Below are 72089 nucleotides of genomic sequence, written 5' to 3'. Positions count from 1 at the left end.
GGTGTTTCCATAGGCTGCCTACATAACTGCCATTTCCTAGCTTTATGTCTTCACACACACACACACACACACATGTGCGCGCACGCACACACACACACACACACACACACACACACACACACACACACACACACACACACACACACACACACACACATGCGCGCGTGCGCACACACACACACACACACACACACACACACACACACACACACACACACACACACACACACACACACACACACACACACTTATTTATCTTAACAGTAGACCCCAGATAAAGGGTGAGATTAAAAGATGTATCTGGCATACTATGTGGATAATTTTCTTTATCTATGTTTTTGGCATATCATCAAAAGTTTATCTAAACTCTTGGTACATCTAGAAGAATTTATCCAACTCCTTGGCATACCATCAGTGTCACTTAAATTCCCCTACACCCACATATTTAAGATAATTATGAAAACTTATATAAGTGTTAATACAATATACACAAAAGACAGGAACTATGTACAATAGCCCTCCTTAGACAATGTTGCAAACCCAAATCTTCACCTACGATTTAAGAAAGCAAAACAAAATAAAAGTAAAGTAAAACATGAGCTGTATTTTTCATTAATTTCAGTGTAAAGAAAAAAAACTTCCACTTACACAAATCATATACTTGCAACATTCCAAAAACAATACTGCCCACCTAAATTAATCAACTAGAAGCAAAATTAGTTCATATTTGAATGAAAATCTTTAAATGAATAGAATAAATATAAAATAAATCACCAACTGACTATAATTAGCCCATCAGATAGTGGCACTACTGACATAATATATGCCCCACCCCAATTCTAACTACACTAACTACAATTTTGTCTTTAATTTGGCAACATAAACATCAATACTGTCCATAGGACTTTGTGCTTTCATCCTCAACTTACTGATTTCTCTGACCTTCATTTTTATTACTTCACTTAAGAATGTGGTCCCTATTTCCTTCCAACTTCTGATCCATTCCTCATTTTGAATGGATGGGGTATTCACCCCAAACATAATATGCAATGATCCCTATTTCTTCCTTATAGGATCATAAGATATACAAGGCTAAACAGTCCAATGACTTATGTGCTCCTTGCCAAATACCAATAAAGTTATTACTATATTAGTATATAAGAATATTTAAATATGTATAGGGTATTTATTTGATGAATAAAATATAGTAACATTTGTTTAGTAGCAAAGGAAGAAGTATGCATTGTATAATAGGTTTTGTGCACTTTAAGAATTTAATAGATAGATAGATTAGTACTAAGCTAACTGCCCTTGCGAGCCATTTTAAGCCTAGCCAATTATCCCTTGTGAGATTCAAACCCTGTACCTTGTGTTTGTAAGGCAAACACCTTAACCATTAGGCCACCCACCCACATAGATTAGTACTAGGCTAATTGCCCTTGTGAGCCATTTTAAGCCTAGCCAATTATCCCCTGTGAGACTCAAACCCTGTACCTGATGTTTGTAAGGCAAACACTTTAACCATTAGGCCATCCTCCCAACCATATGCAATTAATTAATTATTGAATGTGGGGTTCACCTTGTATTTATGGAGTTAGTGGACTCTAAGATGTTTCCCTGAAGGCGAAAAGGCCGAGGTACCAGATGGTGTTTTGGTGCTACTAAAATTATTTTATAAACAACTGCTGCTGTTTGTGGTGTTTTTCTTTTGATATCTTCAGCTGTAGCTGGCTGTGTTTTTCTAACATTTTTAAATTATCAATATTATTAACTTGACACATTGAATAAGAGAATGTAAAGTAATATATATTTTCTGAAGTAAAAATATGTAATTCTAATTGATGTCATTATTTATTAAGAGTAATTTAAAACATTTTCTCTAAAAGTCACCAGTTTTAGGAGAGATTAAGAGAAATAGAGCTAAATCTTTAGTCAAAATCGTGACATTTGAGAGTTACGCCTCTCCGACCTGTACAGAGTCAAATCCTTTCCCCTTGGCCACACAACCAGTGTTCATCTCCTCTTGGGGTTAGTGTTGCACCCAGTTAATATGCCTCAGCCAGCATTCTGCTCCCCACTTCCCTGTTACTATATTTCATGATCTCTTCTATTTCATCTCCTTCCGTTTTACCCCCCCTTATGACATTTGCTTCCGCAATCCATTTCCCTTCTAATTATATCTCCTTCCTGACTCGCACCCTTCTTCATCCCTATTCATTCAATTTTACTTTTTCATATTCCTGGGTCTGTACCTTATTCTTCATCAGAACGCACAGCAAAATAAAATTTCGCAGTTCAGTGACTGTGTCCATTCTCTGATGCACATTATTTTATTGATACGTATTCATTAATGATTTTGTTAATTCTGTTGTGTTGGCACTGACTCTGAAGAACTGTTTCCTTCCACTCATACCCCTTTCCCATTTTTATGCTTGAACTTTAGTGTCCCTCAAACCTTTTCCCTCTCTTGTACCCACATTTAAGCTTGTTTTTTATATACAAACTCTGTTTTTTCTTCTCACTTGTAAACATCCCCTTGCCCATTTTATTATACTGTTATTGTGCTATTTGCTTCTCTACTTTTCTTCTTTGATTGTCTACATCCCTCTTCCATTTTCACTGCTGTAGTGTATCCATCCACATTTCCCATTCCCCCACACTCATTTTTTTGAGACCCTTCTTATATCATGTAGCAGTTTAATGACCTTCTTTCTTTAATTTATATTTATATGCCATCTAAGTGATTTGTCTCCTATATGCCTTCAAATCCTGCCCTAGATCCAGATCATTGCTTTTATATAAACATTTCTTGAGTTCCATCATTTTAACCAAAATATATAACCTCTACATGCCAAGGAGTAAATATGCAATTTCCTATTCTGCTCCTATTTTTCTGACCCTCTGTCTTCAAACACTCGACACACTTCTGTTATTTGAGCTGTCAACATTAAAAAACTAGGAAAATGTTATTTAAGCATTTCATTATTTTTCATTATTCATTGTATCCATTCCCTTCTGTGCCCTTAAAATGAAACTAATTCACCTGCTTCTGCTGCTCCCTGCAGCATTAATTTCCCTTGACCTTTCCTTGTAAGCCACCCTTTCACATTTCTGCTCCTTGTTCCTCCGACTTTGCCTCTCATGTGCATGATGCCCATATAGCCTCGGTCATACTTCTGGATTTTTTCCATGATCTCCTGCATGCCAGATTATTCTTTTTCTTTATCTCTTTCTCAAGAGAAGCCCTGACTCAGTCTCCATTCTTCATCACTGTTTCTGTGTCTAGTCCTGGTTTTAGTTTACTTGTTTTGGTGTTTTTGTGTGCTACATTCTTACAACATTTCTTTCCTAGACCAGCCTATCATCATTATTCTGGCCCTCTGGTGCATCCTGGTTGGCCTGTTTCTTTTGTCCTCATTTGACCCTTAGAAGTTACAGATTCATCTTCTTGTCTGTGGTCCTTCGCTTTGGCAACTGGTTTCTTCCAATACTCATTTTATCTCATTCCCTTGTCCTCAGGTGACTATAGAATATGATATATGATTGGCTGTTCAATATCCTTTGGTCTGCCATTTTTTCACATGCTTTTGGTTTCACCCTTACCATATACTTCTTTAGCAACCTATTCTCTCTGACAAGGACTCCACAGTCATTTATTCTCCCAAAGACTGACCATGGAACAGTGTGTCCTTGCCATATCACAAAGATGGCTGGATGTGCCATCCAAGACAGGGTCCCTCTAAATTGGGGCTATTCCTTAACCTTTTGATATGTCCATCTTGTGTAAAACTAGATGTGCAGAGTAGTGACTGTCTGTTCCTGTAATCAGGTACAGTTTTACTATATTATTGTCCATGGAAGAAACTATTTATTTCCTCTCCTCTGAGCACTGCATCTTTGATTCCCCATAAATGAAGGCATGCCATGTTGAGGGAATACTGACTCATCCCACATTCTGTCCCTTGTCCTTCCATCCCCAGTCTGTGACACTAAGTCCTCAATTTGCTGTCCTGCATCTGCTCTGGAATGCTTATCATGTTCAGATTCAGTCACTGGGATTTGTTTTCAAAGTTATCAGTCTTTTTCTTTGGTTTTCTATTTCAACTGCCAGTTCACTCTTACACATGTTAATTCAATAAGAAAGGAAATGCCCTCCCCCAGACAATGGTCAGTGTTTTCATTTATTGTTTAGATGTTAATACAAAACTAGCATAATAATTTGTTCTTTCTTTAATCACCGAGCACAATTTCCTCTGGCTTTATGGTTCTTTCTTCTTTTTCTCTTATCTCAAGTTCTTTAAAGAATTCCAGTGCTTTCTGCAATTCAGATGAGCAGTTGGAAGATTTTTTCTTGTGCTTGAAATTTCTAAGCAAACATTGGAACAATCATCAACTTTAGCTATCATTTCTTTATCCATATTCTCTTTGTTTTGGGTTTTTTGGTAATAAAAGTAATCATTTAATGGATGCAAACTGAGTTCTAAGCATATGCAGTTTCCTCTGGGTTTCTAACAACACTGTACTTAGTAATTGCATCTAAATGAGATGCAGGGGGTGCACTTACATGTAACATGCTTCACAAATGACATCAGTGATGCTTATGCATTTCCACTTAGAATTAGGATTAGACACACTGCATAAAGCATATTCCATACAAGGTGTCTATTTTTGTATCTGATAGGTTTTCCTTTATTTTCATCACTAATCTGGTGCTGATATAAGGGAAAGCGATTTAGCTTTTGAGCTGATAAAAAACAACACAGTACTTGACAGTTAGTTGTCTATGTTAAAAGGGGCACTGAATAGTTGCTTATAGAAGACGCAACATTAGGGTCTACATTTTAATTGAACTTAATGAAAGTACTCTCCATCTAGGGCATCTTGGATACCAGAATAATCTCTCAGTTGCAAATTCACCAGCAAGGCTATATTAAAAGAGAAGGAAAACATATCAGCCAGCTTCAGTCAGGCATGGGAATTTGCACAAGCAAGGGAAATGCACAAATGGGAGTGCCAAATCTACTAAATTTTACTAGTCCAACAAAGTTTCCAGAACTATTCAGAAAAGAATAACTAAGCTTTTAAGACTAGCTGTTTCTCAGTGTAAAATGAGTGATTACATTCACACAGAAAATTAAATAAAATCATATGATGGCAAACAACAAATCAGAATGTAGTCTCAATTTATTCATGCCACACACATATATCAATATCTATATCTATAGCTATATAAAAGCAAGAAATAGGAAGCCTCCTACTAAAGTGCTGTGTTGTAGTGAAAACTAAATAATGTACAAAACCAACACACCCACCACAGCTAGAGCCAGATTAGCTCAGTATAACAATAAAATGCTGAAAGCCGTTAAGACTTAATAGGTAGTAAAACCACAATTTAATAAAACAAAAACAGGTTAAAACAGGATAAGCGCTTTCAGATCTTGTAATGATTCTTCTTTAGATCCACATATACTATAAAAGGAGAAAGTCAATAATATATAAGAAAAATAAACCAATCAATATTAAAAACAGAGGCCAACACTTTCCATTAATTAAACATCATTCAAGAGTGAATTTGACCAATCAGAGATGCCTTTTCAGCCTCCTCCCTTTTAAGACTGGTTTAAGGTAATAGTTCATGTTAAGACCAGGAAATGTATGTGCCTGTCGTCTTTTGATCTATGACATCTTTGCTAATTCAGTAGCATTGTCAATATCACCTCCTCTACTGTCCATCTTCATAATTTCTAACACCCTAAAATAAAAACCATGTCCCAAATTCTCTTGTATGTGTTTCATCAGGGGGGGTTCTTTTGCTCCACTAATCTGATATTGCTTACATGTTAGGAGATTCTTTTCTTTAACTGTCTGGTGGTTTTTCCTACATAAAAACAGTCACATAGGTCACACGTAGCTAAATATATAACATTTGCGGTGGTGCTGTCTGCATAAAAATTAAAAACATACTTTTTTCTTTGAGTGGGATGTATAAATTATTGGTCCGTTGAAATATATCTAAAACTTGTACATCTGCGATAAGGGTGAGTACCCTTGCGGTTTGAAACAATGGTACTCTTCTTGTTAAGATCATTACACAAAATCCACGTTGGATTCCGATTATTCCTTAAAGCAATGAGAGATGCATCCTGCACTACTCTCCTAAGGTCTTCATCAGATGTAAGTGTCTTCCAATTGGCCCTTATCACACCACCTATATACTTCTTATCATCTGAATAAGTGCAAATCATTCTTAGGTCTCATGTCCTCTTTTGCTGAGTGTAGACATCATTCACTTCATTTCTAAATAAATACAGTCTCCTTTCTGGTGATTTCTTCCTTAATATGTAATCTCACATATATTCCACTTCATACCCCTCTAAAGAAAATGATTTCCCATTACTTGAATGGCTTCCTTAAAATCCTGCTCTCTAGTGTGAAGTCCAGATGTTTTTAAAAATTGTCCCTTTATGATGTTAGTATGTATATGTTTAGGAGGCATACTGGATCTTGGGAGAATATTATTCTTCCAGCAATCTTTCCTATAAAGGCTAGTGTGCATCTCACCATTAGTAACTTGTTGTAACCTAATGTCCAAAAAATCCAAAGTGGTCTGATCATATTTCAGTGAAAATTTGAGAAAGTTTGTGGTATTCTCTAAACTTGGAATGTTTGTAGTTGTTCTGTGTCACCTTCCCATAAGATATAAACATCATCCATGAATCATTTATAAAGTTTCAAGTGCATACTAAAAGGATTGTTGTACAATATATAGGTGTCTTCCCAATGTGCCAGTACCATATTCACATAACTGTTGGCACACTGTGTTTCTCTCCCCACCCCATGTTGCTGTAAATAAGCGTGTTCTTCAAACATAAATATATTATATTTCAGCACCATTTCCATAAGGGTGTGGATCAAATCAATTTTGCTGGAATCATATCCACTGACTTTCTCCAAATATTTTTAAGTGCTTCCAATCCATACTGATTGGGTATTATGGTGAAGAGACTTTGGATATCCATAATCACTAATAAATAGCTCTTCACCTCATTCTGATTCTTCATATACTGGTACAAAGATCTCAAAATGCTGAGTATCCTTCATGACCGCAGGTGCCAGTATAAGAATTTCTTTCAGCTGATGCTCCACATATATGGATGCCGGTTCAGTGGCCCATCCAGCTCCTACCACAGTTGGGGGCATAGGTGGATCATTTGAATATTTGTGTACCTTATGTAAACGTTTAAAATTTGGTATCACGGGATAAATCACATTATGATAGTCAAAAAATTCAGTAGAGATATTCTTCTCACATAAGGTATGTCTCACTGAAACTTCTTTTTTCTACTTGTCCCTTAGTGATAAGTTCATAGGCATTATCTTCTTCCAATAATCTTAGGACTTTCATCCGGTAGTCCGCTCTATTCATCAGTACCACTGCTCCTCCTTTATCTGCAGGTCTAATGAATAATTCCATGTTATTCTGTGTTTCCTTTAGAGCTTCCATTTTTTCTTTACTGATGTTATAAAAGCAATGTTGAGTTCCTGATTGGAGAAGGATGATGTCTCACTCACAAACATTAATAAAGGTATCCACAGTGGCTTTATTCTGTGGAATTTAAGTACTTGGGTTTATGAAGGGGAATTTTCTCCAAAATTAGTACTTTTATATATAGTTTTCAACATGACTTCCCTACCAAACATCTTTAGGCTGAAAATAATATCAATTAACACTGAACTTGCAGCTGGAATAAAATTAAGTCTTCTAGTCAAGACCTTAAGGTGCAATTCATTCAATTTAAAATCTGATAGATTAAAAACCAAGTTGCTATCAGTCCCTTTAACTACTGTTTTACTCTCCTTCTGAGAGGTTCTTTCTTGTTTTCCTTCCTCTGCTTATTGACCTCACATCCCTCATGTTCCAAACCTCTGTGACCTGTAGAGGTAGTGCTGAAAAAAATGATGGGAGTGAAGAGTTCACCTTTTGTCTAGCTCCCATGGTGCTCTGTGCAAGGGTTTCATTTTGTTTATTTGGTCCTGAATCCATCGTATCTCTCAATGTAGTAGATCATACATAAAAAAATTGTTTCCCTATTCAAATTCATAGGGGTCCTTCATTTCTGTTGTTCATTAACCTGAGAAGTATCTATTTCCGTCTTTTCAGCTTTTGCATTTACTCTTCTCCTTTGCCACACAAATACATTGCCATTGTGAAAATCCATAAAATCTCTTAGCAACTTCTTAGTTTTCACCAGCTCCAATCTTCTATCATATAGAAAAACCTTAAAATAAACGTCATCCAACTTACTTGTATGCAGCTCAGAATTATACTTATTTTCAAATTCTTTCTGCTGCTGTTCTATTAAAGAAACTAATTCCCACTCTCTTGGTTCAAAGTATTCTATTAAGAGTTTCATATAGCTGAAACTTGTTTCCAGATTTAACATTTGCCATCTCTTCAATAATTCTGGGTGGGTGTGACCTTGCGTGGGCATAACTAATACCCGCAACCCTTTTGGAAAAATCTCATGGTGAAGGCACTCCTCCAAATGGAGGAATTGCCAATCTAACCATTTCAGTTCATAAAAACGGTTCTCAGGTTCTTTAACTTTATGATAAAAAGAGTGTAAATCCACCTCACTATCAGTATCTCGTGGATATTCAGTATTAAAATTCAGACACAGTAAAGGATTTACTACTAGACATAACAAACTCTTATTAGAATCCTTTTTGCCAGTATACCATTGTGTGTGGGGTGGGTCTCCCAGTCCATGAACACCAATTGAATACAATTCATTCACCTCTCTACTACTCCGTATAGAGTATGGGCAATACTCCAACTCAATTACTTCACTTTGTGTCCCTTTTTCCATGTGTAGTCATGCTTCCAAATGATAAAAAACAATAAAAGCAAGAAATAGGAAGCCTCCCACTAAAGCACTGTGTTGGAATGAGAACCAAATAATGTACAAAACCAACACAGCCACCACAGCCAGAGCCAGATTAGCTCAGTATAATGATAAAATCCAGAAAGCTGTTATGACTTAATAGGTAGTAAAACCACTCTTTAGTAAAACAAAAACAAGTTAAAATAGGATAAGCACTTCCGGAGCTTGTAATGATTCTTCTTCAGATCCACATATACTACAAAAGTAGAAAGCCAGTAATATATAAGAAAAATAAACCAATCAATATTAGAAACAGAGGCCAATGCCTTCCATTGATAAAACATCATTCAAGAGTGAATTTGACCAATCAGAGATGCCTTTTCAGCCTCCTCCCTTTTATACTGGTTTAAGCGGATAGTTTGTGATAAGACCAGGAAATCTATGTGCCTGTCGTCTTCCAATCTATGACAACTCTACTAATTTAGTGGCATTGTCAATATCACCTCCTCTACTGTCCATCTCCATGACTTCTAACACCCTGAAATGAAAACCTTGTCCCAAATTCTCTTGTATGTGTTTCATCAGGGGGTTCTTTTGATCCGCTAATCTGATATCGCTTGTTTGGAGATGCTTTCCTTTAACTGTCTGGTGGTTTTAACTGTTTCTGGTGGTGAACATGCAAGTGAAAATATAGAAGAGAAGACATGCTGTGTGAGACCAGCATCTGTCTTCCCACTAACTTACTGTGATTGCAGGAAAATTGATAAATTATCACTGCCATGAAGGACTATTATTGAAGACTTTTACCTGTGGTGTCACAAAACAGTGTGACAGACTGTGTTATTTTTCTTTACTGGATGAATATAAAAGTAAATGGTATGAGTGTGTTCGTAGGGAATGCACCAATATAGGTGGTATATGCAATATACTTGTGGATTGATTAGATCTGCATATTAATTTTTTCAGCAGCTTTGAAGATTGACATAATGCTTGCATTTTTATACTACACAGGTGACTTTTGTCACAGAGCTTCAAAATGTCTCATTGTTATTCACTTAAGATGCTCCTTATGTGCCTTATTATGAATCTTTCTGAGTGCTTGCTGCATCATTTTTGAGACACTCATTCCTGCAGCTTTGCACATTTCCCCACTCATACAGTATGATTTTCCATGGGAGGAAAATGCTGATTTGAGAAGGTTAGATAATTTGCTTTCTCCACACTAGCTACAAGAAAGGTTAGACATCAAACTAGTACATGCAGCACAACAGCAGTGCCATACTGTCAAGGTAAGATTCTTGAGAAGTTGACATGTAATCAATGCATAAACTATGTGCAAAACAATAATAAAACAAAACAATGTTGTAGCATAAAAGGGCAACTGCCTCTGCCACTGATTATCCAGTTCTGTATAACAGCTGGTGCATTGGAGGGCAATGGGAGATGACAGCTGGCGTACTGGAAGGGAATGGGAGATGACAGCTGGCGTACTGGAAGGGAATGGGAGATGACAGCTGGCGTACTGGAAGGGAATGGGAGATGACAGCTGGCGTACTGGAGGGCAATGGGAGATGACAGTTGGCGTACTGGAAGGGAATGGGAGATGATAGTGACAGATAATAGCTTGCTCACCATCTTGGAGGGGAGGAAAGTGTATGACTGCTCACTCTCCTAGCAGCCCCTAGTGGAGTCCCTGGCATGGGATGACAATATTTTATCTCCAGTGTGAAACATGTCTGCCCACGAGGTATCACAGGGGCATGAAAGTATGCATATTCAACAACTATTGAACCTAGTGTGGTCACACCTGGTAGGACGAGGAGAAAGTGAAGAGCAAACAAGCAAGACAAAAATTAAGATGACATATTTCTTTTTGAAAGACAGAGATGTTAAAGTTCTGACTCAGAAACCACTCCGAGTTGGACTGCACAGTATAAATGTATAGAATTACTGTTGCACACTGATTTGAATTGTACTGAGTATATATTACTAATAAGTATGTTTATAGCAAACTTGAATAGTTGCATTTCAGAATAACTGTACTTTACAAAGTAACACATTGCATAGCGTTACAAATGCAATTGAATGGTCAGTTTGTAGCAAAAATTATTTTAGGTAAATTTAATGTTATTTAATGCACTTTGATACATATAAAATATAGCAGATATTTGCACAAATATTAATAAAGTAAATGTACCTAATATTAGACAGCATTGTTTATTTTCCTCTTTGCTTTATGTTTTGTGACACTTACAAATGAGTGGGGTCAATATGCAAAAGTTGATTATTTGTTAGGAATTTTCTTTAGACATACCAGGTACACAAGTAATTGCTATTTCAAATTATCAGCAATCTTAGCTCTCAAATAATTAGGGACATATTTCAAAAGAATCAGAGACAAATCCAGAAAAAAATCAGGGACAATCAGGCCATGGGCATTTTTAAAATATTAATACTATTAACTTGAGACATTGACAGAATAAAAGAATGTTAATTACTATACCTTTTGTGAAATAAAAGAAATCTATAACTCTTATTTACTGCTATTATTTACTGAGTATAATTCACCACCTTTCCTACAAGCGTCACCAGTTTAGGAGGGATTAAGAGGGAAAGAGAGAAATTTTGGAGTCTAAATCAGGGACGTCCTTGGAAATCAGCAACAGTTGAGAGGTACACCAGCAATATAATTTTTCACATTCATCACAGGAAAAGAGGACATCATCTGCAAGGACTCAGACCAGATAATTATTTGGAAAAATAAACAGGTAAGTGATATCTATCCTAACAGTGAGAGTTTAAACACTAAGAGATGTCCATTTCATCTACTTTCTCCAAACAGAATCAAAATTACCTATTTTTTTAAATAAAAGGTAAATAAATCTGGCACAGGTTTATACATATACTTATTGCTTTTCACTAACTGTAATCAATTCAATCAGAATCTGAAATTTTGGTGTCTGACAATGTCTTGAATTTCAAAGAAAGACTCTCTTTCCACAGGGGAAAACTATTGTAGACATTCACTACCTTTCTGAAACTAGTATTTTCTAACTTTTCCACTGTAGTGACTATGCTGAGGTTTTTTTTTTCTCCTCTGCACTTACATCTGTGTGTATTCCCAAACCCTCCATAAATCTCAGAGTTCTCATAGATCTGTATACCCATTACCGCCCCCCTTTGATTTTATTTTACACCAGACTGAATGACTGAATGAATTATTGTTCTTCGTGTATAATACCTGTTATGATTTTTTTGTTGGAATGCTTGATATTCACCTCAAATTCCAGTTCACCTCAAATTCCAGTTCATTGTGAATCTGTGCTTTAAACAATGGCAAAATTATGTCTATACTCCTTGTTTTAATAATTTTCAGAATATTTGCTATAAGCATGTTGGTAGAATTGCAAATCAAAAAGATCTTAAACCTTTGCATGGGAGAAAGCAAATTCTAAAGAACACTATACAGAGTTAACGTAAAGTATCAAGCGAAAGATACATTCTGGGTATGAATACATAACACTAAAGGCTTTCTTAATCTAATAAGTTAAGATTAAAACAACAGACAAATGCACAATTCTTTCTTTCTTTTTTCTACGTGTGGAGGAGGGGGAAGCATCTGAATTGTGCCATAGCAGAATTTTGAAGAAGCTGGCAAATAGTTTTATTTGCTTGCTTGTACTAACTGGGATAGAATGCTAATTCGCACAGACCTGTTTCAGATTCAGCTAAGGAGCACTGTTTGGTTAACTGACTTGATTAGAAGCACACTGTAAGCAAATAGAAACTAAGGTAATCAAACTGTGGCCTACAGGAATCAGCTCTGTAACAGTTAATGTTCCACTGTCTATAGCAGAAGGTATTTTGTAAAAAAAAAATAAATAAATAAAAAAAAGCAACAAAGATGAAAGAATTAGTAATTGGTCTGTGAAAAAAAATGTGAAACCCTAACACTGAAGTTCTTTGACGGCTTTGATGTAGCCCAAAAGAAAGATGATTTTGTGAGATGTACTGTATTACCCAAGTTCTGTCAAATAAAATGAGTAATATATGAAATGGTAGAGACATATGAAGCCTTACCCACATAAAGGTAATCAGAAATGTCTGATGCCTGATGAAATTCTAAATTGTTGGAATGAAAATACTAATGTTTTGTATTAAACAGGTTCATTACCATTCCTGCACTAGAGTGTCATTCTTATTTCAGTCATACATTACAGCCCATGAAGCAAATTCAACTCAATTAATTAGACAAGACAACAGATGTATGCCTGTGGCGGTTTTCCTCTCTGATGTATTTTATGTAGTCTGTGTTGAGCTGCATATTTTTGATGACCCATTACATAACATCTTATCCCATGAAGGCATCACTAATACCAACTGCACTGAAAGGGACTTAAAGTAATCCAATCCTTTTAGTATTCTGCCATCTAGTGGCAATACACACACATACATACATACATACATACATACATACATATATATATATATATATATATATATATATATATATATATATATATATATATATGTATATATATATATATAGCAGCAACAGAACTTGATTTGATGTACAATTGTATTGCGTAACATGTACAACAACTTAATGCCATGTATTTATGCACACACAACTGTATTCCCAAAAAGCGGTTTGACTGATGCTGAAGAGTTACTTTAAATTTCTCTAATAAACTTGTATAAGTGATGTGATTTATATATTAAGAAGTTTGTTAGTATTACAATAAACCAAAATAAATATTTGTCAGAATGCATCATGCATCTATGCAGTATTTATTTGTGCATTCAAAATTATAATGGTTCAGTGAATTTGTTATTGCTTTTGATTTAAAAACTGTTGTGTTGGTCACATGTTTACAAAAAACATTGACCAGCTTGCAGATGTGGCTAGATATGGTTATGTAATATGTTTGGTTTCATGAGGAAGTGCTGTCTGTTTGCTACTGTACTGCAACAGGAAACAGTTTAAGAAGCAGTGTAGTTTCAGTCAATGTCTGCCAAGTATACCAGTCTTTGAGTTACAGCTCTATATCTACCTTCCATGCTGGACTAAACATCAGGATAAATTAAACTGGAACAGTCAGCAGCTGTGGAGTCTGGACACTGTACCTTTTTGAATTTTAACAACTATATTTTATGGCAAGATGTAGTTCATTATTTTCAGCAATTAATTGCAGAAAGATTTCTCTTTCATGTTTCTTTTGTAACTGATTGATGGGAACCACACCATAAAGGCTAATGTCTTTTTTCTTGGAGGAAGTAACTTAGAGCTAGGGGTGGTCTCAGAAGTCATAAGATTCTAGATGCTGTGAAGTGCATTTAAGAGCTATTTTACAACCTATTTATTTAGTGATAGCCTGAATAAAAAAATCAAAAGTAAGGAAAAAATGCATTTTTATTTTTAATTTCAAGGAGAAATGTATACATACAGAGTAAGGGATTGTAAGCCTTTCAGTGTCTTATGTGTAGAAAGGAGACAGTAATGAAGTTGTAATGGCAATATACACACCTGTGAGAATGTGAAAAAACTGAGAAGAATCATGGACATCTGGGAAATTATTCCAGTATAATAGTATTAATTTAGAAAAAAAAAGCATTTGTTGCAGCAATGGTGGAAAGTAGTATGACTGTTCATATGTATGTAATGAAATCCAGAAGGAGGTGACACATGCACAGAACTGTCACTTTAACCAGCATATCCACAGAATAATGCTTTGCTTTACATACTTGCAGGTGTCTGTCTATAGTAGATTTGTGATGTATGCACTTGCAAAATGAGGCTTATAGTCCTGTGACCTATGCGAACATGCACATAAATCAAGGTACAATTCGTGTGCAGTCAGTCAGTCCCCTGACAAACAGGCTGTGCGTATATGAAAGTCATTATGTACATTGCTATGTACAGGATGTATGTATGTGTATAACACAGATGGATAGGTAGCCCCGACAAGACTTAAGCAAAACAAAATTATATGCCAGCATTATGGTATTATGAAATCAGCTGCTGGGAAAATGTACCAAATGTTAGGCTATAATTATTAGAGTGTGGTGCATTCATGACACTGTAATTAAAAATACAATGTGGGTCCTTCCTGCTGCAACTGCCACACCATACATGAGGAAATAAAAAAAGTCTATAAAAGCCCTCATGTGAATGCAGTATAGCATCATGTTGTACCTGACATTTTGCCCTAAAGTGAGCCTTGCTAAACACATGGATAATACCTGTATGATAGCACAGTAACATAAATCACATCCAGGTGAAAAATTGACATGTATTAGTAAATGACCTGCTGAAGATTTACAAAGCGCGTACACCAACTGTACACTGGCATGTGACAAAAGTTATTATCCTCTGTGCATAAGTCAATAACTCCATTGCACGGATGTTGGCAAAGCCAACCTTCCAGAGGGTAATTCTGTAACTTTTTGACAAAGAAGAACAAATCACAAGAACTATCCCAGAACATTGAGTACTTAATGTTCTTTGTGCTAAATGGTACATACCTAACACATCATTATAGTGGGCATGCAAATAAGAATGTACAACCAGCACAAAACCATAAGAAAGTAACATAACACCTTGACACTTTTTGGAATGATTTTGCAGCGTGGCACATGTCAAGAAATGCTGAATAAGGCCTCATTTCCTTTAAAGCTCTATATTGTGAACAAAATAAAATGTATACATAAATATTTGCATGAAGTCATACAATATAGATCATTATGTTTGAGGAAAGTAAATAATGCCTATGAGCATTCACTGACATACTCAGCAGTACACATTTCCAAACTTGAATACATTCCAAGGACAGATCTCATAGAGTGGTGTATCAACCATTGACAACACAGAAGGAAGCATATCTGATGTGTCATAAAGAATATGCTTGAAGGGATTGCATTGGTATCCTATTGTAATGGATATGACTCCCCTAACATGGGGTTTGAGAATTCAAAACAAGTGTCCCTGTTACTATAGCACATGTCTACTCTGCATAAGTCACTCCTGTATTTCACAATTTTCTGACAGACAGATCTTACCAGATTCAAACCCATGGCTATCATGCTCCACATTCTACAGAGCTCTGTAGTAACTGTGTCTGGCTCAGGAAATAGTAATGGATGGGGGTCTCAAAGAACACACTTCAAGGTGTGAACTAAGAAAAGCATTCGATGTTCATTTATCCAATAGAAATTTTTCTGAGGGATCAAAAGAATGTAACAACATTACTGTTCACACCAGTGTAATTTAACATTATCACTGTTTATTGGGTAAGACACTCTTGTCTGTCCATATTGTTTTACATTCTCCGATTTCAACCACGGCCTCTCTGGGTACACATGCTACATGCCCCACGGGGGAACTTTCACCACAAGCCTCACAGAATACCTGTTTGACTGGCATGAAATTCCCAATGTGTTGAAATTGCTTTCTTAGAAATAAACTGATGCAATGTTGCATGTGTCATGCCACTACACTCACATTATGTTGCCCTTTGCTGGAGGTGAACAGCTGTCTATGTGAGGCCATAAATCTACAGAACAGTGTATTAACCACATATGCCACAAGCAAAGTCTTAACAGAAATGTGAGACAGAACATAACTGAAGGCATGATATCATCATTATAGTGCAAAGCAGTTGTTTGGGCTAAAAGTAACAGAGGAGTGCTCTCCTACTATAAATATGTACACTAAAACTGTGGTGAATGTCATCCATCTCTAGCACTATTGTATCACACACTACTCAATCACTGTGAGTTTCAAACATCTATCTAACTAGGCTTAAGCATGTTGTATGGGCTGCACGTTTCGCAGGAGGTCTTGCTACCAGTGTAAGATAGAGTATATCTGAAGGCATGACGTCATCACAGTGCTGCAAAGCATATGTGTAGCTTTAAACTAATTGAGAGAGTGGTGTGATTTTTCTCAAAATTTGCATGATGTAAGGTGTACCCAGCTGTATGTGTCACATACTCCAGTCATCCCTGTGACTGTAGAAGGACCATATGCAGAATACACAGAGAATGCCAAATTCAAATGCATGTTTTGCTAAATCCATAGAACACTGTCTAATATCCTGATGCCACAGCAGAAGGCTTTGTACAATGGTGAGATAAATCATATTCCAACAAGTGGGCTCATCAGTGTTTAACAAAAGCAGTTGAGTATACTAAAATGGACAGAAAGTACTAGAAGATCCCTCTCTGTTAATATATCTACTCATCAGACATGTGGGTAATGCCATTCCTACCTACATATGCATTCACACATGCACAGTCTGAATTTATGGTTAATGTCTGTATACAGACTACCTAAGATCACAACTTAGAATTGCAAGCACCACATGAGAAGCTTGATTACAACTGTGAGAATGTGTACATTTGAAAGGATGACATGACCATTGTTTTGGAAGGGTGACATCTGTGCTAAAATGGACTGAAAGTGGTGAGAGAGCCCACTATCACTGTAAAGCTACACATCAGATGAGTGAGTAAAGCTGTTTCTACCTAGAACTAAACATGTGCATGCATGCACGCACATGCACACACACACACACACACACACACACACACACACACACACACACACACACACACACACACACACACACACACACACACACACACAGTAGTCAGTCACTGCTGACGTCAAACCCTCTGCATCTTTAGTTACACAATCTAGAGACCACAGTATCAGCCACAAGTGCCAGAGGAGAAGTCTTAATGTAAATGTGATATAGAGCACATTAGAAAGGATGACATCATTAGTAAGCAGCAGAACAATTACTTGAGTTAAAAGGGATAGCAATTGATGGGGAAGCAATCTCTCAATACAAATGTTTCCCTGAGTGGAAATGTACACATCACATCAGTTATTGAAGTCATATCTACCTAACCTAGAGACATACACAATCATACTAGTTCCACACAACTGTATTTGAATCACCTGCCAATGTAGTTACACAATCTACAGGATGCCATATCAATTGCAAGCACCACAGGAGAAGTATGATTACAAAACTCTGACAGAACACATTTGAAAGGCTGACATCACCAGTATGTTGTAGAGAACATGTCTTGGCTAAAAAATGGAAGAAACTAATAGGAGATAACTCTCCTAGGATAAATGTTTCTCCCAAGTGGAAGTGTCCACATCAAATGCGTATGCAAACAGCCCTATCTAGCAAAATAGACACACACACACACACACACACACACACACACACACACACACACACACACACACACACACACACACACACACTAGTCAGTCACTGCTGTATTTGAACACTTACATCTCTAAGTACACAATCTATAGTACATTGTATAAACTGCAAGTGCCACAGGAGAAGTCTGACTTTAAATGTGGGGTGCTGCACTTTGTAAGGATTATCACATCAGTGTGTGTGCATCACAATGTTGGTGAAAAGGAATGCTTCTTGACAATCAGAACTAACAGAAATATGTTGATCACAATTAATTACATACTGTTCAAATAACTTAGCTATCCTGTCATTTGTAGTGTGAGTGACATGTAGCTGTTTCATTGTATGGTATACTGATTATAATCACACTTGTAAAACAGTGGATTGACCAAGCATTCCTGAGTGTTCAGCTCAGGATGATTGTATGGAAGCAGTAATTATTTTTCTGCCATTTTCAGTATTTCCTTTTACTTAGATAATGCAGTGTAAATTGCAAAGTACACTACTTAATACTACTCAAGTATGTGTGTAAATCTACTACACCATTGTACAGCATTTGCAAGTCAAATGTGTTGGAATGAGGTCATATATTTACATAATGAAGTGTTTAGACAGCACACAGTTAACTCATCATATCCTGAACACACCAGTACAATACAACATACTCAAGTAATACAAGCCACTGACATTACCTTCTTTTTGTCAAAATCACTTCCTGAAGTGAAACTCTGACAAGCTCATTTGTGTGATTGATGGCAGAGTATTAGTTCATGCATAATTGTATTTTTAGGTTGTGAACTTAGAATGGGAGTTAACAGTATTGTACAGTACCCCATGATAACCTTCCTACAGATAAGGAGTACAGACATTAAAATATTTCTGATTCTGATCCATTTCAGAACAGATGCATGTTTTGTTAATGTTTTCTGTGTCAAGATTTGCACATTTGTCATAATATTGCAGTAAAGTACACATATGGATATTGCAGGTGTAGACTTAAACTGTCCTCATATTTGGTGACTATCCATGGATTTAAAGCATACTGTACTGCTCCTTATGCAATTGTATGCATTTGTATAATATCAGTGAGTACTACAGTCACTACATGATAACATACATTTACATGCCATAATTCAAAGATGCCAGAAAATGCCTGACAGTGCAAGTTACTGCCACTTATGTGTGTAGAGCAGAAATATGTTTAAGGTGTGCCTAGCATAATGTACATGCTAACCAATAAATCCTTGATTTATTAAATGTCTTTCACTTATTTCTGGTAAGGTAAGAGCATTTTTTAGCTGATTATGAACCACATAAGGGACCAAGAATGTTAATGCTGGTAGAATCCCAGATGTATGCATGAATTCATAAGTTGACAATCAATGAGAAATTATAATGTTCAGAAATTGTAGACCTGATGCTGGATTTAGACACCTGACAATCCACACAGTCTACTGACATTTAAAAGCTGATCACACTACTAAGGAAAATAGATGCCAGGTGCCAAAACACAGACATTTTAAGGGACTATGGAAACACTATGAAGGAAGGAGGTGTGTGTGTGTGTGTGTGTGTGTGTGTGTGTGTGTGTGTGTGTGTGTGTGTGTGTGTGTGTGTGTGTGTGTGTGTGTGTGCAGCATACTTCATAACAGTAACAACTAAAACATCCATTATAGTGTACATTGAACTCTGCAGCCTGTTCGACATATGATAATGACGTTTTCCTCATGGTGCTAAATCCAGCTGTCTTTCCATAGCACAGTGAGGCTAAGCACATTAGTGCTGGGTGCAGCAGACTAACACAGCTTGAGTCAAAAACTCACTAGGTTTTGTCATATGATGTGAACTACCATTTACATGCGTTACAGTTGCTACTCTGCATCAGACAGTGAGCAAATGCTGAGGACAAAGACTGATGACACAGAGGAGGTGGATGGAAAGACACAGATAGGGAGAGAGGCATAACAACATTTTTGTTTATGGGCCACTGCTGGCCATATTTGTGGTGCATTACTCTTAGGTTTGTTACCATAAGTATTTTGTCATGCTCTATGCAATAAAGTGTTTCCGATATGGAGCAAGCAGGGATAGGAAAGTAGAAACACGATTAAGACATAATCAGGATAATGTTGGGTTAATAACATATGTAGCTGATAATTACGCACAGTATTAAAATCAAAGAACCTTAAATAATGTTTGACATTCTTCTGGATTTGAATCCTTGACACTATACAAAAAGCAGTCTACAGACCTCAGCATTATCCGAGCACACAACATGGGAACTAATGCTTCACAAAGTTGAAATCACATTTTTGAAAAGACAGTGACAAAAGATTGAAACACGGGAGAATGAGGGCATAAGGCTTTATCACAATAATAACAGCTGAAACATCCCATAAAATGTACATTACATCCAGCAGCCCAATAAATATATAAGAGTAACTGTCTCACACTGGTGCTATCCATCTGCATTTCTGTAATGCAGTAGGGCTAAGCACATTTACTTGATGATAACTGTGCTGGTGGGGTTGAACATAAAATCTTCAGTTTTTGCCTTAGGACTGAAAGACCATTTACCATCATTCAGCACTGGTGCACAATGCCAAGCTTCACACAAATGCTGAGGACAAAAATGGAAGGGTTTTTTATGGGCCATTCCTGGTCAAGTGTATTTTTTTGTACAGATTAAACATGTGAAAAAGAATTTGACAGGATAGTAGTGAAAATGGGGGCAAGCAGAGGTTGGGGCACAGGGGGAAGAATACAAGAATTTGCAGCATGATGGTGGGAGATCACCATAGCTATCTGCATCTTCACAAGATAAATGTATACTTGCAAGAAGAATTTCATGAATTTGGATAGTCACCACATTAGAGCTGGAGGTTAACAACTGAATAATGTTTCACGACCAGTTGTACCAAATCAAGTCTGTCAAGCAGACATGTAGGTGAAGTGGAGAGCTATGTATGAGGCATACGTTTTTTGTGGAACAGGTACCCATTTTTTTAATTTATGTTTTGTAGAGATAGGACTAAGATGGCAAGGTAGGTCAGATAAGTTAGATAACAGGTGCAGACTTACAGGATATAAAAGACAGACAGGGATGCTGATTGGCACAAATGTCTTGGGGACACCATGATTAGGGAACGGTAAGGGACTTTGGAGGTGCATCCATGTCCAGCATGAGCTCAGTGGGAATAGTCCTCACACTCAGAACTGCCATCATTGTCTCCTGTCACAGATCCCTGGGTCAATGCTGGATGGGGCATCAACTCTAAAATTTGACCCATGACTTTTTCTACTCTGCTGAATCATGCACCAAAGTCCCTCTCCATGATGTCCTCCACCACTCCTCTCAGCTCCTAATGGATGACAAAATTACCACTGCCACTAGTACTACTCCTGGAGTGTTCCAGTGCACCAGCATCCAGGGCAGACCAACCTACCACAGGTGGGGCAGGTAGTGCAGGAGATGGAATGCAAAACTGACAGGTTGTGACCCAGATGTACTGGGTGTCTGTGCTGCCTGTGGTGGTGCCACTGCAGCCACATGTGGCAATATGGTGGTATGATCCCCAGTGGCGAGTCTAGTTCTCCATGTCGATGATCATTTGTATTTCAGTAGCAATGTTTACACACAAGAAAATTAGAGATATAGGGTTGAGAAGAAAACACATAAATAATAACAACAATGCTACATCGGATTAACATTTCAAAATATAAGCAAATATATGTTAACATCTGCCACATTCAGATATAATATGAAGGCATTAATGTCTCACAAAATACATAAATCTCATTGCTATTATAAATAATATGAAAACAGTTAGATGACTATGGCATATCTGATATATTCATTCCAATTAAATGCAGCCACTTACAAAAATGGAATGACTGATGTTTAATATTGCAGAAAATAATTTTTAGATACTATTCTGCAATAAAGGTTAATTGCTTCTGCTGCTGGGAATTGAACCTACACTCAACTAAGTTGATTTACTTATTGCCTAATGCAATGATCAAGAGCTATTGGAGCAGGCCTGTATGTATAGGTAAGGTATGCCTACTCAGCTGTGTGTTTCAAGGTAATATGGACTAGTGCCCCAAAACTGGAAAAATTACCTAAATTATGAACTTGCTTATATTCATACCTGACTCATACTTACTCTGTGCTGCTCTAAGGTATGCCAGTTATTGCTAATGCTTTTCCTTGTTTCTAGAAAATAAACACAGAAGAATAAGAAGCATAATGAATAAGTGTATAACCTGGCCAGTCTGCAGTATTGTATTGTTTTGTGAGGGATCACTATACTTACACAACTTGGGGTGAGTACAGTTTTAAATTCTGCCTCTCACTGACTCATGAGGTCTTGCTTGCACCTCTTCATGTCACTATAATGGTGATGGCATTGCACACCAATGTGTGGAATGCCAGTCTCATTGGATACAGCCTTGGCAAAGCCATTTCAAGCTTCAGTTTTGTACTAAGACCTCAGTATAGTCCTCCCTGCAGAAGCCTACAGCTGTAGTGCATGACAAAGAGGGCCACAAAGATCCTGGATTCTTTTTAACACCATCTTTGAGCTCTGAATGGCACACCACCCTCACCTTTACATGCCATGTCTTCTGAAGGATATTTTGAAATATGGCAGTGAATTGGCACCCAATTCAGATCTTGCATGTACCAGTCTGTACACAATGATGGACAACCTTGTCAACTGCATTTGTGCAATTGAAATCACAAAAATGGCCTGACAGAGAAATTGGGAATGATTCCCTCAAAATACATTGGAGGTGTGCAATATAGCAGTAAGACTTGGCCCATGTGGGTGGCTCCTTGGACCGGATGAATGACACACTAGATCATGTAGTGTCTGTAATGGAATGCTTGCTGTGGGTGGGTCAACATTCACATGGCTAGAGAGCTGATGTAGCCATGCCAGATCCTGATCCTGTAGTAGCACATCTTCCACTGCTTTTCCAGTGATGGAGGTGTCCACAGTTAGTAGGTCATGTGGTCGTGGTCATGGACATAGTCATGATTATGGTTTGTCCATCAGACATTGTTCACATTCATGCAGCAGCCTGACATCTATTCAGGGTCATGGAACTAGCAGTGCAACTCCTGGAAAAGTAGTTCCCATGGTTGGGCTCACCTGTGAAGAACTGAATCCTCTACCATGCATGGCTCACTCCTGTCCAGAATGCTGGGCATTGTCCTAGAACAAATGCTTTGATTGAGTTCCTGCAGACCCACACATGGTAAAAATCATCCTGGTCATATAACATCTTACACACACACACACACACACACACACACACACACACACACACACACACACACACACACACACACACACACACACACACACACACACAAACACTATATGTATATATGAAGAATGCTTAGTTTTAAGTAAGGGATGGAATTTTGCACCAGCTAAGCGGGCAGATAAAATAGAAGTTAACAGTCTTAGAGATTATGTGAGGAAGTTAAATTTCAAATTTTTAGATGATGGAGAGATTCCTAAGACCCAAGGGTTTTTAAAATCTAGCACATTTAATCCCACTTTAAAAAGGAATTAGAAATGTTTTTAAATTTATGTGAATTGCAATTGATTGACTTGTTGGACAATAAGTCTTGTTATAAATATTATAATTTATCTACGACAGAAAGGGAAGTGTTTCATAATTTAGTTAATAATAATGATCTGTTGATATTGAAAGCTGACAAAGGGGGAGAATTGGTGGTTTTAGATCGACATATGTATGATTCTAAAATGTTACAGCTACTGTCTGATGTTAATTTTTACAAAAAAGTTACTTTTACAGAAATCAATAAAGCTTATTTCTTTATTAATTCATTATTTGAAGAATGGTTTTGTAGTGGCAGAATCATAGAAGCCACCAGAAAGTACTTTATGGTTGAAAATCCTAAGATTAGTCAGATTTTTGGTATACCTAAAATCCACAAAGATTTAAACAACCCCCATTAAGACCTATTGTCTCCAGTGTCAACAGCAAAACAGAAAGTATGTTTATCTAAGCACCGACAAAAAGCTGTTATTAAAAACAAGACTTACATTAGAGACACTTTTGATTTTATCAAGAAGCTAAAAGGAATTACTGTTTCGGAAAATGATTTGTTGGTTACTTTAGATATAAAATCTTTATATACAGTTATACCTAATGTTGAAGGTATGGAAACAGTAAGAATAGAATTGTTGAGATCTGAATTATTTCCAATAACACTGTGAGTCTGCTAATGGAATTGTTGGACGTAATCTTTAGTTACAACTATTTTGTATTTTATAGTAACTTTTACTGTCAAACTAATGGAGTTGCAATGGGGGCAGCAATGGCCCCTAGTTATGCCAACTTATTTATGCATGGGTGGGAGACTGCTAACATCTTACAAAGTAATTTTATGAAGAATGTTATTATAATTTTTTGATTTATTGATGATGTGATTTTGATTTTGAGGGGAGTGTAGAATCTTTGAGGGAATTTGCAACATACATGAATAATGTATGCTCATATCTCAAATTTGCTTACAGTTGTGTTAGCATTAATTTTCTAGATGTTACTGTCTTTAAGGCTGATGGTAAGTTGGTAGCAAAGATTCATAAGAAGAAAGTACATAACAATGCATATTTACATTATAATAGCATGCATCCTAAAAAGACAAAAGAAAATATAGTTAGGGGCAACTTTTAAGAATCAGCAACTTAACTGTGAAAGATGAAGATTTTCTTGAAGAAGGATTGAATTTTTGTGAAAAATTAACAAATGGGGATACCATAGGGCATTGGTCTTTGACTCTTTCAAATATACTCTCACAGAAAAAAGAAACTAATTTTAAAGTAAATGAGGGCAAAGTAAGTTAAAATAGAATTATGATACTTATTGTAAATAGTGTTGATTCTGTCACCATAAAAATATTATTACTAAAAACTGGAAACTTTTTGGAGCCAATACTGACATTTTAAAGGCGATAGGGGGGTGCCCTTTATTTACACAAAAAGGGCTAAGAGTTTTAAGACTTATTTTCAGGCCAAATTAAATATGCCTAGGAGTAAGAGTGAAACTAGGGGTATGATTAAATGTTTTAATTGTAATATTTGCAATTATTTATATACTGAAAGTGCAGACCTTATTATAAACAATAGAGTGAGTGTAAATGGCATATTTTCTTGTAAATCAAAGTTTGTGGTTTATCTTGTTTTCTGCATTTGTTGTAATGCTTTTTATGTAGATAGAACTTCTTGTGAATTGTACAAAAGGATCTGTGAACACAGATATGCTGTTCTCACAAGTGATGATAGGAATGCTTTAAGCAGACATTATAAGAAGGGTTTGGAGGGTGGCCTAATTGTTAAGGTGTTTGCCTTACAAACACAAGATGCAGGCTTTAAGTCTCACAAAGGATAATTGGCTAAGCTTAAAATGGCTCACAAGGGCAGTTAGCTTAGTACTAATCTATGAACCTATGTAAAGTCAATTTTAAGTTTCTGGTGTTAGACTCTGTAATAATACTGATTTATTGTTAAATCCAGAAGAAGAGCTGGGTTGGTTAGAATACTCATGGCAAGTAAGATTAAATGCATACTATCCCCCTGGCTTAAATAATTGTGAAGACTTTATTATGACATAAAGGGTTAAAACATTAATTAACTTTGGGGTCATGTGATCTTTTTGTAATCTAAATGCCAATTTTGTATTAATTACTTTCAGTCTGAAAAAGTCTCATGGAATTGTAAGAGACAAAAGTGCTTACTGAAGGTTTTTTTATTTTATTAAAGTGTTTTTCTACTGGCATTTTGCTTTTGTTGCTTTTATATATAAACACTACTGAATAATTTACACCTATTGCTACTAGCCATGACAATGGATACTTGCTGTTAATATGATTTTTCACTCGCATACATGTTCACTTCTTTGGCATCAGGCTTGCCCTCCTTTAAGGCCTCCCGACCCTGTGCAAGTGATGATCACTGTGCCCTGCCCACTTCTTTGTGACTTAGGATTGCCTATGTCTGATGCACAGAGTTGATAGCTAATGCTTGGTTACTCAGACACTTGCTTTAATCAAAAGTATTGTAATGTTTTTTTTTTCCTATTCATGTTCAAATGATTATGTATTTTTTATCCTCACTGTATTTTACTAGTGTTCTTAGTAATGCTGTCCTACTGGTTAGTAATTAATTATTGTGCCAGACCTTATGCAAATGATGCCAATATTGCCCTAGTCACTGTTGGGGTGTCTATGTTGGGCAACTTTTAAGCGTGACGCACAGTACTGGGCAAATTACTATTTATACCTCATACTTCATTTATACTTCCATGTGCCACTCATGAGTTACTGCTGACATTCCTGTACAGCTGAGCCATGTTTTATCTTACTGATGTACAATACTTGCATATGACGGTAATCATTTCTACCTCTTCTTTACAGGTTCATCACTTACCTTGGTTAACACTGGTGCTGCAAGATGTCTCTTCTGTCGTTGACTCTGTCTGATACTCACAGGACACAACCATTACATGAGTAAGTAAAGCTGACAATTTTGCATGCATCACTGTTACTGTCTGTGCGTGTTTAGCCTCTTAGATTTTCACTTAAGTAGTAAGTGTGTGTGCTATTCTCTACCTCTTAGCCATGACCATAGCATACTGTGCATGCCTACATCCACCAGGATCATCCACAGTTGCTGGTTCTTCATCTGACTCCTCATCTGTATCTCCTGGCACTACTGACCCTGCCTTTGATGCTGGGAACTGCGGTCCTTGGCCTTGTTGTCATTTTTCCAGCTGTTTCCTGACAATTACACTGACTGTGAGTATTTTGGCACAGGTGGCTGGGTCATACTGCAGAGAACCACCAGAAGTATCCAGACATCAGACCCTTGATCTGAGTAAGCCAAATATAAGCTCTCTAATATTCCTAGTTTGAGCATGTGTATCACTGTAACCTTGCTCAGTGGGGTTGTGTGTGTGTTTCACATGGGTGTCATAAGCCAAAGTTTCAGTGCATAACCTGTATCCTCCATTAGATGCTCTTGTGGAAAGTCACCCTAACAGACCTTACATATAGATCATAAGTGTGCCATATGTGTGAGTCAAGAAAACTGCCAGGGTTATCTGCGAGCATACACACACACACACACGCACAAACACACATACACCTTGGTTATGATGTACCTCCTTCCCTGTTAACCAGGAGGGGCTTTTATTTCAATGTGTGTGTGTGCAGTAAGGGACAGTCTATGGCCCCCCAGAATCTCAGAGAAGTATGCCATGACATAGAAATGCTGCACGGTTGCAGCTCCCTCCTCTGGGGTACATGAAAACAAGTCATGATCCATTACATTTGTAGTTATCTATTTAGAAATTGGTATAATATTCTTGAGGCTGAGGCATGTAACACCTGTAATGTATCCCTTGTGGCTCTCTGAAAATGTGCCTGTAGTGGTTTACATAATGCTAAACATGCCATGGTTTCCACTGAGATGGCTTCTCCATGATTTCCCTGGGGCTTCAGGTGAGGGCAGCACAATCCTCTAGGGTATCTGTGTGCACCCTGTAATGCTGTACAGTTTCTGTATTATGAGGTGTATGATCTGAACACTCTTCTCCCTCTCCTTCTAAGCCAAGGTCTGACAGGTACAGCAGCAGCACCTTGCATTAAAGCGTGTTGCACATACAGGTTAATAATAGCAGCAGTAACCCCTAACATTTTTTCCTAAGGTGTTCATGGCTGTGTTCCAAACAGTATTGGAATTAAGGCCAAAAGGGAGTTAGGTGTGTAGATGTGCATTTTATGCATTCCTGAATTACACCACAATGTTGAATCACTTCATTAGCATGTAGTTCACCTACTTATGCCGTCACTAGCATATTTTGCCACTTACCCTTGTTTTAAAACTGGGTGAGATGTGCAGGGCTGTTTAATGAATACCAGTTAGCCCAGTAGCCGCTGCCCATCATGCACATACACTTAGAATGAAGTATAGGCAGTCTTGAATCCGGGCAAGTGTGAAAGCCACTGTAACCCCCTCTCAACCTCTTATATCTTAAATTCCAGTGACAGCTGTTTATAAAGAACTGAATCCTAGATATTGCTACCTTTTGTGGATTTTGTGTATATATTGCAGTTAGAATTATTCACATGTACTACACGGTGCTCAGGAGATCTCTGTTATAATCCTTTGCATTACAACAGGTACCAGCTCAGGTTACATACCTTTCCTTTATTGCTAAGTGTACCTTGAAGGAAAAAGCTAAAAATAAGGACAGACAATGGATCAAAATCAGTTACAGCTATTGTGTTTATAGAATTTATAAATTAAAAAAAGAGCAGGAACAAATGCCTCAGTCCACCTAAAATCCAACTTGAAAACAAACAAACTGAAAAACATAGAGGGGTATAACAAAAATCAGAAACTCTTTTATTAACATAAAAACAAGTGAATGAGTTAGCACTTTCATCTCACATAGAAGTACTTTGGTTCTGAGACTTCATCAGACTAAATAAAAACTCCACACTCCTTTTTAAAATGCACTAAAAGTCACATGACATGATCACATGCACAATGCTCATTTTAAAAATAAAAGAAATACAAGATATATACATCTATCTAAAAAGCCTTTTTAATTTTTTTATCAAACAGCATCTGTAATTAACACTATGGTTACGTCCATAATTCCTTCTTGCATCTAAAGTAATTTACCCATTTGTATTCCAAATAATGTAATTAGTCATCACTACTACCCTCTGTTGTATCCAAATGAATAGTGTACGATGGATAAATTTGCAGGAAAATCCAAGAAGTATAGTGAGTAAATAAAGAGATGTATTTGAAAACTAATGCCTATTAGTATACATGATAAACCATTAAAAACATGTTTTAGATGCATTTACTAACCTACTCACTACTAGACCCAGTAAAGCCATGACATGCACTGCATATAGTAGCGAGTAGTTTAGTACACTTATTTAAAATATTTAAATGTTTTTCATGAATGTTTCTTAAACATTTTTAATTTACACAGTTTTTCATATATTATAAGAAATGTTGTTTCATATTGGCTTTATATTAAGTTTGTAAACAATACTAAAAAACTGAGGAACAAGTGTTTGAACCAAACTTTCCGACACAAACCAAACACTTGGAGGATATCAAGCTCTGCTCTTGGATACACAAATTTTAATAGATCCACAACGATTATAACTTTCATACAAACAATACGTTTTCGATTCAATGTCTTCTTCAGAAAGCAAAAATCAGAATAACTTAGCCCATATATGTCCCTCCTTTTATACTCAATGCTGGATTAATCAACTAATTAATTAACCAATTAATCTCATATTAGCATTTTAACTCTTGATTTCTCAGAAGGGAATGAAAACATATAAAATGAACATATAAATATATAAATATATATTACTCCTGATCAATTCCATTTATAAATATACATACAATCAGCACCAATATATTTATATATAAAAATTTAAATTAATTCAAAAAAAGAACTTGTAAATATATTTAAAAACAATTTCTGTTCAACTTTTTGAGTTTAACCTATACCTTTTACTGGGCTGAAGTATATAACTCAGTAATTGAATACAAAATAGCGCCATCTGGTGTTGTAAGTCGTATATTATCCACTGTTTAATAATAATAAAAAACCTATGTACATCAGTATTTAAAATTGTATTATATTATATTAAATACTCAATACCTATACAAAATACTTTTAAAAAACATATCAATGTATGAACTAAATCATACAATGTGGAATATATGTTTATATAAAATTGAATATTTAAAATGTATATTTAAAATGTAACTAAATATAAACCAAAATGTGTACACATATATTACATAAAGGGGTTCGATATCCATTGAATATAAACAAGTTGGTACAAATATACATATACCATAATATATAAATAAAAAAACTTTATTTGAATTTATATAAAAAAATGAATTATAAATAACATAATTCATAATTCATAATACATATTTCATAATGTGAGCCCTATAGAAATATATGGGCTATGTTATTCTGATTTTTGCTTTCTGAAGAAGACATTGAATCGAAAACGTATTGTTTGTATGTACGTTAAAAGTTGTACATTTCCGTTGTGGATCTATTAAAATTTGTGTATCCAAGAGCAGAGCCTGATATCCTCCAAGTGTTTGGTTTGTGTCGGAAAGTTTGTAAACAATGTAAGGCAATGTTAAGGACGACATATTTTTAGATCACACAAGCATATATGAAAATCTATTGCGAGATCAACTTAGATTCTGATAAAGTCCACAAAGACACTGTGTGGTGAATGAAAGCACTCTATCTATTAATGTTTGGTGGCTAAATATAAGGTTTTACTGACTATGCTTTCTGGACTTTCCTGTGGATTTATCCATTGTGCACTATTCATTTGTTTTTAAGTTCAGTTGGTGCACACTAGTCATTTTCTTTGGTTTCCTTCTCTTATATCCTTGGTCACATGATATAAAACAAAAAAGAGAATTTCTTGTAGATCTTACATAATACAGTGTATCTATATAAAGCATTAAAATAATTCTTATTCTTGATGGCATATGCCTGTTTGTGCAGCCTGCTTTTCAATTGCCTGTTGGTTTTCCTCATATAAAATAAATCACTGGCTGTACAGATGGTAATATAAACCATATACTCATAAAGACAATTAAAAATCCTGGTGATACATATGTTTTCATAGTATTAGCACAGTATACATTGACAGCATCATTAATAAATCTGAATATACTACATTTATAACACTTGTATGTGCCAATTTTACTATCCTTTGCTACAAGCAAGACGTCTAGAGTTGTATACATGGCTTCCTGTGAGGCATGTTCTGCCTTCTATATAGGCAAAACCAAAAATGCCTTTTCTAAGCGTATTTATCAGCACTTGTATAGTATTCAGAAAGGTGATTGTAAAAGTGTACTTGCAAGACATTCCTTGATCTGTGAGGGATTTACAAAATTTACCTTTTGTGTATTAGAACAAGTCCAGAGATCTATTTACTGTGGTGACTAGGAAAACAGGCTTCTGCACAGAGAAATGTATTGGCATCTGAAACTTGATGCTTCAAATTTTCCAGGACTTGATGACAGTGTTTCTATTATTAGTGAATTAAGAAGGAGAGCTTCTGTTGTTTAAGCTTTAGTTATATTTTTTAAGGTATTAATTGAAGTTTCTCTTTTACTGGCTGATGCTGGTGGGGGTGGGGGAGGTTCACTATCTATTTTAACTTGCTTTTTAGTTTGGCTCTCCACAGTTCTGAAGAAGTCAGGATAAGACGAAAGTGCTTAACTGTGTATTAATGTTGTTCAAGTTAAATAATACTTTGGTTCTGGTTGTTTGACCAGTGATTTTTTTTAGTTGTTATTGGATTTTTATCTATTGTCCTGGTTTTGGTCCAAGTTTTACTCTGGTTCCACAGAGCTCTGCATCAATATGCTCCTTCCAGTGAAGGAGGTCTTGTATCAGCTTGCACTGCACTCTTCAGTTGAGCAGGATTTTTGAATTGGCGAGAAGCAGCTGAGGATCACCAATGTGCACTCAATAATCAGTCAAGCAGGTAATCAGCATGCACAGAATGAGGAACTGAGAGTGTGAGCATTTGTCTTTAGTACTCAAGCACTGAATTGCCATGCCAGTTGGAGCAGATGAACTACCTCTCAAGATTAGGAAATTTGTGTTTTGCAGGTGTGTGTGTGTGTGTGTGTGTGTGTGTGTGTGTGTGTGTGTGTGTGTGTGTGTTTGTGCGTGTGCGTGTGTGTGTGTGTGTGTGTGTGTTTGTGTGTGTGCATGTGTATGTTCTCAGGATGATACAATTAATGCCTCCAGTATGAATGCCATCCAGGTTGACTGAAATATAGATTTTAATTGCACTCCAGGATGATGACTGCAAATCGGAAGTAAGGTAAATCACAGGGGAATCATAATCAATCAATAGTACTCAGAGTGTCATAGTTATCACTTAGAAAAGACATGTTTTCTACCTCTGGAGTACTGTTTAGTTAAGTGACTTGTTGAAAGTCACACAGTCAGTAAATTGAGCTAGGAGATTCAAACCCTGTATCCTTAACTACAGAAAGCATCTCATTAAGAGCTTAGACCCTTAATCTGTTGTGCTGACTGCCAGGCATTCCTTAACTTTTTCAATTTTTGATAAGTCACCTAGATAACGGTCAGTCAATAATGCTAGTCATTAAAGTTTTATATTATTGTTCAGAAGGTACATGTCAAATTAACTGGAGTTGTCAGACCCTTAAGGCTCTGAACTATTAAACTGTTTCCTGTAGTCAAAAGTACAGGGTTTTAATCTGTCCACAAACTGTGTTCCTTTGAGCAAATCACTCAGACAGTGCTTCTGGGCCACCCCTGTAAAGGAACACTTTGAACAGTGAGTTTACCTGGTAGTAAATAGATAGAAGACAATGGTATTCAAAATGTGTGCCTTTGTCTCTACTTTATTTTTGGCTTTGTCCAGAATTCTTGAGCAAAGAATTTGAGAGATATTTTGTCTATTTCTTTTAAAATTTGAGCTTTCTGACAAACTGCAGTTATTAAATTATGACAGGCATGAAATTCAGTTTCCTTCAGAAAATATTTGCTAATTCAATGCTTTTTATTTTAGCAACTTTCTAATTATATAAGAAAAAAATTTTAAATCATTCATGGAGGATTACTGGCTTCAAACAGATGCCATACACAGACCATCTCAAAAAACTCCAGCTCTACTCTGTCACTCATCGCCTACTCAGAGGCGACCTCTGCCTAACATAACAAAGCCATGTCAAACCCAGATCTGTTGGACATGCTACACTTAAAGAAACCCCAGTCCCTCCGAGCCACACTCTCCAGGGACCTAAACCTTGCCACCACAATAAACAGAACATGCTGGAGGGATAGATTCCTATCCCAGAGACTTCCAATGCTCTGGAACAGACTACCCATTCATGTCAAGTAAAGCTCCTCATTAGCCCTCTTTAAGAAAAATCTCGACAATTGGATGGGAAATAGGAAATTCACCCCAGGGATCACTTCTGTGGCTCTGCTAGACAGGGATGAAGGAAAATAACTTTCTTGACTGGCGAAAGGCAGGGAACTTTTTTGGCTAGGCTTATATAGGCCCCAGGGCCAATAGCCTAGTACCTACTTATGAACCTATGATTTTGGGTCTTTGTCTCTGATTTGAAGTTGAAAGGCCAGAGGGGGGGCTGCAGTGGGTTCTACTGTATAGTTTTGACGGCAGCAGGTTGAGATATATTTGTACCCCATTATTTATGAATGTATTCATTCACTTGTTCCTAAGCAGATATCTATGGTGTACACTCATGCAAGTGGCTGTAATTGAAGGTTGTGTGAGTGAAAAACTACTTGGTTCCTGCAAACCACAGTAGTTGTGGTGTAAAGAGGTAACCCTGATTGTAGTAAACAGGAACATCATCGTATGAGCCATGTTCTTTGGGTATAATCCTTCGATTCCTTGTTTTGTTGACTGTTGACAGTATGCTTATTATATGGGTGTGAGTAACTGGACAGCATGAGTCTACAATTTTAATGTTAATATTTTAACTGTGAATACATTTTTTAATTAACCTTGTTTTTTAATTTTTTTTTGCAGGCATACAGGTGTGAGATGCACTGTATTGGGTTACAACAGTCTGTCTGGATGAATAAGGCTATGAGCTGCTTTTGTAGTGCAGGATTTTATTCCCTCAGCCTTTATTTGCCTGTTATGTGATTCTGACCAAATCATTTCACCCAACAATTCTCCTAGGCTACCCCTGAAAAAGGACATTTGCATCTAGTGGACTATCCCAAGCAGTTAATACTGTTAGCAAATGCATTATGCATTTGTTTTTTGAATTCATGCACTCTTATAGGTTCATAGGTTGGTACTAGGCTATCGGCCCTAAGGCCTATACAAGCCTAGCCATAACAATTCCCTGGCTATTTCTTTCCACACTATTTACTTTCCTGGACCCCTGTCTAGCAGGGCGACTGACGTGATTCCCGGGGTGAATTTCCTTTCTCCCATCCAATCATCAAGGTTCCTTTTGAAGAGGGCCAAAGAGGCACTCTGCTTGACATGTATGGGCAGTCTATTCCAGAGTCGAGGGAGTCTCTGGGTCAGGAACCTATCCCTCCAGCATGTTTTGTTTATTGTGATGACAAAGTTTAGATCCCTGGAGCGTGTGGCTCTGAGGGATTGGGATTTCTTTAAGTGTAGCATGTCCAACAGCTCTGGGTTTGACATGGCCTTGTATGTTAAGCAGAGATCGCCTCTGAGTAGATGATATGCGACAGAGTATAGCTGGAGTTTTTTAAGGTGGTCAGCATAGGGCATCTGCTTTAGGCCTGTGATTCTTTTAGTAAGGTATTTCTGCGGCCTTTCCAGTTGTTGCAGATGTCTTGAGAGGTATATACCAAATGGAGCATTGTATTCTATAATGGGTCTAATGAGGGATGAGTACAGTGGGACAATGACCTCCTTTTTTCTTGATAAAAAAACCCTTAGTGATGAGGTGTGCCACATAGAAGGATTTCCTGACTGTTGTGGCGATGTAGTTATTGAAGGTGAGACCACTGTCCACTTGTGTCCCTAAGTCTCTTATCACACTTTCAGTGTTTAGTGTACTGCCACCTATGTGGTAATTCATGGGTACATGTTTTTTCCCAAAGGGGATAACTACACATTTCTTGGCATTGAGCTTGAGCCCATGGCTCTGGCACCAAGCATCTGTTTCTGTAAGGCCCTTTTGTAGAGTATCCACATCATTTGGGGATTCAGTAATGGCTCCCAGTTTGCAGTCATCTGCAAACTTTGTTAGCCAGAGTCCATTAATGTTGGCCTGACCTTCAGAGAAGTAAATGCCAAACAAGAGAGGTCCCGGGACTGAACCCTGAGGTACTCCGCTTGTCACGAGCTGGATTTGGAGTCAGCTACTTTTACAGTGTGGGTTCTGTCAGTAAGCCAGTTGGCAACCCATCGAGTGACATAGGGATTAATGCCCAGCTTAGTAAGTTTATCTATGATTCCAGAGTGGGCAATGGTGTCAAAGGCCTTGGCGAGGTCCATACAGGCTGTGTGGACTGCCTTACCCTCGTCCACGGCTGTGGAGACTGATTCGAAGAAGTCAATCAGGTTCAAGAGACAAGATCGGCCCTTCACTAACCCAAACTGGGTGGGGTCCAGTGTTTTAAGGTTGCCAATGTTTTTATTTATCAGTTCCATGATAATACATTCCATGGCCTTGCAGATCAGGCTCGTCAGACTGATGGCACGGTAGTTCCAGGGATCCAAGGTGAATCCCCCCCTTGTGGAGTGGGAATAGACTCTAATTAATGCATCTTTATATGCTGTTTGACTGTGAGTCCCAGCGCATCTTATAGTTTAATGGATTGACAGATGCATGTTCAATAAATGTTAGTTTCAAGGGAAGAGTTGTTTGCTGTTGCTCATGTTAAGTCTATTTTCAGCTTGGGAGTGTTTTGTTTTGTTTAGCAAATGCCCATAAATGTTTTTGCTTTAAAATTTAAAATAACAGTTTTAAATTAAAAAAAGAAATGGTATATGAACTGATAATTTTGAACAGTATTTTATGGCAACTGAGGAGAGACAGCCAAGCAATGGGATACTGGTATGGCTGGTGGGGAGTAGTCCATTATCCTGCCTAAGGTCCCATTGGACCATGATCCTTCTTTGCATACATACATACATGCATACATAAATAATAGGTAGGGAATTGCTATTGTAAATGTAAAAGTGTCAGCTTGGATTTATTGTGGAAGTTTGCAGTTAACTGTATGAAATGTGTGTGTGCGTTAGGCTTGAGAATACACATGACATTTATAGATATATTCTGTGATTTGGATAAAACTAGAAATAACAGAAACTTTTATGGGTTAGGGTGAAACTCTGAAGAAGAAAAGTGTCAGTGTTAGGAGTACTGTAGAATGGATAACAGTACAGATATATATGGTAACTTTGCCCTGGAATAGAAGGAGTTAAATGTCTGACGAATGTCTAAGACAAAAGTAAAGCAATGATATGTATTTCTGGGTTGATTAAGGAAAGCACTAAATTGCTCTAATAAAACAACAAGCATTCTGTTGAGCATTTATACATAAATAACACAATAGGAAAATTCAGTGAAAGGGTTGTGTGGTGGAACAGATCTATTTCAAAATATCGACTGGCCAGATTGATCAACCTGATATAGTTGAGACCATATGGTTGACAATTCAGTCTGTCGAACTGTTTTGACTCAGACTGCGGTACAGTGGGGATCAGGGAATTTGCCTTTTTCCCTGCTGTAGTGCAATCTTGGAGTGGTATATATAATTAGCAGGGGGTGTGAGGGGTGTAGGGGAGCTTTCCTCCTGCAAAAGCATTGTTTATGTTGTTCATGGGTGCTGTTTGGGTTTATGATTTTTGTTGATGGACTGAATTGCCAAACTTATGGTCTCGACCATATGAGTTTTGATGATTTGGCTGTTCGATACTTTGAAATAGATCCAGTGGAACAAGCATGAAAAATGGAAAATGATTGGCTATCCTAGAGTGAAAGAAGAATCAGTGCTGTGTAAGTTAATAGTTATCAAACCTGGACATAATGAGTTGAGGTCCTCTGCATAAGACAGAATCAGTGCTTTCCTTCTTTTTATGACAGCATTGGCTACTCACCCAGGTTTTATCTTCTTTTCTGACCTGTCTTCCTACCTCTTAGCATCCAACATCTCAGTCCTTTCTCCCATCCCACTGTCTATTCCTATATGTATCCACTGCTGTGATGTCCAATTTAGATCAACAAACAAACAAAGAAGTTGTGCTATTATGGAGTTGGAATAAATACCTTACAGGGTTGTGGGGTTGCATGAAGGTTTGCCCCCTATAGACTTTGACCAGACTATCAAATGCACATTTATACTGTATATAAGTTGTTCATTCTTGTACTTCTACTGATAGTAAAATATTTCTTGTTTTTCAGCTACTCAGTAGCATGTTGCTGTTGGTGAAGTGAGAGAGGTTAGGTATGTCCACACTGCTGATTTATGCATTGTGGCAATTGTATATATACTGTGGTGAATACAAAGAAGCAGGCTAGCAGGTAACAGGTGTGCACATGCAGCTTCTGGTTGACACTTCCCATTTCAGGGTCATGATAGATTTGGTTGTTGGGGCTGAGAACTCTATATTCAGTGAAATGGTAATTAAACACCTAATGTGTATCTCTTAAGGCACACATATGCAATGATGTTATCCTCTGTTCAAATGCATCTCCCTGTGATTCGCTTCCATCAAACTATAGTTTGATTAAAGGCTCTCTCTGTCTCTCTGTCTCTGTATTGACATTAACCTTGTTTAAAGCTGTGCTATTTCTTCTTTTTTTTCTGGGCTGAAATTGAAATTGGTGAACTTTACACTGGTTAACACTTTCAAATCAACCAATCAGTCAGTCAGTCAAGCAATCAATAAATCAGCCAGTAAATAATACATTCCCTGGTCTACACCATGGGGACATACATACAATTTGAACATTTTTCCCACAGGAGAGGAGTACATCCACTAGTTTCAGCTAACTATCAATCCCAGCTGACCTTGTCAGCTATCTAAGTACACTCCTGAACTTATATCCCTGGTGGTGTGATCAGATGCCATGCATTTGAGACGACAAGTCAGCTACTTTGCTTGTTGTAGCATGTACAAGCATTCATAGCTCTCCCTTCTTTTCTTAAAGATCATTTCTCTTCCCCCAGTTTCCATTTACAAATAAAAGCATATTTTGAGACTCTAGGAAAAAACAACCGCTATCTCTCTGGTCGTATAATTTAACATCTTCATTCCTTTCTTCAGCCCATATACCTTGCTTTGACTCTATTTTTGATTGTGATTCTTTCAGCATACTAGTTCTGATGCAACTCTATATTTAATGCGTGTATATAATGTGTTTTTCAGTCACTCTGTATATAACGTCATTCATCTATTACTTTTATACCCTCAAGCAAGCTATGAAATTCATTTTGTGTATAATACATGTATATATTGCATTTTGTCATTCTCTCTCTGTGTATAATGTCATATGTTGATTGTGTTTTCTTCAGGCTGAGACTTTAATTGGTCCAGTGGGATCAGTGGTGTACCCTGGTTAACAAATTTAGAATAAAATAAATAAAAAATATCTGGGTTTCAAGCAACCATTGTCTTAAAGATTCTTTGGATCTGTGAGAATTTGGGTCAGAGATGTTACAGGGAAGAGCAGCACTAAACTAGCACAGTGAACAAGTAGTATTACATACAGGTATTAACATGGTGGATATCTCTGCCAAGGTAGGTTAGCATAAAACAGTTCACATACGTCCATGCATGGAATGACTCACCGCATAGCTGCCACTAGAAATAGTCTGTAATATATGGATTCACATAAATATAGTTTTGTCAGAATAAATCGTACATAAATACCATATTCTCTTTGCACAGGCCTAGAAATGCAGCCATATTAAAACAGGCCTACATCTTCATTTTATATCTCACATTTTACATGAGTTTCAGTAAGTGCAGTTTCAACAGAAAGGAATATTTCAGTGAAGGATATAAATGAGCTCAGTGAAATAAGCTTCAGTCCAAAGCAGTGATAAGGATGAGACGTGCTAACAGGGTGTGCAGAACATTTTGTTACAAAAACAGATTTGAGACAGGCACCTGCAATAATATCTAATTTAGACAGTAAAAAGCTTGGGAAACAAGGCATGTGGAATTTGCAGGAAATTTACAGGCATTCAGTACTATGAGATAAAATTTCAAGACAGAAGTCAGTTCAGATACTCAGACGATTGAGTATGGAATTCATTTCAAATGTCCAGTAGTTCAAATATTCAGAAGTCAGTTGAAAAATTCCAGAAACTACAGAAAAGAGTACAGCTTGTCTTAATTCTGCCATTACAGAGGAAAGAAACAATTCTGAGTTCAGAGTTAAGGTCTAATTCATTGTTTAGATCTACATAAGTATTCAGTTAGTAATTTTTAGCTATTGTTTGGTTCAGATAATCAGCACTTTTATCTTATACAATTTCAGCAATATATGACTTGTTCAGATCCTATTGGATTATATCTTCCTCCACTGTATGCTGCCCCTACATAATAAACCACCTTTATCAAATAAATAATGAGTAAAGACTTTTATTCTGAAAGGTACAAGAAGATTTGGCACATAAAGGAGAAGCTGAGGTATTTGGCACTTGTTCAGCATATCGCTGCATAATAAAAATAAACATCAAGTTCAGTTTTAACATAACGTATAGAGGGTCAGCAGAGCAAAGTACCAACCTAGTTTATCACTGAAATGGAAATGAAAGGTGTTGATAAGAAAGCAAGAAAGTGAACTAAGACAAGAAAAGGGAAACTATAAGGTATGACAGGTTTGAATGAATAGAAAGGGGAAGAAACTCTTTGTTTCTGTGGGATAAAGAAACCATTTTCAATATGTAAAGAAGAAGGTTGATGAGGTAGGTAGACAGGAATACTTGGGGAGGGGGTAGAGGGAGAAGAGAAGGCAACAGGGGCAGACAAACATAAAATGCAAATATAGACAGATGGGGTGGTATGCGCACGCACACACACACACACACACACACACACACACACACACACACACACACACACACACACACACGTTTAGAATGAGAGTGGATGGACATTGACAGAAGTTAGACAGGTGGTAGTGGAAGGCAGGTTGGGCAGTGAATAAGGCATGGGGAATGATATAATAAGGAAGGGACCACCTGGATGAGGAGACAGCAGAGGCCACGGATGCATAGCAGATCAACCTAGAGGGCAACACCCAACTATCAATCATCTCCATAACTGATGCCATGGTCAGTCTGTGCTTCTGGTGGCCTGATGGTTGGGACCTGCTGGTCATGCAACTTAACAGTAGTGCTAGGAGGCACTTTAAGTTACTGAGGCTGGCATCAGCTGTCAACACATATCAGATGACAATAGCCTGATGCTGAGAGGTGTTGGAAGGCCCTTCTGGGCTACTGTCAGAAGAGGAGCCTAAGCCCCACCCCCACTGAGAAGTGGTCACAAAAGCCAGGGGGGGGGGGGGTCCCACCATTTACCTTCTGGAGGGTGTTCCCTCCTCCTGCTAAGAGAGGCAACCGATGGTTATCCAGCACCAGGGCTGGTTATCCAGCATCAGGGCATCAGCCAGCTCACATGAATGTGACCACTCTTACTCCCTAATCTCCACCATAACTGGACCCGCAGAAAGACAAGAAAGAACACATTAGTACTCACACTAGAGAGTAACTTCTACCTCCTGTGTCATCCTACCATGTTCAAGTCTCTCTCCTTGGCCACTCTAAAAGAAAATATGAGCACCTCAATAAACAAATAAACCGAAAATATGAGCACCTCAATAAACAAATAAACTGAAAATATGAGCACCTCAATAAACAAATAAACCGAAAATATGAGCACCTCAATAAACAAATAAACCGAAAATATGAGGACCTCAATAAACAAATAAACCGAAAATATGAGCACCTCAATAAACAAATAAACCGAAAATATGAGCACCTCAATAAACAAATAAACCGAAAATATGAGCACCTCAATAAACAAATAAACCAAAAATATGAGCACCTCAATAAACAAATAAACCGAAAATATGAGCACCTCAATAAACAAATAAACCGAAAATATGAGCACCTCAATAAACAAATAAACCAAAAATATGAGCACCTCAATAAACAAATAAACCGGAAATATGAGCACCTCAATAAACAAGTAAACCAGCAATATAATATGAAGAGAACAAATACTTAAACTACATGTCCATCTCTCTGTCTCTGCCTCTCCCTCTCTCCCCCACTAGTCTCTGCCTCCCACTGCTAAAGTATGTCAGAGTAGCACCACCCACTGAATTCAGAGAAATCCCTGTGTCAGAAGATGACAATTACCTTGCTCTGCTGTATTCATTGCAGGAGCTCTGCACTTCACAGAGTTTGAGGGAATCGTGACACCACACCATTTCACTTGAGGAGCATAAGTAGCCCAATAAGCATGGTTGTACATTCAGTCCTCACGTCATAAATAATGGGGTGCAGCAATGGGACACTACCACACCTTCATGATGAAGTCCTGTGATGGTATGAGTCCACACAGGCTTTGTGCATAACAGTACTGGCCACGTGCTTCCACAGAGCCACACTAAGCATGACTAGACTCATTTGGTCTGGGTAGTGCATTATTCTGCAGATGTGCATAAGAGGCAATGATGCTAAATGGCAGCAGAGTAGTAGATAGCAATCAAAGTGAGGAGATTTACCCTATCATGCTTTAGCCTAATGCAACATGCTTTGATATATATATATATATATATATATATATATATGGGATCTGTAAAGATCACCGAATGCACTTTCCACCGAATGATTATTGGTGGGGCATATTTATAAGTATGCCTATTCCAGAGATCATACTACGGTGTGGGTAAGGGGAAAATTCCCTTTTCCCCACTGTAGTGCGATCTCGGAGTGAGAATATTAAAGTGGGGAGGGTGTGGGGGTGCAGGGGGGCTTGCCCCCCTGCATAAACATAGATTTTTTTCTTTTCTTTTTTTAACGCACTTTAATGAAAGCGCTTTTTGGTGAAAAGTGCTTTCGTTAAAGTGTGTTCGGTGATAATGGATTTGGGCTTTTGCACTTTCATGCAAAAGTCCTAGATCCACACACACACACACACACACACACACACACACACACACACACACACACACACACACAGATATATATATATATATATATATATATGGTTCTACCTCACATAAACGAAACACCACAACACCAACAACGCAATCACCGACACCACATAACCGACAGTACAAAAACACGAAATCCCACATGCCCGACAACGAAATAACCGACGGTACACAAACACGAAACCTCATACACTTCACACACCACAATCAACAACCAAAACACATTCCCCGTCCAAAACCACATACACAACGCAAGCACACCAAAATCCCTACAAACCCACACTAAACCACACATACACAACTACCTACAACCCTGACCCAAACCCTAACCCTAAGGTCCGTCACTACCGCACACTTACCTGACCCGCTCCTAACCCTAACTCACTTATCCCGCCCCTAACCCAAACACAATCACTACCGCGACACTTACCTGACCCGCTCCTAACCCTAACTCACTTAACCCACCCCTATCCCCACTTACCTTACTCGCACCTAACGTCCGTCACTACCGCATACTTACACAGCCTTTTCCCATTTCGCATCCTCGGCCGGTGCTTTCATCCGTCGGGTCAGTCTTCTGCTTGTCGATCTTCTAGGTCCCGTCGCGTCGGTCTTCTGCGCTGTCGATCTTCTGGGGCTCGCGATTTCCCTGTCGATGTTCCGGCGTGTCGTTGAAGTGAGGTAGAACCATATATATATATATATATATATATATTTTTTTTTTATTTACTTTTATGAATTTAACCAGGACACTGAGGAAAATGCAAGGCTAAAAATCACAAAAGGATGTTTGTAATACTGAAAATGAAATAAAAGATAAGCCCCTTATTCATTTTTCAATAAGTGCAGTGAGATATTTGACATACACCTGAGCTGTTACACATTCAGATAACTTGGACCTCACTTTTATGTCTCTTCTGAAGGATGGCATTCTTAGGAGGGCTAATGTCAGTAATGGGGAAAAACATATGAGCCAAAGCACCTAGTGTGGGAATAGAACCTAAAGTATTCTCATTTTCCTTCTTCAAATATAAGTTTGTTATCTGTTGAGCCACTGACATTGATAAAGTCCAATCTTTCATTATTAAAACAAGTGAAGAGACATGCTGTGTAGGTGACATGGCTCAAATACTAATTAAAGGATAACATTTTCTGAGTTTATTACATAGGAACCTTTAGAATATTTGTATAGAATAATTACCCCGTATCAGTGGTATACATTTGTTTCTTCAATGAAGTTTCAGTTTTCAGCAGTAGATGTAGCTATTAAATAGGAAATGCTATGAATGACATGCTAATTTATTTATGGATTTATTTATGCATCACTCGGCTCTTGTGGGAGGAGGGAGCTGCCTTTAATTATATTTCTGTTATGTCATATAATTGTGAAAGTTCTTAATGTTCCTCATCTATGACACAACATACTCTTAATCACTGACATGGAGATAACGGCCATACAGTGTTTTCTTGTTGCACCACAACCTGACTTTTTCCTAGCTTTTTTGCTGTCTTATCCGAGGTCTTCTATACCAACGCCATATTTTCTCTTATTCAGAGTAAAGAACCTAGATAGACCATTTCTAAATTTTTATTTTCATGCTGGGACTCAGGGCGGCATATCTACCATCACATTCTAGCTATCACTTTCCAATCATATAGCTGTCCATGAAGAACAGCTTCCTTTAGAGATGACAAGAAGCCCTGCTTACTTTGGTGCATCCTGTCTGTACAGCATGTCCCCTACTCATGGATTGTATCATGTTGCATGAAATACAATGCTGTTCTTACATTCTAATGCAATATTGTACTGATCTCTGGGAACAGACTGCTATACATGCTGTTTGAGTGATTAGCAATCTCATATTTCATCATTAGTGTACATAAAGGGAGTATCTTGTATTACCCTTGCGTTATCATCTCAAGGACAGGACCATCTATGTATTTACAAAGGTCACCTTAAAAAAAAGAAACTAACACTTTATACAATAGTTTAATGGATCTTATTAGATGTCAAATTATTAACTGAGGAACCAAGATCCTGTGTTTCTGGGATATACCAATTATCCTTGATCCACACGCACACACGCACATGCGCACACACACGCACACACACACACACACACACACACACACACACACACACACACACACACACACACACACATGCACACACACATGCACACGCACACACACACACACACACACACACACGCACACACACACACACACACACATTCCTAGAAAGGTATTTGAGTTATTGCTACATGACACTTAACTGCCTGGCTTTAGCCTAGACACAATGCACTGTTACCTTTTACAGACTGTACTCCTCTTTCTCCTTGTTGGTCTATATCTCAGAGTGGCGTTGTCTGTGAGGACAATAAAGAACATTTTTCTCCAGTAAATTTGTGCATTTTTCTAGTTTGGTAACATGTTGCCTGCAAGAATACTTGTCATGACTAATATATTTATATTTTGGCACATTAACTCATGTTAGAAGAAAGGCAAACCAAGACAGACAGATGAAGGCTGGTTAAACACAAGTCAAACAATCCAGGTGGAAGAATAACCAGTCAGCATGGCTGCATCCAACAGCATAAAAAATGCTAAAAACATCCAAGAGAAAGACGAGCGCTTTCACACCTATCTGGGTGCTTCTTCTGAAAGCGCTTGTCTTTCTCTTGGATGTTTTAGCATTTTTATGCTGTTTTATTTAACATTTTTTATTCTGTTTTATTAAACTTTGGAACTGCAAATTTATTGGATTCAGCCTTGTTGACTTGTTAACTCATGTTGCTAATAAAATAGAGACAGAACAGCATAAGAAATTTAAGTGGATTTACACATTAATACAGTATGCAAATAAGAAGTGACAGGATTCAAAATTAGCTCTCCATGCTTGAAGTTTAACATCTTTGCTCCCTTTCCTTAATCATTACTAATTATAATACATGCATTGTATTTCATGTGAAATAAGTCCTCCTGTTTTCTGATACTTTCTGCCAGTGAGAGGGTAGTAGGCCATCTCATACAGATTCTGATTTATTTACTTTGTGTATCCAAATCTATGGCAGCGTTTCTGCTAGGTCATATCATTACCACATTTTTTATTTCTTCTTGCGGCTCAAGATGATTGTCGCTGCTGAAGTGACACCCTGACCCCATGTACAAACTGGGAAAAAAGGGGTTGAGGATGCATGGATGGATGGATTGCGCATATAAGTGTTAGGGATCTTCATGCACTAATCATTGTGGAGGGATGGATATTATTTTCAGTTTCTCTTTTTTTACTGTAGATCACCCTGAGCCTAGGAGCTGCTAGTTCTGTCCTGTTAATTTAATGTCTGATGTGCAAACAAGAAAATAATGACTGCTACACTCACTACTTAGCTGTGCATGCAGTACATTGAGCTGAAAGGGATATACTGGACCACGCACGTACCTACCTTTACATGCATCTATATGGCTGTTGGCTACAAATCTACTAACTGTGACATAGTCTCCAGTCATTACTCATTACTCACATAGGCCCATCCTTCCCTTTAAAGACATGGGCTGATGCTGGTCATTTAGTCTCTCCTTTTGTGTCCAGCTGTTGTCACTGTGCCAATGAGCTGGAAGTAGAGGTCTGGGATATGCTTCATGACAAGGCTCACAATATTAATAGGCTTTATTCCAATCCATTTTTGTGCAGTCTTCCAACTCATGTCCCACTATCAGGTAACGCTGAAATTTTGGTATTGTAAATGCCAAGTGCAGACACTCAAAAAAAAAAAAGACAGAAAATGCAGATGAGTCAATCTCAAGTATTGCTCTTCTTCTTTAAACTTCTTTTTTACAGGGGAGCCAGCATCCCTGCACCCCTTGATTCCCCCAAACATATGTATGCTAACTCTGAGATCACCATACCTTGGAGAAAAATGAACACCCTGAGAAACAGCCATCTCAGAATTAATATATGAAAATATGTTTTTTCAGCCATTCAGTCTCCATGTTTCAGAACTCACTCTAGCATGACCCATCATTTCAAATGATCACTGTGCAATAATTATACCTTATTTATAGTCATGGTACATTTAAACAGAATGTACTTTTCACAGTAAAACTATCTCTGTTAAGTACACAACTCTTATGATAGTATTAGTGTGAGGGATCAGCATCTGTCCATTGATAGGCACTGTCAGACATTTAGCATTTCTATCAATGTCAAAGGTCTGGAAAAAAACAGTGAAGTAAAAAGGCAGACGAAACAATGGTTCCTTGGTGAGTGCCACCCTAACATTGGTGGAATCTGAAAAGAAGACTGAATAATACCACTGTATATAACCATTCTGAACAAACCAGTTTCTGAAACTGGAAAAGAACAGGTGTGGTACCACTTCACAACTGAAGGAGCAGAAAAAATATAGAAATCAGTCAGCTGGAGAATTTAATATCATTTGAGTGGAAAATTATGGGAACCACAGGTGGAAAATATGAATTGTGAAATCTTTGGAAACTAGTGGATAACTAATCCCAGGGATACATGGATTTCCTTCAGGAAAGTCATGTCAAACACTTGTAACAGAATTATGGAAAAAATGTATTCTAATGTGCTCAGACGATTAATTGAAATAAAAACTGCTAAACAATATGTAAATGAAAGTATATGAAACTGAATAATTTAACTGTGCTGTAACTCTAAAGTTAAGTATGGCTGTACTAGCAGTGTATCTGAACAATGAAATATTTTAAAATAAACTTAAAAATCTACACATACAGATATTTGCTATTTTCTACTTTTCTTGCTAAACATGTTGAGAGGTGGGAAGTATTCTTGTGAAAAGCAAACAGGATTCTTTGGCTGGATAGCCAAAGCACTAGACAAGAAAGGGTGCCTGTAGATATGATACCTGGGCTTTAGGAATGTATCTCACACAGATCCACTAAAAAGTCAGTAAAGAAAAAACACTGACAGCATAAAACAAACTGGAGGAACGGCTTACAAAGTTTACTAACAGTAACAGTATTATCACCACCGGACAACAGAGACTGACTTACAGTTTCCGTAAAATTAGTCGAAATAGTAGGAAAAGCCTTTTCCAAATTGTGTACTGCAGGTGAGTTTCTTAATGAGAGCAGTAGAGGACATTTGTAATTCACCAAGCACATGCACAAAATCATAGAATGTTCTTAACTATCCAATATTTCATATAAGCTGTTCCACCAATTTGTTTTCATGCTGCCACTGTTTTTTGCTTTGGTTTTTGTTTATTTATGCTGGTTTCCTTGGGACTCAGTCAGTTTTTTTTGGTTCTTGTAATAATTGTTGATTCAGAGAAGCACGAGGATACGAATGTTGCATTTTTTTATCACTCCCCCCTTCCCAACGTTGTGCAGTCTTCAAGCTGGTGTATATATGTATATATATATATATATATATATATATATATATATATATATATATATATATATATATATATGTATATAAACACACACACACACACACACACACACACACACACACACATATATATATGTATATACACACACACACACACACACACACACACACACACACACACACACACACACATATATATATATATATATATATATATACACACACACACACACACACACATATATATAAATATATATATATATATATATATATATATATATATATACACACACACACACACACACACACACACACACACACACATGTATGTATCTATACCACATTTAGTGGTACAGGAAGTTTATCCACAAAAAAATATTTTTGTGTTTTTTGAACCTCACAATGTTTGAGATGTTTTGGAGTTATGAAGTTGGATAATCATGTGACATTAAAATGAGACACGGTTATTTATAGCCCTTTCCCCAATTTGTTGTGCTGATAATTGTTAATTTCCTCCTGGGTTTACCAATACTTTCAAGACACAGTTCATATTCCATAGCATGTTTTGATGCCTCTGCTATGGATGGCAGCAGTTTTCCATTTGTTTTTGTTGCACAGGTAAAGACCAGCTTAATTACTTTCTTTAAAACTTTGTGTTGTTTCCTTTAATTATATAAACTTTCTTTTTCAAACTTGCAGCCATAAGTAGTAGTATGTGCAATTCAGAATTACACACATAAAGTTTTCTTATAGGTTCAGAGGTAATTGTTAGGCTAGCTGTCCTTGTGGGTTTTTTTAAGCCTAGCGAAGTTCCGTTTTGGTGCTCAAATTAACCTGTTCCATGTGGTTAGAAACTGGCCTTTCCCATCTCATGTTTGATAATTGTATATTATCCCTAATAAGAATAACTGGCATTATACCATAGATAATTTGAAGGGACCCACTCATGGGATAAAACATTTAGGAGCTACCTCTATCCATTAGTAGTACAGGGGGCAGTCCTAGAGTAAATATTCTGTTTCCAATCCATATATACAAGGTGTGCTTGAATATGGACATGGATGAACTTTGATTTATGTGGATAGGGAGTCTGTTCCAGAGCAGTGCTAATGTCTTTGAGATATGCCTGTCGATCCAAACCATTCTGCTGATGTTGCAGAAGAAGTTCTGATCCCTAGACCAAGTATTTCTGATGCTGTTTAACTTGCTGATGTGTAGTAAATCCATCAGTAATGGATTGGAGTATGCCTTGTATGTCACACACAAGTCACCTCCTAGCAGTCTGCAGGATACCAAGTATAGTGACCAAGCCTTGAGTTGATCCTTGTAAGACATATTGTTTAAGCCTTGTATCCTTTTAGTAAAGTATCTCTAAGAAATACTTTAAATTGTGTATGTCCCAGTGTTTCGCACATTTTCAATGAATTCATGCTCCCAAGAAATGTTTTTTTTTTCTTTTTTTTTTTTTTTTTGGCAGTCGAGGTTTGGGAATGTTGTTTTTCATCAGGCTGTCAACAACAGGCTGTCTTTACTAAGTGTTGCAGATCCACTGAAAGAGACTGACAAACATACAATGTGGTTATAACATGACCTGTGTGTCAGCAGAAAATGCATCACTTTGGAGTACATAGTGCAGCACCCCTGTTGTTGCATGTTTCTAGACAGATACATGCCAAATGGGGCATTGTATTCAATGAGTGTCCTAATGAGGGCTGGGTAAAGGGGGATCAATGACATCACTAGATCTAGATACACCCCTTTGTTTATAAGCTTGTCAATATAGAATGATTTTCTTGCAAAAATGGACACATGTTGGTCAAAAAATAGATCACTGTCCACATAAGTTCCAAAATCCCAAATGACTGGGTTAGCTCTTAGGGTATATTGTCAATGTGGTAGTTCCCTGGGGTAGATGATTTACCAAAGGATGCAAAAATGTATATTTTGGCATTTAGTTTCAGTCCATGATTGTGTCACCAGTTGTTTATTTAGGACAAACCTTCCTGCAGGATGGCTAAGTCATTTGGGGATTTAGTGACTACTCCTGGCTTGCAGTCATCTGCAAACTTAGTCAGCCAGAGCCCTTTGGTATTGGCTTTTACTTTAGAAAAGTAGATGCCAAACAGGAAAGGTCCCAGCACAGATCCCCTGGGGGACTATACTGGTGACTGGTCTCTTTGTGGAGGTAATTTCCCCTATTTTGATTTCTTGCATCCTATCAGTGAGCCAGTTGGCAATCTAGTGGGTGATATAGGGGATTATTACCAGTTTATCTTTTCTACTATGCTTGAGTGTGGAATTGTGTCACATGTTTCGGTCATTTTGAGGTATGTGGTATGTACTATTTTGCTTTCATCCATTGCTTTGGTGACCTTTTCAAAAAGGAATGAATTCCTTATCAAAGGAATGGATGGAACATACCAAATAACATTGCTATATTACTTATTAGCATAACATTCACACAGACTTATGAACCCCCCAGAAACATCTGCAATTAATAATTAGGTAATAAAAGTGTCTGCAAACTCAGACCACATAAGTGTTGTACAATAATATCATTGTAAGACCACATGCTGAATTACCAATTATGCATGGAACATTTCTGGAAATGGAGTTTTGCACATGATCTTTAAATAATTATCAAGAATAGCTTTCATATTTCTTTAAAAGAGACTTAGATTAATCTTTTTCTTATTGAGACCAAAATGATGAAGTTTTGGTATTAAAGGAGCTTTCTGGTGTACATGGTTCTGCCATTCCCAATTAAAATGGTTTAAAGTGTTGCCTAAGATACCCACTGGTGTAAAGAAAAGGGATCATGACAGTGCTACTCATCAGCAGAGGCAAGTCATTAAAAGTTACACCTTTCTTAATGGCGGTGCAAACCTGGTTTTGTTATATGTACGTGAAGAGGGTGGAAGGTAAAGCCTTTTACATGGAAAATGTAGAAGGGTGCATTCCTGATATAAAATGCATGGGTGCTACCATTTTGAGACACACACACACACACACACACACACATACACACACACACACACACACACACACACACACACACACACACACACACACACACACACATATGGACACACACACATACACACACACACACACACACACACACACACACACACACATATGCACACACACACACACACACACACACACACACACACACACACACACACACACACACACACACACACACAGACACATATACGTATACACACACACACACACACAGACACATATACGTATACACACACACACACACACACACATATCCACAACACGCACACAGACACACTCACACACACGCACACACACACACACACCCACACACACACGCACACACACACACACACACGCATATATCCATAAACACACACACACGCACACACACACACACACACACACACACACACACACACACACACACACACACACACACACCACACACACGCACACACATGCACACATACATGCCCACAGACATGCACGTCTTGTCTGTGAGCTAGCAATTCTAACCACTCTACTTCTTTGTCACCACTTTAGATAAACATCTCACTGTAAATGAGAGGATACAATTGTTATAAGCTTGTATATGAAAAAGTACTGTAGTAGAAATGACTGTAGACAGACAGATAGATATTACAAAATGTATTTAACATTTGTTTACCAGGAAAGCCCAAATTGGAACAAAGCCAATTTTCAGAGGAGGCCCGGGGAGAAACATTCCAGAGGAGGCCCGGGGAGAAACATTCCAGATGCTTGTCTTTGTAATGTGGGAGGAAACTGGAGCACCTGGAGGAACCCCACACAGACACAGGAAGGTCATGCAGACTCCATACAGAAGGCCCCTCAGCCAAGAATTTAACCAGAGAATTTTTTGCTGTGTGGCGACAGTGCAACCACTGCACCATCCAAATACATAACATATAGAGGTATGTTTGCAAAAAATATAGTTTCTGTGGATGGGAACATTTCGTTCAGACAGACAGAGATACTCTATAATTAAATGTCCTAGAACGGTTCCCATTCAGAAGCCTGAAACATCATAAGCCTGAAAATCAAAATCCTGAAACCAAAAGCCTGAAAATTCAGAATCCTGAAAACTCAAAATCCTGAAAGCCCAAAATCCTGAAAGACCAAAATCCTGAAACTCAAAATCCTGAAAACACAAAATAGACATACTGATGTCATTGTGGCTTTGCTATTGTTAGCCCTGTGGTGTTAGGTCATGCGTTGGGGTCAGGTAAGTGTGCGGTTGGTTTTATGTTAGGTTAGGCGGTTTAAGTGAGTTAGGTTAGGGCAGGTTAGGCATGTATGCAATAGTGACAAATATTGGGGTTAGGGCGGTTTAAGTGAGTTAGGTTAGGGCGGGTCAGGTGAGTGTGCGATAGTGACGGACCTTAGGGTTAGGGTTAGGGTCAGGGTCAGTTGGTAGATATTAGTGTATTTATAGTGACATATTAGCATTATTTGTGTTTTCAGGATTTTGAGTTTCAGGATTTTGGTCTTTCAGGATTTTGGGCTTTCAGGATTTTGAGTTTTCAGGATTCTGAATTTTCAGGCTTTTGGTTTCAGGATTTTGATTTTCAGGCTTATGATGTTTCAGGCTTCTGAATGGGAACCCCTAGAACATAACAGTTCATCAGCATAAAATATTGTAAGGAGTCCAGCTCCATTGAGTAGAGGGATAAAAACAGAGAGGAATAGAGGGAGCCCTGACTACGTTCCAAGTGATTTGGGTTTGATTAATAAACCCCACCCCTGATAGTAAGCTGCAGTGGACAGGACATAGTGTCATTTTTACCAGCTTACCTAGTCCAGGAAAGAGAGTGCAGAACTAATGTAGTGTATATCTTATGTGAACTGAAAAATATTGGATATATAGCACAAGTACATTTGGCAAACCTGTAATAAATGATTATTTTGAATTACAGTAATTTCTAATAAGATGAGTAGAAAGTAATGATTTGGCTGGTTCCAATGTATGTATCTTCATTTTATTACAGTGGTAATGTGCTTTTCTTTGGCATTCCTCAGCATTCAGCAAGTAAATTATTTCTCTGACATGGAGTTGATAATATAGGGGAATGTGGAAGCAACATCATTTTAGTGTCCTTTATTTTATATATGTTATTGTTTTGCTGTTTTGGGTGGGGGGAAGTTCCAGCAGGTAGAATTCCTATTGGTCAATTGTCTGATTGGCTACTCCAGTTGGATAACTCTAATGACAGTACATATTACAGACTTCAGAGTTCTGCACAGCGTTTATGATGTCTTCTGTCGTTTTGGACAGTATAGTGCATCGCATACTCTTTCCTTGCATTTCATAATTCTAAATTGCTATTTATCGATTTTCAAATACATGATTCTTTTAACTGACTAGATAATATTACTCTATCTGATTTGAACTTGAGACTTTTGTATACAGCTAATTTCACTTCTGTAATTATAGTACATATCCTTGTGCACTGCTAATAACCAATTTGGCCATCTTCATGCTGTGATTGAAGTAGTTAACATTTCTCTGCCCTCCTGCTTATATCTCTTAAGTTCTTTCATTTTCCAGGGTGACATAGCTGCAAAATAACCCATAAATCTTCCAGATCTGCATTTAGCAGAGCTTCACTTTGTTCTATCAGACAGGCTGTTTTTAAAATATTTGCATTATTTATTTGCTTTTTGATTTGTACTGGAATGTTAAATTATACTTCTGCAAGCTAAGTAACATGCTTTGCAATAAAAGGGATGTTTTAGTGTAATAAATTTCTGTAAATTCTCTGTAAAGGTTTATGATTAGCCTCAACCAAATACTGGTCTATTTCACATGGACTCCCTGACATGGTGTGCCAGTGTGAACAAACACCACAAACGCCTGATGCTGCTATAAACTACAGTGATTCATACACATGAGCAACTGTTGCACACTTACAACACCCATACATGATACATATGAGTGCTTAAGTACACCATTGTGTACTAGGTGAGCCTGTGCTTGTGATGGAGGGAAGTGCTGTGTAACATGACAGTGCTACACAGAGGAGCAGTGACAGGCAGATTAGTAACATACATTAGACCTTACTAAGCTGCCTGGTGTTGTTGCCCTAAAGTCTGCCATCATTATTCAGAATGATTCATACAAATATTTCATTCTCTAGGCATGGCAGGGGCCTGGGGGTGATTACTATAATAAGAAAATGAGGGATCTGGGGTTGTACAAGCTTCAAGTGGCAGAGCATCACTGTGGCAGGGCAGGACAAGTTTGTGTGTGGTAGCAGGTTTGCCTGCACCATAGGGAATTCCTTTGTTGGTAGGGTTTTTTCTGCCATAAAATGAAGCTGTTGGGGTTATTTGTTTTGGCAGTGACAGCGTGTAATTCAGGACTGTTTACTGAGCAACATACTGGCAGGGATGGGAGGATTGGTTCCCTTACAACTGCAACATCATCTTCAGGTACAAAGTTCCCCACAGATTATTCCATTAGAAACAGCCTGTAATATCATCTGCAGGTACAGAGCGCCCCATAGCTCATCCCCTTAGAAAAGCCTGTAATATCATCTGCAGGTAAAGAGTGCCCCATAGGTCATCCTGTTAGAAACAGCCTGCAACATCATCTGCAGGTACAGAGTACGCCATGGATCATCTCATTAGAAACAGCCTGTAATATCATCTGCAGGTACAGAGTGCAACATAGATCATCCCATTAAAAACAGCCTGTAACATCATCTGCTAATACAGTGTCCTATAGATCATCCCATTAGAAACAGCCTTCAGCATCATCTGCAGCTACAGAGTGCCCAATAGATCCTCCTGTTAGAAACAGCCTGTAACATCATCTGTAGGTACAGAGCACCCCATAGATTATCCCTCTAGAAACAGCCTGTAATATTATCTGCAGGTTCATAGCACCCCATAGATCATCCCGTTAGAAACATCCTGTAACATCATCTGCAGGTACAGAGTGCCCCATAGATTATCCTGCTAGAAACAGCCTGTAATATAATTTACAGGTACAGAGCACCCCATAGATCATCCCATTAGAAACAGCCTGTAATATCATCTGCAGGTACAGAGTGCCCCATAGATTATCTTGCTAGAAGCAGCCTGTAATATCATCTGCAGATACAGAGGGCCCCATAGATCATCCCTTTATAAACAGCCTGTTACATCATCTGCAGGTACAGAGTGCCCCATAGATTATCTCGCTAGAAACAGCCTGTAATATCATCTGCAGGTACAGAGGGCCCCATAGATCATCCCTTTACAAACAGCCTGTAACATCATCTGCAGGTACAGAGTTCCCCATAGATTATCCTGCTAGAAACAGCCTGTAATATCATCTGCAGGTACAGAGTGCCCCATAGATCATCCCATTAGAACCAGAATGTAACATCATCTGCAGGTTCAGAGTGCCTCATAGATTATCCTGTTAGAAACAGCCTGTAGACAGGTGTTGTTACTTCTGTGAATTGTGTATGACTGGGGGATGATTTGCAGTCATATTCTGTGACTAAAGTCCAATGATCATACAAAAGGAGAAGACTGTGTACACCTTTTACAAATACCACATAGCTTTCTTATGCAGTTCTTTAGTGTACAAGCCCTACTCTGAGCTGCACAATATTTATGAATAGTGCCCTATATTTAGACAAAATACTGCATTCATCTCCAGTATGTAACTTAAGGTTGATGCTTTTGTTCTTAGTAATAAACATATTAGACAAAAACTTGCTTAGTACCCTAAACTCTGCTTCTGTAGTACCACATACTCCACAAATACTTCATCCTTTTTCATATTCATTATTCATTTGCTAACTCATTAAATTTACAAGGTATAACCCTCCTTTCAACGGTTATTAGGAGCATTCTCTAGATAACTGATTTTCGCTGAGTAAGATAATACAGAAATGGAGAATGAAGAAATTAAACTCTGGACTATTAAATAGGATTCATTAGCAACTCATGGTTTTATTACTCTATGATAAACTGACGTATAGTTTTAATAGTACATAAATAACATGAAACACTCTCATTTTATTTCTTATAAGATCTCAAAGAATTAATCTTTTCTCTGTGCAGTTGGAAGTGATCACTTGCAGTACATTTCATCTTCAGATGCCAGCAGCTGGACCTTGAACAGGGATTTCATTTTAAATTCTTAGCTTCTCCAAGGCATTATCTCTGATGCCTCGTCACATTCTACATCAGAGTTTCCTTCATTATCACGCACTTTCACTTTCTGTCTCATTTTCACATTACTTTGGCCACAGTTTCAGTTTTGTGTGCTTAAAGTTCTTCAGCAAACTCTTTAAAATGTATATTAATAATCTTACTTGCTCTGTACTCATACAGTGAATTATCTAAAATAAATTCAGATTTCCTCAACAGTCTCTCTTTCTTAGTTGCTTTTAATGTCACAGATAGTTCTATCATGCAACTCATCAAATTCACAGTTATGTGCTCTCTTCTATGAAACCATCACATAACCAACAATATTTTCCTCCGTACATTCATTTCTTGTGAAAAAATGCATATCTAACAAATACTAGATTTCTCCTTAGCTCACAATATGCTTTAACATTCTCTTAACTTTTTAAACTTGTTTCTGCCTTACTCTTTGAGGTTAAATGTATTAAATACTTTTATGTCTTCCTTCCACATGACATGCAGGAATGCTACATGGTGCACCATTTCTGCATACTTCTCAACTTTTTAGTGCAATAGATTTTGACAAAGCCATAAATAAAGGGGGAACAAAGCCCCCAAAACATGAACAATTTTTAAATATTGCTCTTATAAACTTAGAAAGTTGATCGAATAGTAGGTTTTCATTAGCATGAATCTTCTGAAGGGTATGAAGTATGAAACTCAACTAGATGTCGTTATTTTTTTAATTCAGTCTTCAATCCATCCACCATCCGCAGCTCCTTTTTCTCATTTTTGCACATAGGATTGGGGTGTCATTATAACAGTAACAGGGGTCAGGGTGTCACTTCGACAGTAACAATCATCTAAAGCCAAAGCCAAAGTTTACACTGCTGGGTAGCTAGCCCTGCTGCAGTAGTTCTTTCATACCACATACTCACATGCACACCCATACCCATGGCCAGTTTAGAGTGGCCAACCCACCTACTGCATGTCTTTGGAATGTGGGAGGAAACTGGAGCACACAGAAGAAACTCATATGAATACAGGGAGACACGCAGACTCTGCACAGAATTATTTACCAGAAAACCAAAAATTTGGTGAGGAATACATCAAAAATATTTGGCAAAAATCGGGACAGTTGAGAGGTATGCATTTCTCTTTTCTTCACAAGTCTGCTTGCAGTGAGATACACCTTAAGCTTTTTTGGGTCCACAACTTTAAGTTTTTGGACAAGATATATGGGTTGTTATACTAAATTTGTTTATTAATAAAAAAGTGAAAAAAAAAAGAGATCAGTGTTTTTGTGAAAATGATGTTTCACAATGTGAGACTTTTTTTTCTTTTTCATGTTAAAGTACATTAAACAGAAAGAAAAGAAAAAAAATCTTAATACAACATGACAACAAAAGCTTGAACAATCCAACTGTCAAGTGATGAAAATTAATTATAAATGCGAGCACATAACATTACAAGTAAGGAACTGGTTCATGTATGCTTGTTTAGGCAACTAACAAAAGGCTATGTATACATTTTCTGTGGTAAAATTCACAATGAAGACTAGTTTCCTATTTCATTGAATAGTTATATTCAGTAACAACTAGCTGTATCTTAACCCACTATGATTCTGTTTCTTGGAGCACTAATACTAGAACTTATTTGACTCATCATACAGTAGCCAAACTAATTTTAACTTATCTTTACATTCCCCAACATGTGAATATCCCAATAGATTCATATTTGGGTGTGATTATTCATCTATTAGATATAAGGAATAGTGATTTCATTTTTCCCAGAGAGATCATTTTTGAGCAAGTATTTCCCTGTATGGAATTCCCTCCCATTTAGCTCCTTTTTTTATCTCTTCTGTCATTTTTATCACCTCTTTAATTAATGATGTATCGTTTGTTTTCCATTTAATGGCAATAATATTTAACTACTTTCACCATTAACATGAATAATAATTTTTCATACCAAGGCATTGTCTTCGGACCACAGTCAAGAAGAAACCATTTATCAGATAGGTTTAGTCTTCCTCCACAAATGTCTTCTGTTAATCTTCTTAATTTTAGTTAATACCATGAGATTTTAACAGTGAACTAAAGTGTTAAATGTAATAGTGACTTACCAAACTGCTTCTGTTTATGGCTGTAATACTGCAGACACATGGACGTGGAAAAGTCATGTTATTCATTGCCTGCACACAAGCAACTCACCAGACTTCATTTTTCTAACAGGGCGCTGAAGACATGAAGCAGGGCAGTTCAGGATCTTTACTTCATGTGCAAGGCTATGGGAGACCCCATGACATACATCTTTCTTAGTTTACATACTTTGATAAAGCGATACACTACACAGTTCACTGCAGAGGCTGAAGTGGTTGAGATGTAAATCAGCACATCCAGATCAGAAGTCATGGCTGTCTTCTAAAAAAGATTAGATTGCTCTCTGCAGGCGAGGAGGAACAGCAACCTAAAATGGAGGATTTTTTATACATGATGATCTTTTTCAGGAGTACGGTAGAGGAGATTTGGAGATGGACAAGTGGATGGGTGAAGCAACAGCAGTATATCAGACACTATACCAGGCTTTCATGTTAAAGCTAAGTTTGAGTCATAGGGTAGAGGTCTCAGATTGCCAATTAATATAACTGCCTGTCCTCACCAAGGCCATGGGCAATGGACATTAATTGAAAGGATGAGAACTTGGGTGAAAGCAGTGGTCATAGAAATGAAGACTCTTTGCAGGGATGCTGAGTTCACTCTGTGTGATAGTGTGAGGTGCTTGGCAATCCAGGATGATTCAGAGTGAATTCGGATAGAGCTGTAGGGTATTCTCCTCTAGGGTAGGAAGAGTTCAAGCCCCTCAAGTTCAGAGTTCAGTACTGAGGCTGGGGATAGGGAAGTCTTGTCTGCTTTCTTTAACTTGCTACTTCTGCAACCCTCATCACAACAGTGAGTTTGAAAATGGATACATGGAGATAAACTAGGAGTTTGGGTATCCAAGGTCATGCCTGTCAACTATCCACATTTTCACTGGATGTCCAGATTTCTGCCTCATATTTTTGGTCTGTTTCTCATAAAATTGTGGTTTTCTGGCTAAACATTTACAAACTATTGAAGATTGAAGTCAGAAAATAACAAAATACATTTGAGTTTCAGAGTTCATGCCTTTCAGAAAATTCATGCTAATGCAAAACCTGTTATTCTATTAACTTTCTACATTTGTAAGAGCAATATTTAAAAGTTGTCCCTATTTTTGGGCATTTGTCCCCCCCATCATTTATGGTTTTGTCCAGATTTCTTTCTCTAAGAGGTTGAGAGGTGTGACCAAGGTACTTACACATATAGGCACTACTGATATGGTATTAACATTAACAAGGTAGATATACATTCAGATGAGCTTGGTGTACAACCTCTGCTATTAGGAACATAATAGGCACCCATCTGGAAGAGTCTTATGGTATACCCCAAGAATGGAGAAAAAACAAAATAAATAAATACTCTCAGAAAAATGGATATAAGACCTACAATTAGGCTATACTTATAAGACAGCACCCTCTGCCTTATACCATACATGCATATTTATCTTTTTCAGTTACTGAACACCTCATAGAACATTATACATGGACAGGCAGAAGATGTTGTCAGACTGTTTACCTTCTCACTTCAACAGGCACATGGTATCATAAAACCACTTAATGCTAGTTAACTGGCCAGTAGTGTTCTGTTATGGGAATGTTTATGACACAACTTATTTATTTATTATAAATATATCTCTTTGCTTACTTACTTTTGTCGATTTGGGTTAATCCCACTAAGTATGGCTTATTCTGATGGGGTAATTAGGCAATAACACCAACAAAATTCACCTTCTCCTTTTACATCCAGTCACAGGAGTGCAACATGCTGGTTTTTGCTACCTTATGGTAGCATTGCTCTGTAAATCCAAGGAGCTCTGGGGGATATGAAACACATCCTTCAGATCTCCCTAAAATTAAAAGTAGGAATACTGTCTGATGTGGCAATAGTACTACTAAATTATTTAACTAATGTGAGGTTTACTTGTTAATGGACTATTTATAATGCTGACTACAGAATGATAGCACTACTAATTTATTTAACTAATGTGATCTTTACCTCTCAATGGAATATTTATAATGAGGATTACACATAACACCTCTAACTTATTTAACTAATGTGATACTTACCTGTTAATGGAATATTTATAATGAGGATTACAAATGATAGCACTACTAACTTATAACTAATGTGAGGTTTACTTGTTAATGGACTATTTATAATGCCGACTACAGAATGATAGCACTACTAATTTATTTAACTAATGTGATCTTTACCTGTTAATGGAATATTTATAATGAGGATTACAAATGATAGCACTACTAACTTATTTAACTAATGTGATGTTTACCCGTTAATGGAATATTAATAATGAGGATTACAGAATGATATCACTACTAACTTATTTAACTAATATGATGTTTACCCATTAATGTGACATTTATAATGCTAATTTACCTTGCAACTGTACAGATTTTCGCTGAATGTCCAGATTTTTGCCTCATATTTTTGGCCCATTTTTTATAAAATTGTGGTTTCCTGGCAAATTAGTGGCAAATCATTATAGACTGAAGTTAGAAAATAATAACAGACATTTGAGTTTCAGACTTCATACCCTTCAGAAAATTCATGCTAATGCAAAACCTGTTATTCTATCAACTTTCTAAGTTTGTAAGAGCAATATTTAAAAACTATCCCTATTTTTGGGCATTGGTCCCACTTTATATATGGCTTTTTTCAGATTTCTTTATCTAAGAAGTTGAGAGGTATGCTGATTATAGAAGAATAGCACTGCTAACTTACTTAACTAATGTGATGTTTAACTACTACTGGAATATCTATAATGAGTATTAAAGAACAATAGCACTTCTAACTTATTTAACTAATGTGATGTTTACCTGTTAATGGAATATATATATAACGAGGATTACAAACGATAGCACTACTAACTTATTTAACTAGTGTGATATTTACCTGTTAATGCAATGTTTATAATAAGGATTACAAATGATAGCACTATTAACTTATTTAACTAGTGTGATATTTACCTGTTAATGCGATATTTATAATGTGTATTACAGAGCGATAGCACTACTAACTTATTTAATTAATGTGATGCTTATCTGTTAATGGAACATTTATAATGCTGATTACAGAACAATATCACTGCTAACTTACTTAACTAATGTGATGTTTAACTGTTAATGGAATATTTATAATGAGAATTACGGAACAATAGCACCTCTAACTTATTTAACTAGTGTGATGCTTACCTGTTCTTGGAATATTTATTATGAGGATTACAAATGATAGCACTACTAACTTATTTAACTAATGTGATATTTACCTGTTAATGCAATATTTATAATGTGGATTGCAAAGCGATAGCACTACTAACTTATTTAACTGTGATGTTTACCTGTTAATGGATTATTTATAATGAGGATTATAGAACGATAGCGCTTCTACCTTATTTATCTAATGTGCTGTTTACCTGTTAATGGATTATTTATAATGAGGATTATAGAACGATAGCGCTTCTAACTTATTTATCTAATGTGCTGTTTACCTGTTAATGGATTATTTATAATGAGGATTATAGAACGATAGCGCTTCTAACTTATTTATCTAATGTGCTGTTTACCTGTTAATGGATTATTTATAATGAGGATTATACGACAATAGCACTACTAACTTATTTAACTAATGAGATATTTACCTGTTAATGGATTATTTATAATGAGGATTATAGAACAAGAGCACTTCTAACTTATTTATCTAATGTGCTGTTTACCTGTTAATGGATTATTTATAATGAGGATTATAGAACAAGAGCACTTCTAACTTATTTAACTAATGTGATGTTTACCTGTTTTTGGAATATATATTATGAGGATTACAAACGATACCACTACTAATTTATTTATCTAATGTGATGTTTACCTTTTAATGGATTATTTATAATGAGGATTATAGAACGATAGCGCTTCTAACTTATTTATCTAATGTGCTGTTTACCTGTTAATGGATTATTTATAATGAGGATTATAGAACGATAGCGCTTCTAACTTATTTATCTAATGTGCTGTTTACCTGTTAATGGATTATTTATAATGAGGATTATACGACAATAGCACTACTAACTTATTTAACTAATGAGATATTTACCTGTTAATGGATTATTTATAATGAGGATTATAGAACAAGAGCACTTCTAACTTATTTATCTAATGTGCTGTTTACCTGTTAATGGATTATTTATAATGAGGATTATAGAACAAGAGCACTTCTAACTTATTTAACTAATGTGATGTTTACCTGTTTTTGGAATATATATTATGAGGATTACAAACGATACCACTACTAATTTATTTATCTAATGTGATGTTTACCTTTTAATGGATTATTTATAATGAGGATTATAGAACAATATCACTTCTAACTTATTTAACTAGTGTGATGTTTACCTGTTCTTGGAATATTTATTATGAGGATTACAAATGATAGCACTACTAACTTATTTAACTAATGTGATATTTACCTGTTAATGCAATATTTATAATGTGGATTACAAAGCAATAGCACTACTAACTTATTTAACTAATGTGATGTTTACCTGTTAATGCAATATTTATAATGTGGATTGCAAAGCAATAGCACTGCTAACTTATTTAACTAATGTGATGTTTACCTGTTAATGGATTATTTATAATGAGGATTATAGAACAAGAACACTTCTAACTTATTTATCTAATGTGCTGTTTACCTGTTAATGCATTATTTATAATGAGGATTATAGAACGATAGCACTACTAATTTATTTAACTAATGTGATATTTACCTGTTAATGGGACATTTATAATGCTGATTACAGAACAATATCACTGCTAACTTACTTAACTAATGTGATGTTTACCTGTTAATGCAATATTTATAATGTGGATTACAAACTGATAGCACTACTAATTTATTTAACTAATGTGATGTTTACCTGTTTTTGGAATATTTATTATGAGGATTACAAATGATACCACTACTAATTTATTTATCTAATGTGATGTTTACCTTTTAATGGATTATTTATAATGAGGATTATAGAACGATAGCACTTCTAACTTATTAACTAGTGTGATATTTACCTGTTAATGGAATATTTATAATGAGGATTACAAACGATAGCACTACTAACTTATTTAACTAATGTGATACTTACCTGTTAATGCAATCTTTATAATGTGGATTACAAAGCGATAGCACTACTAACTTATTTAACTAATGTGATATTTACCTGTTAATGGAACATTTATAATGCTGATTACAAACAATATCACTGCTAACTTACTTAACTAATGTGATGTTTAACTGTTAATGGAATATTTATAATGAGAATTACGGAACAATAGCACTTCTAACTTATTTAACTAGTGTGATGTTTACCTGTTCTTAGAATATTTATTATGAGGATTACAAATGATAGCACTACTAACTTATTTAACTAATGTGATATTTACCTGTTAATGCAATATTTATAATGTGGATTACAAAGCAATAGCACTACTAACTTATTTAACTGTGATGTTTACCTGTTAATGGATTATTTATAATGAGGATTATAGAACGATAGCGCTTTTATCTTATTTATCTAATGTGCTGTTTACCTGTTAATGGATTATTTATAATGAGGATTATACGACAATAGCACTACTAACTTATTTAACTAATGTGATATTTACCTGTTAATGGAATATTAATAATGCGGATTACAGAATGATATCACTACTAACTTATGTAACTAATATGATGTTTACCTATTAATGTGACATTTATAATGCTGATTTACCTCGCAACTATACAGATTTTCGCTGAATGTCCAGATTTTTGCCTCATATTTTTGGCACATTTTTCATAAAATTGTGGTTTTCTAGCAAATTAGTGGCAAATCATTAAAGACTGAAGTTAGAAAATAATAACAAACATTTGAGTTTCAGACTTCATACCCTTCAGAAAATTCATGTTAATGCAAAATTTGTTATTCTATCAACTTTCTAAGTTTATAAGAGCAATATTTAAAAACTGTCACTATTTTTGGGCATTGGTCCCACTTTATATATGAATTTTTTCAGATTTCTTTGTCTAAGAAGTTGAGAGGTATGCTGATTATAGAAAAATAGCACTGCTAACTTACTTAACTAATGTGATGTTTAACTACTACTGGGATATCTATAATGAGTATTACAGAACAATAGCACTTCCAACTTATTTAACTAATGTGATGTTTACCTGTTAATGGAATATATATAATGAGGATTACAAACGATAGCCCTACTAACTTATTTAACTAATGTGATGTTTACCTGTTAATGCAATATTTATAATAAGGATTACAAATTATAGCACTACTAACTTATTTAACTAGTGTGATATTTACATGTTAATGTGATATTTATAATGTGGATTACAGAGCGATAGCACCACTAATTTATTTAATTAATATGATGCTTACCTGTTAATGGAACATTTATAATGCTGATTACAGAACAATATCACTGCTAACTTACTTAACTAATGTGATGTTTAACTGTTACTGGAATATTTATAATGAGAATTACGGAACAATAGCACTTCTAACTTAATTAACTAGTGTGATGTTTACCTGTTCTTGGAATATTTATTATGAGGATTACAAATTATAGTGCTACTAACTTATTTAACTAATGTGATATTGTTCTGTAATCCCAATCTGGTGGACATATTTACCTGTTAATGCAATATTTATAATGTGGATTACAAAGCGATAGCACTATTAACTTATTTAACTAATGTGATGTTTACCTGTTACTGGATTATTTATAATGAGGATTATAGAACGATAGCACTTCTAACTTATTAACTAGTGTGATATTTACCTGTTAATGGAATATTTATAATGAGGATTACAAACGATAGCACTACTAACATATTTAACTAATGTCATATTTACCTGTTAATGGAACATTTATAATGCTGATTACAGAACAGTATCACTGCTAACTTACTTAATTAATGTGATGTTTAACTGTAAATGGAATATTTGTAATGAGAATTACGGAACAATAGCACTTCTAACTTATTTAACTAGTGTGATGTTTACCTGTTCTTGGAATATTTATTATGAAGATTACAAATGATAGCACTACTAACTTATTTATCTAATGTGATGTTTACCTGTTAATGTATTATTTATAATGAGGATTATAGAGCGATAGCACTACTAACTTATTTAACTAATGTGATGTTTACCTGTTAATGGAATATATATAATGAGGATTACAAACGATAGCCCTACTAACTTATTTAACTAATGTGATGTTTACCTGTTAATGCAATATTTATAATAAGGATTACAAATTATAGCACTACTAACTTATTTAACTAGTGTGATATTTACATGTTAATGTGATATTTATAATGTGGATTACAGAGCGATAGCACCACTAATTTATTTAATTAATATGATGCTTACCTGTTAATGGAACATTTATAATGCTGATTACAGAACAATATCACTGCTAACTTACTTAACTAATGTGATGTTTAACTGTTACTGGAATATTTATAATGAGAATTACGGAACAATAGCACTTCTAACTTAATTAACTAGTGTGATGTTTACCTGTTCTTGGAATATTTATTATGAGGATTACAAATTATAGTGCTACTAACTTATTTAACTAATGTGATATTGTTCTGTAATCCCAATCTGGTGGACATATTTACCTGTTAATGCAATATTTATAATGTGGATTACAAGCGATAGCACTATTAACTTATTTAACTAATGTGATGTTTACCTGTTACTGGATTATTTATAATGAGGATTATAGAACGATAGCACTTCTAACTTATTAACTAGTGTGATATTTACCTGTTAATGGAATATTTATAATGAGGATTACAAACGATAGCACTACTAACATATTTAACTAATGTCATATTTACCTGTTAATGGAACATTTATAATGCTGATTACAGAACAGTATCACTGCTAACTTACTTAATTAATGTGATGTTTAACTGTAAATGGAATATTTGTAATGAGAATTACGGAACAATAGCACTTCTAACTTATTTAACTAGTGTGATGTTTACCTGTTCTTGGAATATTTATTATGAAGATTACAAATGATAGCACTACTAACTTATTTATCTAATGTGATGTTTACCTGTTAATGTATTATTTATAATGAGGATTATAGAGCGATAGCACTACTAACTTATTTAACTAATGTGATGTTTACCTGTTAATGGGATATTTATAATGAGGATCACAGAACAAATGTGTATTATACAGCAACTAATTTATTGCTGTGAACCTATGTGCAATATTTTATTTTTTTTCCTCTATAAACTGAACGTTTGATCTTTGTCTCTATTGAAAATGGGCCTCAACTAGTTGCAGTCACATAACTGAAAATATAATAAATAAATAAATATTGCTCTATAAAAGCACAACTGCTCAATAAACATAAGCAAAGGAAAATCACCTCTGCTTCCAGCAAGACAGATACAAGAAGGAAGTGCTCCAATGTTTATTGTCAGTGGTTATTTATATCCTTTTTATACACTTGAAAAAAGCATACTGGTAGTATTGAAGCAGCTTTTCTCAGTGGGAACATAACATTTCTTTGATAAAACATATCAGTAAACATTTCCTGGTATTCATTAACTCCAATGCCCTGGACCAGCTCGTTCTTACCCCCACTCTCAGAGGTAGCAAGATCCTTGACCTGGTCATTACTAACATGGGCAACCATTGCTCTACACCAATGGTCAGCTCCTCCCTGGTTATATCAGGCCACAAACTAATCACCTTCGAAGTCCACATCCCTCGCACCTGCCCCCCCCCGCCCCCCTGCAAAGGTAACCACCATGAAAAACTTCTCCAAAGCTAACTTTAGGCTCCTAAAAACAGAGGTGGCTAACTTCACGGCACCCGTGCAAATGGAGAATAGTTGCACTACTGCCGAATCATACACCAATGCACTGTACCAACAAGTACACAAATGCATGAATCTCACCATGCCCAATAGAACCAAGACGCTCTCCTCCATAAAAAGGAAGCCAATCTGGTGGTCCCCTGCTATAAACAAACTCTACAACAGAAGGAGGAAACTGATGTGGAATAAGGTGAAGTCCCAAGACTGGAAAAACTCCCTTATCAGCCTGAACAAAAAGTCGAGATCCCTTATCAAATCCTCTAAAGCTAGCTATGAAAACAGAATTGCAGCAGATAGTAAAGACAACCACAATGCCTTCTATAGTTATGTAAAGAATCTCAACAGCAATACTCAGATTTGCTCTGAGCTACTGCACAATGGTACCTCCTATACCGAGCCAACAGATATTGCCAATATACTGGTCGACAGATTCAGTGCCAACCTTATCCCCCAAAGGACCAATCACAATACCAGTAGATTGCCAAGCACCCAGTATTACTGCTGCACATGTTAAAACAGCACTTTCCAAGGCCAAGAATACAGCTTCTATGGGACCTGACAATTTCCCTGGGTGTGTTCTACATGAGCTACAGAGTGAATTGGCACCTCACCTGTGTGCTCTGTTCAGTCACAGCCTCACCTCAGGCTTTCCCCCTACCAAATGGCACACTGCTACAGTCAACCCCCTCCACAAAAGAGGAGCGACTACAGACCCTGGGAACTATCGCCCCATTAGCCTGATGAGTCTGATATGCAAAGCTTTGGAATGCATCATCATGGATCTAATAAACAAGGATATAGGGACTCTCCAAACTCTGGATCCCACACAGTTTGGTTTTGTGAAGGGTAGATCATGCCTGCTCAACTTGGTCGATTTCTATGAGTCAGTCACCAGAGCTGTGGATAAAGGCAAGGTGGTTCATACAGCCAACCTTGCTCTGGCCAAGGCCTTTGATATCATTCCCCACTTAGGAATCAACCCCTATATCAGGGTAAGACATGGCTTAGTGGTAAATCAGTTAGGCTATGGTGTGCAGGGTCCTGTGTTTGTGCCTTGCAGAGGCTGTTTATTATGAACCTATCTTCATTAGCTATGAACCTATCTTCTTTAGCACTCTTCAAGAAAAATCTTGATCAGTGGATGGGAAATAGGAAATACACCCCGGGGATCACTTCTGTGTCTCTGCTCGACAGTGGCACAGGAAAATAACTTTCTTGGGTGGCGTAAGCCAGGGAACCTTGTTGGCTAGGCTTACGTAGGCCCTTGGGCCGATAGCCTAGTACCTACCTATGAACCTATATCACTAGGTGGGTTGCAAACTGGCTCACAGATAGAACCCACAGTATGAAAGTAGCTGACTCCAAGTCAGACTGCTGACCAGTCACGACTGGAGTCCCACAGGGTTCGGTCCTGGGTATCTACTTCTCTGAAGTCCAGACCAACACGAAGGGACTCTGGCTGCCAATGTTTGCAGACAATTGTAAGTTGGGAGCTATTATTAACTCTCCAAGTGATGTTGACATCCTACAGAAAGGCCTTACTGAGACCAATGACTGGTGTCAGAACCATGGCCTTAAGCTCAATGCCAAAAAATGTGTCATCATTCCCTTTGGGAAAAACCTAGTTCCTATGAATTATCACATCAATGGTAGTCCACTGAACACAGAAGATGTTATGAGAGATCTGGAAACACAGGTTGCCAGCAACCTCTCTTTTGACCACCACATTTCCACTGTGGTCAGAAAGTCCTTCTATGTGGCACATCTCATTACTAAGGGCTTTGCATCCAGGAAGAAAAAGGTCATTGTCTCCCTCTACTCTTCCCTCATTAGGCCAATCATCAAGTACAATGCCCCATTTGGCATGTACCTCACTAGACACCTGCAACAACTGGAGAGGCCACAAAAGTACCTCACAAAGAGGATCCTAGGCCTTAAACACTTGCACTATATGGACAGACTCAAAAAAAACTACAACTATTCTCTGTCTTATATCACCTACTTAGAGGCAATCTCTGCTTGACTTACAAAGCCATGTCTGACCCAGCTCTGCTAGAAATGCTGCATTTAAAGAAATCCCAATCCCTCACACCACACGCTCCAGATACCTCATCCTCATTATCACAATCAACAGAACATGCTGGAGGGACAGGTTCATAACCCAGAGACTGCCCATGCTATGGAACAGACTTCCCATACATGTCAAGCAGAGAACCTCACTGGCCCTCTTCAAGAGAAATCTTGATGAGTGGATGGAAAATAGAAAATTCACCCCCTGGGATCACTTCAGTGGCTCTACTCGATAGAGGCACTGGGAACTAAGGTCGGGTGGCACGATGCCAGGATAATTTTATGGGCTAGGCTTGTAAAGGCTCCAGGGTCATTAGCCTAGTACACACCTATGAACCTATAAAAGGATTAATACGTGCTTTTGTCTTTTGTTCTTAATCTTTGCAATGCAAATCACTTAAGAGGAAATTAGACTCTAGGCACACCTGCTCAAAAGAAGAACACACATAATTTATGTCGCCATGCATGTAGGTTTTAGTATTACTGGGACTATATGCTTCATTTATTTCTTGGAAGTATAAATGTGCTATATATGTCTTTGGGGTACAGTACATATTTCTGTTCTGAGGCAAACCATGCATTAACATTTTGATCAGGATTATATTTCGCATGGGATGCTTAAAATAGCCAGGGTTCACAGTCTACAAAGAATCATGCTTTCCACAAGTAGTTGAGATAATCTTTGCTATTCCGAAACCTTTCTTTTTTTAATAAAAAATGCTGCCATTGCTTTAATAAAGTGATGCCATCAGCTTATTTTAGACCTGTATAATGGAGTGCTGCATTACAGTGGTCAAAATCATTAAACTATAAATTATGTGAACAGCCAAATAGATCCTTATCAGGTACTTAAAATCCACTAACAACAAGCTCTGTGTTTCTATGGCATTCTTAGACTCCTTTCCTAACATCTCTGCACTAATACAGGCTATAGTGTTTGAATGTTAATATTTCATCAACATGTCATAGCAGTTTATGGGCTAAGTGACTTTTACACACATTTGGAATAGTCTAGTCATTTCATGAGAAGACCAAGCTCAGATTCATTATTATGCCAGTTAACCATTCACATTACAATAAGGAATATACATTAAACATCAAAACATACAATGCTAAGCAGAAAAATTTAGTAAATGCAATAAAACAGTATAAAAGTTCAAGCAAATCCAATAAAACTTAGCCAGCCAGACAAAACAAAGTCAAAGAGTCAAATACCAAAATATTTTCAAGGACCACTTGAAACCAAAAAACAGCCAGTTTTAGGGAACACTTTCAGACCCAGGGTAGGAGGCTCCAGACATGAAGAACCTGATTGAAAACTAAAGGATTCAAGCTGCACTTTAGGAACCCCAGAGAGGCAAAAATTTGCGATGTCACTGCACTGTAAAGAAGCGATAATTATTTTAGGTAGGGGTGTCCACATGTTGGAGGGATAAATAAGCTAACGCATAAAAGTGTGGAAGATTCATGACTAAATTGGCAACCGGTGTAGACACTGCTGAAGTGGGGTGAGATACTGCTCACAGCAGGTGGTGTTAGTAGTCATGTAGCAGAGTTCTGCACCAGCTGAAGATGATTACGCTGTGAATTAGGAAGCCCCAAGTAAAGGGCATTGTAGTAATCAGGCTGGGAGGAAACCAAGGTATTAACATCCATTGAGAGGTCCTGAGGTGGAAACAACTGCTTGAGTCAAACAATAGTTCCTAGATAAAAGCATTGCAAATTCACTGTAGTTAGCACGGGCCCCTCAGTGCCAGTCTGTTATTTAGCACAGTGCAAATTCACTGTAGTTAGCAGGGGCCCCTCAGTGCCAGTCTGTTATTTAGCACAGTGCGAATTCACTGTAGTTAGCAGGGGCCCCTCAGTGCCAGTCTGTTATTTAGCACAGTGCAAATTCACTGTAGTTAGCAGGGGCCCCTCAGTGCCAGTCTGTTATTTAGCACAGTGCAAATTCACTGTAGTTAGCACGGGCCCCTCAGTACCAGTCTGTTATTTAGCACAGTGGGAATTCACTGTAGTTATCAGGAGCCCCTCAGTGCCAGTCTGTTATTTAGCACAGTGCGAATTCACTGTAGTTAGCAGGGGCCCCTCAGTGCCAGTCTGTTATTTAGCACAGCACCAAGAACTCCTAACCAGCTTTATGAAGTCTGGTTAATCTTTCTTGTAATTTATACTGGGATTAAATCCCTTAGAGTGATGTGTGTGTTGCCATGGCCACTGTCTTTGATATGTTCAGCTTTAGATGATTACGTTTGTTCAGGATTTGATGCTTCCAGTATTATCCACCAGGGAATTTAAAAAGAAATATGCTCCTGAGGGAAAGAGAGGTCTAGCTGTGCATCATATGCATAACAGTGATATCAAAGCTATAACAGATATACTAAGTTATGGTTGAATGCAGCACTGTTTTCAGGTGAACCAGGTATAATGTTGTTATACAAAGGAATGTTTAACTTGTTGCTTCCTAAAAAAGTATAGACATCCTAAAAAAGTATAGACATCAGGAAACAGAGTTCTCCTGTATGCTGCAAAAGCAAAGTTGTCTTAACAGGAGACTTCCCTGTACATCTGAAACAAGTATATTTGTCAGTATTTGGAACACATGCGTACTTAAAACTAAGACATCAAGGTAGCAACTACTAGATCGCATGAGTTCTTAAGAATGCACACTGAAGCTGTCAGCTTGGTATGTACAAGGCTGGGGGTATTTAGGAGTGTTAGCAAGAAGTTCTGACAAATATGACATGTTTGTATTTTTCCTATCATATTGGTGCAAGCAGTAAGTCTTGCTAAAAAAAAAATTGCATTACAACATAGGGGTCAATATTATAACGACGAAAATCATAATCTCGACAGCTCACATGAGCGAAAATGCAAATACACAATGTTGGTATTTTATGATCGCACTACAGTGAAGATCAGAATATTTGCCCTTTCCTCCCTGTAGTGCAATCTTGGAGTTGTAATATATATTTGGGAGGGGGGTGTGGAGGGCGCAGCCCCCCACAATAACGATTTCGAGTATTTGAATTTTTGCTCATGTGAGCGGTCGAGATTATGATTTTTCATCATTATAATATAGACCCCAACATAGTGGGTAGTATGAATACATTTTCAGATATAAATGTTTGGTAAAGTACTTATAAATATTACCACTATTTTCATACCTGCTTTAATATTGAAAAAGCTGTGTGACCTACAACCTAATAAATTGTGCCATATACAACATTCAGAAAAACAATATGTGCCTTCTAACACACATGGTTTTCCAGATTAAAATTGTTGTTTTGAAATATTTGAACATATGATATGCATAATTTGCATTAATTGTCCAATATCACAGAAGAGCAGTGTGCTGCCTGCTCTTGTCATACATCACTGGAAAGCTCTAGAACAGATGAAAATTCTCTCTGACACCTAGGGTATTACTTGCATGCTTATATAACCCCTAGGCAAATGAAAAGTAGCTAACATGAAAAGTATGAATCTATATATTTTCCTCCA

This window comes from Protopterus annectens, chromosome 1.part2 (assembly GCF_019279795.1).
Source record: "Protopterus annectens isolate FY-2018-M chromosome 1.part2, PAN1.0, whole genome shotgun sequence".
Classification (NCBI taxonomy): domain Eukaryota; kingdom Metazoa; phylum Chordata; order Ceratodontiformes; family Protopteridae; genus Protopterus; species Protopterus annectens.
This window is presented reverse-complemented; position numbering follows the sequence as displayed.